The sequence below is a fragment of the Juglans microcarpa x Juglans regia genome, chromosome 5D, assembly GCF_004785595.1.
Source record: "Juglans microcarpa x Juglans regia isolate MS1-56 chromosome 5D, Jm3101_v1.0, whole genome shotgun sequence".
Classification (NCBI taxonomy): domain Eukaryota; kingdom Viridiplantae; phylum Streptophyta; class Magnoliopsida; order Fagales; family Juglandaceae; genus Juglans; species Juglans microcarpa x Juglans regia.
In genome coordinates, this window is record NC_054602.1 from 19,858,432 (window position 1) to 19,910,789 (window position 52,358).

The 52,358-nt window shown below is 35.6% G+C and overlaps 2 protein-coding genes and 1 pseudogene across 4 annotated transcripts; 2 read left to right on the plus strand and 1 right to left on the minus strand.

Annotated features, from left to right (window-relative positions):
* The first annotated feature begins 11,566 nt into the window (after positions 1 to 11,566).
* LOC121264581 (B3 domain-containing protein Os07g0563300) lies at positions 11,567 to 26,581 on the plus strand. 2 transcript variants are annotated; one of them, XM_041167844.1, is made up of 14 exons: positions 11,567 to 12,011; positions 13,997 to 14,078; positions 14,215 to 14,313; positions 18,254 to 18,596; positions 18,759 to 19,092; positions 19,307 to 19,403; positions 21,977 to 22,151; positions 22,515 to 22,594; positions 22,941 to 22,988; positions 23,083 to 23,343; positions 23,908 to 23,957; positions 24,433 to 24,543; positions 25,112 to 25,182; positions 25,448 to 26,581. In XM_041167844.1, exons 1-14 carry the CDS (start codon positions 11,884 to 11,886, stop codon positions 26,227 to 26,229), a joined length of 2,661 nt encoding a protein of 886 aa, XP_041023778.1. In that variant the 5' UTR covers positions 11,567 to 11,883; the 3' UTR covers positions 26,230 to 26,581. The 2 variants fall into 2 exon arrangements, with proteins under 2 accessions (XP_041023778.1, XP_041023779.1); XM_041167845.1 differs by lacking the exon at positions 11,567 to 12,011 and adding an exon at positions 13,893 to 13,911.
* A 260-nt stretch (positions 26,582 to 26,841) lies between these two features.
* Positions 26,842 to 27,566, plus strand: LOC121265789 (annotated as a pseudogene).
* Positions 27,567 to 30,414: 2,848 nt separating this feature from the next.
* On the minus strand, positions 30,415 to 32,200 carry LOC121265576 (vacuolar protein sorting-associated protein 28 homolog 2). Of its 2 annotated transcripts, none has more exons than XM_041169253.1 (2): positions 31,995 to 32,200; positions 30,415 to 31,429 (listed from the first exon to the last, which is right to left on the minus strand). In XM_041169253.1, exon 2 carries the CDS (start codon positions 31,293 to 31,295, stop codon positions 30,666 to 30,668), a length of 630 nt encoding a protein of 209 aa, XP_041025187.1. In that variant the 5' UTR covers positions 31,296 to 31,429; positions 31,995 to 32,200; the 3' UTR covers positions 30,415 to 30,665. The 2 variants fall into 2 exon arrangements, with proteins under 2 accessions (XP_041025187.1, XP_041025188.1); XM_041169254.1 differs by having other exon boundaries at positions 31,893 to 32,105.
* Positions 32,201 to 52,358: the final 20,158 nt, after the last annotated feature.

The following is a 52,358-nucleotide window of genomic DNA, read 5'->3' on the forward strand; positions in this document are numbered from 1 at the left end:
GGTGGCTTTAATAGGGTGGTTTGCTGCCTATTACGTGTATAAAAATACAATGTATCAACTGCATGTTGTTTGACACTTGGCTGAATGAATGAGCAGTTTAGCAATGTCATGGCACTTGTACATTTTCATGTGGATCCTAAATCTTTCTATCTTGGTAGATTTGGTTTTTCATTTGGTTTTTCATTCATTTAATTTCAATCTATTTGAGGGAATGTAATTGTTGTCATTTTTTGGGAATGGGCAAAAATTCTGGGAATGAAACATGTTAATGTGAATAGGAAGTTTTTGGAAAAATTTAGGAATTTTGAGGGAATAGATTAATTTGATGGGAAATGGGAAATGAAGTATATATTTTCGTATTTGAGTTGAAAATCGTTGGAAAAAGACACATATAAAGGAGTTGATACGTATTTGAGACGATACAATATCGCCATAGAAACCCATTTCCATTAATTTCATCGGATCCCGGCGCTTTTTTCAGTTGTTGCTACTGTTAGTCCCAATATTTGATTGGAGGATGTTAAAATCTTATTTGCAGCAGAATAAAAAATATTTGAGAAAATTTTTAGTAACAACAGTCAAGAAATTGCGATGACATCAATTCAACCCAAAAAACTAGATAAAACGGCTATTAAATACATTGTTGGTAAAAGAGAAGATTAGTTGTGGCATTATTTTTTTAAATTTGCGGCGGACAAATTTGGTTGTAGAATGTTGTAATATTATTTATATCGTAATAAAAAATTGTTGAGAAAACTTTTTGCAACAACAGAGATGCAAATTGCGACGACATCAATTCGACCCAAAAAATGGGTAAAACGGCGATTGCATATATTGTCAGTAAAAGACACAGATTTTTTGCAGAGTTTTAAATATATTTGGGGCGAAAAAATTTTGTTGGTATGTGTCTTTCTCAACGCAATGGGTCATCAGCCAAGTGGGTTTTCCCTGGCGCTTGAATTGGCTATTTGCAGCAGTTAATGAGAGTAAGAAATAATATGTTTTTGTGACAATTATTTCGTATAGTTGGTAAAAAGATTTGTAAAGCAACTTTGGCGTCCAATCAAAGCAGAAACTAATGGGAAAATGTAATTGAGGCGATTTTGGACACTTTTTGCGACTAATTAATCTTGCATTGGAAAATGGTCTTTTTCTTGTAGTGATATCTTCTTTTTTCATTTTGCATTTGTGACACAAGACAAGCTATACATGAATATATAATCTCTTCCGAAAGAAAAGAAAAAAAAAACAAATTAAGGGGTTTCGTTCGGGGTTTAGATCATGGAGGACTCTCTTCAGGATCTGTATCAACGTCTCTCACTGACTGAAAAGGAAAGTGAGGAAATCGTTGTGGCGCTTGAACTGTTGCGGGATTCTATTCTCATTGCTGATAAGTGTTTGGTTATGAAGTTATTTACTGATAAGCATTATAATAAGGATGTTTTCAAGAGTAATATGAGGAAAGCATGGCAATTAACGATGGGAGTGAAGTTTCATGATTTCTTAAGCTTTTCCCTTATCCTTGCTATATTTGAGGACAAGAGGGATAAGGAAAAGGTGATTCAGGAGGGCCCATGTTCGTTTGATAAACATTTAGTCCTGATGAAAAAGGTTGATGGCAGGAAACAGGTAAAGTAAATTCAATTAACATCGGCATCTTTCTGGGTGCGTCTACATGACTTGCCACTGATGGCAAGAACTGAATATGTGGGTTGGTTATTGGGGGAAAAGATCGGGGTTGTTGAGGAAGTGGATGTGGAAGAAGGTGAACTTGCATGGGGAGATTTTTTACGAGTACGCGTTTGTCTGCAGGTTTCTAAACCACTTATGAGGGGTACCATGTTCTCATTTGGGGATGGTGAATCCGTTTGGGTTCATTTTTCTTACGAATGTCTCCCAAACTTTTGTTAGAAATGTGGTTGTTTAGGACATGGGGAGAAGGATTGTATAGTTTTGACATCTACTTCCAAGGTATCAGATAAGGATGTGTTACCATATGGAATGTGGTTACGTGCAGGCATATATAATAGTAGAATTTCAATGGGGAAAATGAAAGCAAGATCAATGTTCAAATCCGTTCCTGATTCTGCTTCTAGGGAATTGTCAATGTCGGATTTGCAGAAGAGCAAGTCTGAACATGAGGGTGGCGATAAGGAGGTGCTTATGGCGGAGTATGGCGAAGCTACTCAAGAAACTACCTCAAACGTAACTGCTAAAATGGATTCTGTTTCAACTGCTCCATTTGTAACTGATAAAGCAGTTGAGTCATTGATGGTAGTTGCTTCTGAAGCAATCACTCGGGACGTTGAGGGGGAAGGATAGTATTGTGAAGTGTAATTCTGGGCCTATTGGGCCACACTTGAAGGGGGCTGCAGAGAATGGCCCTTGTGATTATAAGCCTATTGTTACTAAGCCCGATGGGCAAATTCGTCAAAAATGGAAAAGGGTGTCATTTCTCCATGAAATGACTCCTACCTTTTCCTTTTCTGCTAGACCACCTGTCACTCTGTTGGAAGGAAACGCTAAGAAACGTAAGGGGCTTAGCAAGGAGGGTTTTTCGAAGGGCAGGGCTGCAAAGCATTTCCAGACATTGAAGAATTCCCAAGATGGGGTTAGTCTTGAAGACTTGGAGATATTGGCGGTTGCTGTTGTACAGTACCGCCAGACACCATGAAATTGCTAAGTTGGAATGCCCGTGGGCTTGGGAACCCACGGGGCATTCGAACCCTCTGTGATCTTATTCAGAGGGAAGATCCTGATGTGGTGTTCTTGCAGGAAACCAGACTCTCAAATCGAGGGTTTGAATCTTGTAAGTACAAACTTGGTTTTATTAATTGCTTAGTAGTGAGTTCTTGTGGTAGAAAGGGGGGAATAGCATTGTTATGGGGTCGTGATGTTGATTTGTCTATTATTTCCTACTCTGCTAATCATTTTGATGCCAGTATTTTAGATGGAAATTTAGATATGGGAAAGTGGTTTTTAACTGCAGTTTATGGGTTTCCTAAGACTAATCTTTGGAATAGAACTTGGGCTTTGATTAGATCGTTATGTCGATTTAATGGGGAGGCATGGTTGCTTATGGGTGATTTTAATGAACTGTTGTACCAACATGAGAAGCGGGGTGGGAATCCAAAGCCTGCGAGGCAATTGTCTGATTTTAGATCAGTTGTTGAAGATTGTCATTTAAGGGATTTGGGCTATTCAGGTCATAAGTTCACATGGTGCAATAGAAGGGCAGGGAATCAACGAATTAGTGAGAGACTGGATGGATTCTTGGTTAACACTGCTTGGTGGAATTGTTTTCCTAATGCTCGTGTTTCTCATGGGGTAGTGGCTTATTCTGATCATTCACCAATCACTGTCATTCTAGAGGGTCAGGTGGAGCAACATAGATTTAAAAAGCCTTTTAAGTTTGAGGTCATGTGGGTGGGAGAGGCAGGATGTGAAGAGATTATACAAGGGGTATGGGGCAGGACATATGATCAGGTTTCTATAAGAGAAATTTCAGAGATAATACAAGAGAGTGGGACAAGGTTGGGAACATGGAATAGAAATTGTTTTGGAAATGTTCAACATCAACTTGCATAAGCTCTGGGAAATTTGCAGAGATTGATGGATGGGGATCCAATTAGAACTGATCACGAGGCACTCAATTTAGCTAGAGATGAAGTTTAGTTATGGTTGGAAAGAAATGAAGTCATGTGGAGACAGCCCTCAAAGGTTTTATGGCTTAAAGAGGGTGATAATAACACAAAGTACTTTCATATGAAAGTTTCACAGAGGAGAAGGAAAAACAAGATTTTTGAAATTCAAGATGAGAATGGGCAGTGGAAGGGAGGTTTTGAGAGGGATAGGGTTATCTTGTCTTACTTTCAATAGTTATTTACTTTTTCAAATCCATCTCTAACCAGAGATTCTTTGGATGTTCTAGAACCATTAACTGGAAAAGTTACAGATCATATGAATCAGGAGTTGATTAAGGCATTCACTACTGAAGAAGTAAAGGAAGCTTTGTTTCAAATGGATTCTACAAAGGCCCCAGGTTCGGATGGTATGCCTCCAATTTTTTTCCAAAAGTATTGGCACTTAGTTGGGCATTCTTTGGTCTCAGCAGTTCTCCAAGCACTAAATTCAGGTTCATTTCCATCTTCTTTGAACCTTACTCACATTTCTCTCATCCCAAAAAAGAAGTTTCCTACTAAGATGAGTGATTATAGGCCCATTAGCTTATGTAATGTGGCTTATAAACTCATTGATAAAGTTCTCTCTAATAGACTGAAAATGGTTTTTCCAAATGTTATTAGTGAGAGTCAGAGTGCTTTTGTGCCTGGACGTTTTATATCTGATAATATTCTTATTGCTTATGAGTTAGTTCACTTTCTAAAACAGAAACGATATGGGAGAAAGGGGTTGATGTCCTTGAAGCTCAATATGAGCAAGACCTATGATCGTGTAGAGTGGGGTTTTATCAAATCTGTCATGGGGGTGATGGGGTTTCATCAGAAATTTATTGAGTTAATTATGCACTGTGTGAGTTCTATTTCTTTTTCTGTTTTAATCAATGGGGAACCTAAGGGTCTCATTACACCAACTAGACGTTTGAGGCAAGGAGATCCATTGTCCCATTATCTCTTTCTGCTTTCTACTGACGGTTTAATATCTCTGTTGAATATTTCTGAGATGAGAAAAGACATTTCTGGTGTTAAGATTTGTAGGGAGGCTCCAAAATTAAATCATTTGCTATTTGCAGATGATAGTATTATTTTTTGTTTAGCGGAGGTTGATGAAAATAGAAGAGTGCAGAATTTGTTGGAAAGGTATGAAGTTGTCTCGGGGCAAAGAATTAATAAGGATAAAACTGCCATGGTTTTTAGTGGTAATGTGAATGTAGCCACTAGATTTGAAATAAAGAGTTTATGGGCCAATGGTGAAATTCAACAGTATGAGAAGTATCTTGGGCTTCCTTCTGTCATTGGGAAGAGTAAAAAGCGTGCTTTTGAGTCTATTAAACAGAGAGTATGGCAAAAGTTACAGTCTTGGAAAGAAAAATTATTATCTCAAGGAGGAAATGAGATTTTGTTAAAGGCAGTAGCACTCTCTATTCCAACATACACCATGAGTTGTTTTCTTCTTCCAAGTAGTTTGTGTAATGAATTGGAGGAGATGATGACTCGGTTTTGGTGGGGGCAAAAAGGGAATGAAAAGAGAATTCATTGGTTGAGTTGGCAAAGAATGTGTCAAAGGAAAGCTGAAGGAGGTTTGGGTTTTAAGGATTTAACTTGCTTTAATTTAGCTTTATTAGCAAAGCAAGGATGGCGTATTATGCAAGATGATAATTCTCTGATGCATAGATTATTGAAAGCTAAATATTTTCCTCATTCCAGTTTTCTGCAAGCTGGGATAGGTAGATGTCCATCTTATACGTGGAGGGGCATTTGTGAAGCAAGGAGATGGCTCATGGCAGGGTGTAGATGGAGAATAGGGGATGGCAGAAGGGTAAATATTTGGCAGGATAGGTGGATTCTAGGACAACTCTCTAGTGGCTGAAGGGAATATGGTGAGGGAGGATGCGCGGATGCTTTCTGTAGATACATTATTTTTGCCTAATGAAAAACAGTGGGATATTGCTAAGCTTAGGGTTCTCTTCAATCCAACTGTGGTGACTGATGTGCTAAAAATTCATTTGTGCTCTGCTATTGTTGAAGATAAGAGATTGTGGGCCTACGAAAGAAATGGAATTTTCAGTGTTAGAAGCTGTTACCGATTCATTTTTTACCAAATGGGTTCTCAGACTGCTGAATCATCAACTGTGCAATATCAGAATTTGTTATGGAAGCACCTGTGGAAGATGAAGGTTCCTCATAAGATAAAGAATTTTGCTTGGCGTGTATGAAAAAATGGCCTTCCTACAACTACTAATTAAGACAGAAACGTGTTCTGACTGATGATATGTGCAGATTGTGTCTTTCAGGTAGAGAGGATACTATTCATGCTGTAGTGAATTGTGTTTCTTTGCAGGGAATGATGCAGGCTTATTTCCCAGGTTTGGTTTTTGACCGAGGTAAAACTGTATGTGATCTAGCTATGGAATTATGTGAAAAGCGAAATTATGATGAGTTATCAGTCTTTTTTGCTTTGGCTTGGAGTTTCTGGTTTCGCAGAAATAAATTTATGTTTGATAAATTGCTGTTATCTCCTAAACAAGTAGCAGATAATGCTTTTTCTGTTTTGAAAAGTATGGCTCAGGTTAGATAGCAGACTCGGGTACAGATGATGCAACTCTATAAGTGGAAACCTCCTGAATCTGAATGGTTTAAATTGAATGTTGATGGTGCAGTTTTTTTCTAAGTTGGGGAAAACAGGAATTGGAGCTGTTTTAAGCGATGCTTCTGGTAGGGTGTTAATGGCTGCTAGTAAAGTTGAAATTGATATGGATGACATTGAAGCTCTGGAACTGGTGGCAATTTTAAGGGGACTGAAATTATGTGTTACTATGGGACTCCCGAAAATTGTTGTAGAAAGTGATACTCTGCTTTGTATTGAAGATTTACAGAAGGGTACTATGTATGACTCTTTGCTTGGGGGGTTGTATTATGATATTAAACAGCTTGCATCACGATTTGAAGGTTGTATTTTTTTCTCATGTATTTCAAGAAGGGAATATGGTAGCTCATATGTTGGCTAGGAATGTGTGTCGGGTTGACAATATTGTATTACAGTGGGATTGTGTCCCAGACTGTATTTCTCAAGCCTTATGGCTTGATGATTGTCTGTGACTGGTTTGTTTCCTATTGATGAGTGAAGTACTGATTTCTATAAAAAAAAAAAAAAAAGTATATGTAAAACACAATGGTTTGCTTAGATTAAGAAAAAACTCGCTTACACAAGTCATTTCATGGGCTCTGCTAACTGTTGCAATTAACAAGTAATTTGGTCCCTTTTTTTTTTATTTTTGTTGAATCTTGTTTTACTAATATGCCAATGACTTATGTCCCAACGTTACACATACCACATTTTCGATCTTCTATAAAGTTCCAACACTATTGATTTTAATGATATATTATTCTATATATCTTTTGTCTTATTCATAGCGTTGTTAGTACTTGACAATTTCTTTTAAATTCTTTTTTTTTCCCATTCTATATGTTTGAATTAAGAGCCAAAGTCGAAGTAGTGTATATATATATATGTGAAGTCTTTTGTTTTGGTGGGTAAGCTAGCATGCACGCTGCATGCACGGTCCGGCTAATAAAATAATGTCTGAATTCATGCATGTTTGCAGCATGCTTTAGGTAATTTTAAATACTTTTGAAAACCTGATCGTGGGAAAGATATATTTGTGAGGCCAAACTTTGTTTTTATTCTTTTCTCTCTTATTTTATGAACGAGTTTTGCTACATATAATCATCACTTTTGTATACTCTTTGCACACTTCACCAATGTGATTGACCAAAAGTTATTTTATATTAAAAAAAAAATAACGCAACCAATCACATTGGTGAAGTGAGCAAGACGTACGTAAAAATGACTGTACATAGAATTTTTGTTTATGAACATGCAATTTAACAAGCTTTGTATAATAAGTTAATAACAAGACTTTGCCAACCGAAGCCTCTATCAATTAATATAATTAAGCACATCGATCGTATTCTAAGCTTCCATGCAACAAACCTTTTCAATAATAATATAATCCTCGTTATGTACGTACGCGTGTTAGCTAGTTGTCTCAACCTCGTCACATGTGACTCTACCCCAATTTCTGTCGTGCATATGTATATATATATATATATACGTCTTTATTATGAGATTGAACTTTGAGAAATAAATATAAATTAATATAGCAGAAATTAAGATGGAGAAGATAGAAGAAGAAGAATGATGAAAATTAAATTAATCACTTTATTTATATAATAATAATTACAAGACTTTGTGAAGGGATTATACCTTCTACCAACTAATATTTATATGGACAATAATAAATATTGTAAAGTCTATTTCTGTGATCAGATCTCTCATTAAAATCTTAAAATTTAGACAATAATCTAAACAAATTGCCTCCCATTTACTATATGTATATTCTAGCTAATTAATTAAACTCTTGAGCTAGCTCTATTAATGATCTCCTAAGAACGAAAGATCTAGGAAACCCACATTGTCAGAAGCGGCCGAGATTCAATCAATGCTCAGCTTCACGTACCTTATACGTACGTACGTACGATTAATTAATTAATTCAATTAGAAAGTAATTATATAATGAGAAAACCTCATAGTCATATATATATATATAGAGACAAAGTTATATATGATCTTATCATGACCATGCATGCATGTTTTGTCATTTTTCGTCTTTGATCCTCTGTCCCTTGCTAGCTTTTGCACGATCCAGAGTTTTCCATGACTTGATAATTCACCTACGACTTGTATGCATATGCGGATCACGTCAAGCTACGTACCCATATTTCAAACTTAGAGCTAGGCCATGTACGCACGTCACACACACATGCACGCGCATATATATATATATATATATATATAGACACACACACCTTGCGTCAAACACACCATGCACTCCGGCCTACAGAGGGCTGAAAAACTTGTCCTCTTCTCGTTAGCATTTTATATAATAAAGATAAGATCGTCATAGGGAAGTATTTTAGGTCTCGTTTGTTTTAAATAACATGAACTTAGATTACATTTAAAAATTAAAAAAAATATTGTTAAAATATAGTTTTTAATATTATTTTTATTTTAAGATTTGAAAAAGTTGAATTATTTATTTTATTTTTTATAAAAATTTGAAAAAATTGTATAGATTAGATTAGATTAGATTAGATTAATTGAAAGAAATTGTGAAAATAAACGAGAGAGGAGATATATATATATATATATATATATATATATATGAATAAATATAGATCTATACGAGAATTACATGATCTATTAATTAATTAGGTCTTATATATTCATAATTTTATCTTTTTAATTGGTTCAATTTCTCATCAAGTACTAGCAGTACTACCGGCCCATTGATCACGTAGGAGAAACTCACATGATGCACACCATTAATCTTATATAGTAAAATATCCACCCCAAATGTCAAAAGTAGACACGCATGCATCGCGTAGTGATCAATTATACAAGTAATTAACAAGCTGTTACGTACCATGCCCGTGAACTTAGGGACTAAATATATATTAATGGACTTTATTAATATATAATTAATCATTAAACGGTGGGTTTGGATAGACAGTACAGATGAGATGAGATTAGATGAGATGTTTTGTTAAAAGTTGAATAAAATATTGTTAGAATATAATTTTTTAGTATTATTTTTATTTTAGAATTTGAAAAAGTTGAATAGTTTGTTATATTTTTATATAAGAATTTGAGAAAATTGTAATGATGATGAGATAAGATGAGATGTTTTGTGTATCCAAACCCACTAAGATGCTGTTTGGATAATGAAATGAGATGAGATGACGTTATTAGATGAAAGTTGAATAAAATATTGTTAAAATATTATTTTTTAATATTATTATTATTTTAAGATTTAAAAAATTGAATTATTTATTATATTTTATATGAAAATTTAAAAAAATTATAATGATGAGATAAGATGAGATAAAATACTTTCACTATCTAAACCATGGGTCCGAGTCCTTTCTTTATGAGCAAGCAGCCCCTTGTTTTTTTCTCCTCTAAAACCACATATGATTGTTTCAGGACTAGACTCCAACCCCAAAGCTTTCTTGTAAGCTCACGAAAAGCCAACTTAAAAAATGCGTAAATATATAGAACTAGATGTCTATAATTCCCACCACAACCATGCATAGGCATATATACCCGATTCATGACTACTGCATGTCGAGGAAGCAAATCCACTTTGCACTTATATATATTTATATATATATATATATATGAACTTTGACCAAATCCCATGCTTTCTGTTCCATATTCAAGAATTAATTAGTGGCCAACGGCCAGACCATTAAAAGAAAAAAGTGACTGATTGCTAGCTAGTCATGCCAGTTGATCTTGATCTTAGGTTGGTTAATTCTTAATTTTCTGTACGTAGCTCATGATCAGCTAGCTTTAATTGAAATTTCTTTGCAAAAAGAAAAGTCTCGAACCAGAATCAGAAACAGTGAGATGAACTGTGTTTGAACAGATCGAAGAGAAAGGAAAAAAAAATAGACAAGTCGTCTAAAAGCGACAAAAGCGTGAACGTGTTTAGCAGAAAGAAGTAAGCGTTACGTACGTACGTGGTGAGTGCATGATCCTCGTCGCATGCAGTCGCAATCGCGGGCCATGCAAAATGATGAAAATTGATACCCCACAATTAATTAATTAATATTATAAATACCCGCCCCAACATGATGACTCGCGATCCGAATTAATTAACAATTACACCACTCTACGTACTATTCGCTCGAGCTGATGCCCACGCAACATCATGATCACCCATCGTCCACGTCGTCATTATTAATAATAATAAGAATTATTGCTGTTAGTTGTTATTATAATCAATGTATTTTGAATACGTGGATAATTAATTTTGAAATAGTTGTAAGTTTAAACATCTTGGACGCCATTTTTGTATTATTGGATGACATACATGAATGTGTTCATAAAGAGTTCTCATCTTAGGAATAGATTCCTTTCTTTAATTTGACGTTACATGGCGTCAGTGCATGTGAAAATTTGATGATCTATTCCTTTCTTTTTAAATGACTAACGAAAATCTTGAAAAGAAGAAGCAACATTGATGTTTGGGTATCATTGATAAATAAGACATCCGCTCAGAGGCGAGCAGATTATTATTTTAATGTATTTTATAAAAATATATTATAAGAAGATATGTCAATTTATAAATTTATTTTTATGAAATATCTTTATAACTGTAAACTCAAGTTCATTTACCATCCTAACAAGTAGGTGGCGTGCGTCAAAAATACCACGTAAAGATGGATCCAAATGATTAAGGACTCTACTTATATGATATTTCATGCCGTATGTTATGAAAAAAATATTAATTAAGAAATTAAATAAGAGAAGAAACGACTGCATATTCATTATTTACGTACAATTCTTTTACGTACATTATTTTACATTATTTACGAGGTCTTTCGCATGTATTGGAAGTTATAATAAAATTCATAAAAGTGTAATGCTATTTGTAATCGTAGAGTATGTAAATATTATACATTTATTTTAAAAAAGAGTAAAGTTTATTATTAAAAAATTAATTTTTTTTTCATGTGGATCTTATATTTATTTTTAAAAGTGATTATACGACACTTATATACTTACGACTGTAACTATCATTTTTCTTTCATAAAAATAACGAGGTTGTAATTTGTAGGTGATTAAAATTTTATTTTTACGATGGAACGACTAAATTTCTTTCAACTCATTATTATAATTTTTTTAAATTTTAAAATAATAATAATATTAAAAAATAATATTTTAACAATATTTTATCATCTCAACTCAACTCAACTAAACTAAACTCAGTTTAACATCCGCAGCCTATATATACCAAGTTTTCGCGTCGTAAAAATATAAACGAAGGAACCAAAAAAAGAAGGGAAAAGCCGTTTTCAAAGCCTGATCTAAAGTTAAACTTACATATAGATATAGAGCAGCGGATTAAGAACTCTCTCTCTCTCTCTCTCCCTCCCTCTCTTCTCTCAATATTTTGTCTCTCTAAAACCCTCCCCAATTCTCTCTCTCTTACTGCACTTTCAGGCCACGATTATAACATTTCAATTTTTGCACTTTCTCATTGATGTATTCTATGGGGGTTTGACTTTCTAGGGTTTATGTTGCATTCTTTGTTGTGCTCTCTCCCTCTGTGTGTGTGTGTGTGTCTCCTAGTATTCGATGTCGTCTGCTTCGTCGTCGTCCCAGGTGTGCTACAATTCGGACTGCAAGGAATTGAAATCGGAGCAACCGAGAAAGGGCTGGAGGTTCCGAGCTGGAGAGTACGCGGAGCTCTGCGATCGATGCGCGTAAGTGAACTTTGTTTCTTTTCCCTGTTTACTGTTGTTGACTGATACATATGTATTCCCTCCCTCCCTCCCTCCCTCCCTCTCTCTTCATTTTTTTGGAGTTTGAAGTTTAACATGCTGTAATTTTGAGGCTTTAGACTGTGGTGGTTTGGTTTGAGCTTCGAGTTTGGTGCGCGGTGTTGAGTTCTTGTATGGCTGTTTTGGGGATTTTTTTTCTTTTGCTAAAGCTGGATGTGGTTGTGGTTTTGTCCACTAGTGTGGAGCTGTAGATTTGGCTTGCTAGAAGGCAAATTGGAAAATTGGATTTGGGTTTATGTGATGTCTGGCGTGAAGTTTTGATTGAGGAAGCTAATAATCTACTTTTGAATTTACAATGGTTCTCTACCTAAAAAGGGACTTTAAGAATAGGGAAATTTGTTTTCGGCATAACACTTCTTACGTAGACCAGGTATTTTTTAACGGGGAATAGTTCCTTGAATGAATGATTCTCTTGTAATTTAAACGGGATTTTAATTCTTTGGACTTTTTGATGTGATATCAATTTGGTAAATAATTATGTACGACTTATTTCCGAGAAGAACCTCTGTATGTGATTGCACGTGTATTACTTTTCATAAAAAAATAAAAATATAAATTGAAGCCTTTACTGCGTATTTCCATTTTTGTTAAATTGCAATTAATGGGTGCGTGCTGCTTTGATTGCAATTGCATAATTCTAAGTGGGGTTTTTAGAGATGATTAAATAGTGTTTTTCTTCTGTTGCTTGACGGTTTGGGTTAGTTCTGAAGCTCCCTCAAAAAGTAGCATCTTGTTTCTGTTTTATGAACCTGTCTGAAATATTATTAAATTATTCATTACTTGATGAGCAGAAGCTAGGGTATACTAAATCGGTGCACTTCTTATTGGTCGAGTTCTCAGATAATCATTCTTCGCCTTACCGTTGTCATTCTGCTAATGAGTTTGTCATGTGGTTTTCACTCTGTTTTTATTCTTTTGGAGGATCCTGCATTCTGAGATGTATCTGCAAGATCAATATAAATATTTTCAAAGTTGTTGAAGTTCCCAGTCTCAATCCTCAGAGGAGGTTTAAGTGAATCTGTTTCTTTTTGTATGTTGACTTTGAAGGAATGTCGAACCAATCTAATCTCCAATCATACTTCCTTCTTTTTAATCTTGAAATCCTATTATAGACTTTGCTTAACAGATTCTTTTTTGTTTTTGCCATCAAGTGTTGGGGGAGAAAAAAGGGTAAGGTTTAAAATGACACAATAACTTCAAGTTTCTTTACATTCAGTCTAATTGTGGTGCACTAGGAAGAGTACATCATGTGTTTACCACCCAGATGGTGGCTGTAGCATTCAGCGGTAATGTGTGAAGAGAGTAAGCTTTCGATGTGGATATGATGTATCAAAACCTACCATTTTGCTGCCATGGAGCATTTGACTACTTTTTATTCATTCTACTATGACAGTGCAACACAATTTCTAGGGTAGCTACTTGGTTATGTTTCTTCCACGGCATGATTGTCCCTGGATTTTGTTAAGCTTTTTTAGATAGTTGCTACATCGGATGCGTGAGTTCTGCCGGAATGAGACATGCCAATTCTTTTGTACTTTTATGTTTCTTATTAACTTATAGTTCTGCTTTTGTGTCTGCATGTGTATTTCTTAGGGGTGGATAACAGTGGTTGAATGGGTTTCCGTTTATATGCTGTCTGTTTTCGGAAAAGATTAGATATTAGGATAATTAGATCAGCAAAAGGGAAAGCCTCTGTATGTGTGAATGAGTATTAAACTAGCTTATTGACTGTGAGGGTGATTAAGTGTTTTATTATATAAGGTAGCCAGTTTGGATGATGGTTGTTAGTTTTCTGAATGGAGAATCAAGATTAATTTTATTTGTAAGAAACCCTAAACCTACCTAATATTTCATATGTTGCTTATTTAGTTATATGGAAATTTGACACTAGTTCTATGTGACACTAGTTCTGTTTATGAGGAAGGAAGATTCTGTGAGACTTTCCACTTGACTGCTACTGGTTGGAGGTGTTGTGAGACTTGTGGTAAGGTGAGCTGGCAATTTTTCCTGTTTTATTATTATTCGTTAGTGGTGTGGTAGATATCACATTATTATCTTGCATTCTTGAAACAAAAATTCTGAAGTTTCTTGTAGAAATGTTCTAATAATTAGTCTTTCTTTGCAGCAAGTTCATTGTGGATGTATTGTTTCGATTCACACATTTACATTGTTGGATCGGGGAGGGATTGAATGCATGACGTGTGCAAGGAAAAGTGTCCTTTGGGTACAGATATATTTTTCTTCCTTTATGATTCTTTTCTTATTTTCATTAGCTGTTTGTAGTGCCACATTTTTTATACTGTCCAATTTGTTGTCTTGGTGTTTTTGCTGATATATCATTATTATGACTATCAAGTCACTAAAAATTATAAGCCTGATTAGTCAGCTTAGTGGAAGGCCTAGAGAAGTAAGCATAGGACTCCCTAATATTGGTTATAGAAACTTAGCTATGTGTGTTTTCTTACATGCATGATTGAGCTTCATGCATGAAATTTCTTAGCGTGAGCAAGAAGTTTATATTTTCTATATCCATTCTATAAACTATTATTCATTTTACTGCTTGCATAATTGGGGAAAAAATTGCCTCATCTTAGGAGATAGTGATATTGATTTAAGGTTCTCGTACTACTTATAAATGTTGAGCTTGGTAAACACAGATATGATCAACTTGTGTACATGTTTTGAAGTCGTCCACATTTTATAAAAATTCTAAAAGGCACAACCAAGACTTTGATACTCATCTGTAACTGTATATGTATACGTATACGAGCAATACTGAATAACTCAGGAAACACTACCACAAGACTTTGATTCCCACACTACACATCATGCCAAAATATTACCTTTTAACTGTCACACACTTCAAATATAATAAATCTGGAAACCTCCCTCAACCCCTCCGAATATTTTTCTAGGGACCAACCCCAGACTATCTACAAACATCATTAGAGCACTATCCACCCCACAAATCATTATATTTAGTATCCACTATTAACTTTCACATACTCTCACTAATAATCATAGGCTTCTAACCACTTCTCCAAAATAGCTTGATTGAAGTTGAAAATTTTTGCAAAAAAATTTGAAAATATCTGGTAACCAAACATGACCTTTGATCATTGTTGTTAAAAGTGTGCTTAGGCACAAATCACGCTTGCAAAAGCGTGCTTTTTGTGTGAGCTTAAAGCACAAAAAAAGGTGCTTTTATAATTCTTTTTTTAAAAAGAATTAAAAAATATCATTTCAAGACCCATAAAATGAAGTGAACAAATATTCTTAAGTATTTAGATGATATTGAAGACCTTTTACATACCATAGGTCCACATAATGTCATATGTGATTGTATACGCTTTAACTCAATATAATAGTCCAAATTGGCTCTCTTGATGGAATGATATTTGATTGCTTATGTTAGCATAGAATTCACTACCTACAATTCTTGAGCTTTTTTGGTCATGACCCTTTTGTTATATTTTGATTCAAGCTTGTATATTTAAAAAATAAATAAATGAGTAGCTATTAACATCATATATCTGTGTATCAAGTAAAGCACAAGAGAATTATATAAAATGTATGTTTAAGTAAAGCTTGTCCTCCATGTGGGTGGGGCCACACCATGGTGGCCTTTCAAGTTTTCTTTTTTTTTTTTTTTTTTTGTTTCTAAGTTTGAGTGATTTAAATAAAAAATGTTTTTATTGTAAAATTTTTATTTATTATTATTTAAAAATAATTATTTTAAAAAATTGAAGTTGACGTGTGGCAATCTGTGAAGCTGCCACGTGGTTTCAATTTAACAAGGGCCCCCTTTCTAATTAACTCATAAGTCATACATGTGGTTAATTCTCAAAAACCTTTACAGGATCTTAAACCTAAGTACCCCATAGCACAAGGGTGTTGTACCAAAATTTCCTAAATCTATGTAATTAGTTGATTTCTTGATTTTCATGTTGCATTACTATAATAACTTGAGTTAATAGGCTAAATATAATACCATCTTGCTTTTCAAACCTTTTTAGTGTATTTTGTGGGTTTTTTGTTATTGTAAATTAATTTTAAAAATATGTGCTTTACAAGTACTTTGCTCCTAGGCTCTAGATGACGTTTTTGCTTAAGTGAGCCTAGCGCTTTTAACAACATTGCCTTAGATTTAGAAGAACCTCACAGTGGAAGACTTGGATATGTATGGGCAAAGTAGAAACCTTGCATCCAAGAATCCGGGTCAAGCCTTCAACTATGTCTTACTAGTAGGGATCAATTTTGAGCCAAATTAACCTTCAGACCTAAGATGGCTTCAAAACATAGAGATGAGCAACACAAGTGACAAGGCTAATCTAGATTTGCCCCAACGAAAATTAATATCTCCCATAAACAAAAGATGAGAGATGTTAAGTCTAATACCATTCTTTGATTCCATAGGAAGACTAGAGAAAATAACCCCATTGATTGTAGTAGGGATTATGTTACCTATCTCCACCATAGCATCAACAAATATCAAAGGTGACAATTATAGAGAATCTAGTGGGAGTGTCCTTTACCAATATGGAGAAATGCATTGACGAAATACAATGAGTTTCCTAATCATAATATTTCTCCCCGATGTCACACCTCCTCAATATGTACAACAAGAAGCCTTAATTAACATGATCATAACTATTTTCTATATTTAATTTGCATGACACCCAGTTCTCCAGATCTAATTCTACTATCAAGGCATTCATTAGCAATGAGAAGTAAGTGACTTTTCACAATTCGGTCTAATTGATTGAGAATCATATCATAGGGGTGCCCATGTTGCAGAACCGTTCTTTCCTGCTAAGAATCTGATGAATCCGATTATTGATCGAGTTGGGATGGATCCAATTCATTGGCAAATTAAAAATCTACCATTTAACACTAAACCCTAGAAAAGATTAAGAGTCAACAAGACAAGAGCTAGGTAAGCAAACAAGAAGGAGAGGCAAGAAAAAGCAAGGTAAGGAGCTCAACCTGTCCTATGGAATCAGAAGAAAGGCATACTGTTTGGAGTGGTTATAAGAAATAATACTATTAACAAGCGAGGCATCAATGGAGTTATTCCTTCTATTTGAGTTGGCCACATAGCGGAAAACTTTGTGCACTTAATCACCCTGTCTTGAATACGATGCCTTTGATTTTGTTGCCAACTCATGTCCTCAGTAAGAGTTGTCCTCTTTAAATCACTAATAACATTAGCCTTTCTCAACATAAAGCTCTCTCAATAATCTCAAGTCCTTGTTACTCATCAAAGTAAGTTTTTTCTTTCGCTACATACCAAACACCTTTTTCCTGACTTCTAAATCAGCTTTCAAACTTTTTAGTTTATGCACCGGAATATAACTCAAGGAACCTTGAAAGTGGTAAGTCCACAACTGTTACACCCTTTCCACAAAAACCATTGACTTTAGCAGCATAATTTCAATAAACATTTTCTACCTCCATGAAGGGCTCCAGTTCTCCACACTCAAGAGGGATAGGGAAATGATGGCAGCCTTTATGGGGGGACACTTCAGGAAGCTAAGCTTCCCAATCAGGAGATATAATAAATCTGTCAATTCTAGACTGAGGGATTCTGACTGACAAGAATTAGCAAAAAAAAAAAAAATTGATGCTGCATTGATATACAATAGGGCAATCTTTAATTGAAAATGAAACCTGTCCTATCACGATTCTGGTGATCCATGTTTTCGCTGTCCATCAATTCCCTTCTCCCTCTTGCTTGAACTATGTTTAATATATCGATCAGTTTGTCTACTGTAATACAACAGATCTCCTGATACTTGGCAAAGTTATTACCAAGATACTATTTTGCCTCTGATGTTATGCTTCAGAATTTTTCCTCCCTTTCTCCTTTACCCTTCCTTTTCGACAGTCATTTTGTACTCAAATATTTTCATCTTTGGAAACACCTGTTCGTAGATATATGATGTGAAAGCATTTTAAGTATTCTCTTTTTCTTTGATTACTGCAGCAACATAAAACCATGCTATAATGCTGTATTTCTGAGCAGTTCAAACTTATATTGAGTGGGTCGGTTTCTGGATATGTTCCCCAAAAAAATACTTACATTTGAAGTGATATGCAACAGGTGCAAGTTGCAATGATGTACTATTGATTTGGTTATAACTGTGTTCGATACCATATTGCAGACGTCAAATCCAACATGGCCAGCATCTTTGTGTTTTAATTCTCTTTTACCTGAGAGACTTAAAGACCTTTCTGTAAAAAATTGGAGTCAATTAGCTGGATCAGGTCCTGTACCATGGCGGCAAGCACCCAGTTTGTTCAATTCAATTATACCTCCTCCACCAGAGTTACAGTCAAGGATTCCCTTTGAGGTTGACATATCAAGTGGCATAAACAAACTTTATTCCAGTGAAAGATTATCTACCTCTCCCCTGGAAAAAAAGAAAATTGATTGCTTTTCTGAAAGATTGATGAACGGAAGCCTGAAGCTTGGTGCCCGAGAAATGCTTGAAAATGGGAATGCAGGTACTCACTTTATTTGCATATGATGATCTTTAAAATAACAAGGTAGAAATAAGTAAGCAAAACTGATGATTTGTGATGGTCCTGCTTCCGTGCTGGTGATTATACTGTAGAAATAAATAGTTGCTACTAAATCAATGTGATAATTTGAACATTTTATTTCAGGCATTAAGTGTGAGGAAAACCATAGTTCAGGTTTATCTCAACAGTCTTCCCCTTTAAAGGAGGAGCCATCTACCCCAAAATTTGGTGTGACTTTACCTCATTCGTCTCCAAATGAAACAAATGGTCAAACTAGGATATGTGGAACTCATTTGGGAACAACTCCTACATCTCTGCCAAAGCAGTTTCATGGTAATTTACAGAGTGGAGTTGACTTGTCTGGTGAAGCTCAAGTTCGAAATGGAAAGCCTCGAATAGATGCACGAGGAAGAAATCACTTACTTTCACGGTACTGGCCCCGGTTTACCAATCAAGAGCTTCAACAAATAACTGGAGAGTATCCTTGGACTAAATCATATATTATTGTTATTTTACAGTTTTGAAGATGAACTAAGATTCTTATATTTTCTGATTGACTAAAGTTGCAAATAATGAATTTATTCTGATTTCTGAAGATGGGCTTGGCTTTGCCTTATATGGTTTTTGATGCCCGACCTGCCTATTTTTTGTACTTATAATCAAGCATCATGTAATCCTTAACCTTGCTTAAGTTCAAATTCTGTAATCACTCCTTTGTTCGAGAAAATGTTAAGTGCCAGTGATGCTGGGCGGATTGGTCGTTTAGTGCTTCCAAAAAAATGTGCTGAGGTGAGTCTGATGGTTCCCCAGCTTTTCAATTCAATTCTTAAAGCTTTTTAGACGACATAATAGATCCTGCTTTTTTCCTCAGTTAACAATGAATTTTATTGATGTGTTTGTTATGATCAATCCATAGAAACTAAATAAATTCATTAGTCATCATGTGAAATGACCATGTTATCTGAAGTAGGCTCACATTAGTGCTCTTGCTTCAATTTCCGATAGCTTGTATGCAAAGTTGTTGGGTCCATTTATGCTAGAGTTGCATTCTTGTTTTCTTTGTACTTGTTTCCTTAGCAAAGTAAACAGAACATTAATCCATTGACAGTTATTGACTAATATGGCAAGATAAGTTCAAAATAAACTTCAGGAGTTTTTTCTTTTTTGGTGACGATAGGAAGATAAAATTACTAGTTATATGGAAGTTTAAATGATTGCCTACTTAAATGACAAAACAATGGCCATGTAACGATCCAGGAAAAGGACTAACCTTATATCCACCATAACCCTAAAAAGACTAGTCAATTTAAAACTTCCTTAAAATCCACTTATAAAACTCATTTTATCTTATATTTGACCAATCTCATAACAACCCACCTTATTGCATGGTGCCTAGAAAGAGCTACTTATCATGATAGTATGGAACCAGTACTTCGTGGTTTCCTGCAAATTTAAAGCAGCTAAATTGTTGACAATGTTATGGTCTAGAAAGCTATATAAAAAAAGCTCATTTTCACCTAGTATGTGGTACTTAGCACCCATGGCTACCTTATAACTTAGATACTATGTAGTCTAGGGCTGTAAAGAATTCGGTCCGGTCGGGGACCGGACCGAATTCTAGACCAGTCCGTCTCTATCCCAAAATATGTGGACTGATGAAATTCGATCCCGTCCCGGGGTTTACAAATTTTGGACTGGACCGAACCCCTATATATATATTTTAAATATTTTTAATAATTTAATATATTATTTTTATATATTTTATATAAGTTAATGATTTAATTTTCATCTAATTTATTATCATTGACCATATAAAATATAAAATAATATATGCTATCAATTAATAATAAATAATAAATCATTAGATAATTTATATCATTATATGTAAATAGTTAATACATCATACATTCATACATACTCTACTATATACACTTAATTAAAATAATTTGGTAATTTTTTTTTTAAATACCTAAGTTGCAATGAAGTAGAATAATCTCTATGTACAATGGAATTTTTTGATATTCATTAACCATATATAAAATGTATGATATTATTAATAACTATGCATACTAAAGAGTATAGTCTAAGTTAATAAGTAGTAACTATCAACATCATAAATATAATTATAGTAAAATATTTTTTTAATGAGTTAGTTACATAATCCACATTAATAATTCATTTAATTTTAATTTAGTAATTTAAATAATTTTTTTATTAATTTATTTGAAAAATAAAAGATGAAAAAAATAATAAAATAATTAGGCCGGACCCAATGGACCGGACTAATAGCTACCGGTCCGGTCTGGTTCCTATGGATGTTCAGTTTGGTCTGGTCCGGAAAAAATGATGGGGCCATCACCAGATCGGACTGATTTACAGCCCTAATGTAGTCCCATGTACTTGGCTTCGCCTTTTTTTAATAAAATTCTTATTTACTGAAAAAAAAAAAAAAAAAAAGCTATGTAAGTTATTCTTTTTCCCAATGTGGGATTGGGGTATTAAAAATTATAATGTCCCAAATTTAGTATGAGAGGGTGGTGAATGAAATCCCACCTTACTCGAATGGGTAAGTTATTTCTGTTTATAATGTCGTTAAGGGATCCAGTTGTAGTTTTTATTAGTCTTTTTAGAGTATAAACCCAGATGTGACTTAAGCTTGCTTTAGGTCGTTGCAAATGGTGTCAGAGCAAATTCTAACTAGAAGTGTCCACAACAAAAGGGCTCAAGGAGGACTAAACTAAGTTGCCTACTAGACTAATCTCTCTCCTAGGCTAGGCATCTAGGAGAGAGGGATTTGGCCTCGGACCTTATTAGGGATTTAATGGGGGAGATTGTAATGCCTTGGATTTAGTGTAATACGGTGAATAGGATCTCGCATATGTGGGTGGAGAAGTTTTTGCAGTTTATAACAATTTTAAGTTGCTCCAATTACAACCTTGACTAGTCCATTTGGAGCATATTCAAGATGCGGCTTAGGTTTTTCTTGGGTCGTTATAGGTCAATAGATAATCAGTTATATTTAAGTACCTGGCTAGCTGTTATATATTGTAGTGTAGTTCTAGTTCATATGGTTGATGAGCAAAGAAATTTCTATGGCTGTCATTCCTAGTACGATGTTGATTAGGTAATCTATTGTTTCAAAAGATTTACCTTATGCTTGGTGTTAGTTGTTGACCTTAATCAGATTCCATCTTTAGCATGAGATGCATGTGGCTATCATGTTATATGCACATAATGGATTAGTTTGTTGGCCATTCGCATTTCTAGGTCATAATATCGTAGTTTGGCATATTAGTTTTAGTTTGTCACAAATTTTTATGCAGATTATCCTTCTATAACAATGTTCAATTACCATGCGACAGGCCTACTTTCCACCAATTTCTCAGCCGGAGGGATTGCCCCTTAAAGTCCAGGATGCAAAAGGCAAGGAGTGGGTTTTTCAGTTCCGTTTCTGGCCCAACAACAATAGCAGAATGTATGTTTTGGAGGGGGTTACTCCTTGCATACAGTCCATGCAATTGCAAGCAGGTGATATAGGTAATTAACTAGTTATTGCTGGGAAATTTCTAGCTTTTGGATTATTTGGCTGATTAAATCTTTCGTATGGTCTGAATGGCACCTTTTTCATGGTTTAGCTCCATACGAATGTTACCTGTGGCCAATTTCTTCCTTGTAGTTCTTTTGGACCTGGTTTTCTGCTGGCTTTAATTCACTGATTACACATTTCAAGCATAGTTTGAGAATTTGGTCTAGCACTTGTGCTGAATGCTCCCCTCGTAATTGATGATTATGTTTTGGTTCATCTCTCTAATGAGTGTGGTGTCAAATCACCAGTACTGAGTGCATCACGATATCATAATTTTCTTGTTCTGTGACTGATGCTTAATTTTGTCTTCTCAGTAACATTTAGTCGATTAGAGCCAGAAGGTAAATTGATTATGGGATTCAGGAAGGCTTCGACTGCTCAATCTTCTGATCAGGTTTTGCCTTATACAATACCTAGCACCTTTTTCTTACCCTTTTTTTTTTTTTTATATGTTTAGTATAAAGACGATAATTATTTAAATAATTTTTTCAAGAACCGTCCTGCTTTCATGCTGATGATGTTTATAAAAAAGAATGATATGGCATATGGTAGTCAAAATAAAATCAAGAGCAATAATACGGCTATTAGAGCATAAAGTAGTCACTTTTAACTGAGCAGTTCTTGTAGATTTGTTTATCAGATAACCAAATTCAGTTCTTTGTTGCATAATTTTAGCATGGTAATATTTTTTAACCAATAGACATATAGTATGCAGAAGATTAACAGGTTTCTGTTGACAGGATAATGAAACAAGTAAGACTGGGAATGGAGTTTCTACTCATGGAGATGTAAGTGTTACAAAAACCGTGATTGTTGAAGTTGATTTAGATATCCGTCATTGGAGAGAATTCAGGATCACCTTTCTTTCCTTCAAACAAACAGGCTGAATTGGCTGATCCTAGTTCGTGGTATAAAGTTGATAAGTCAGGATACATAGCTAAAGAAGTACTAGGAGGTAAATCATCAATCTCTAGGAAGAGGAAGAGCAGCACCTTGCGTCCAAAGAGCAAGCGCCTAAGAATTGAAAATGAGGACCTGATAGAGCTGAAGCTAACATGGGAAGAAGCTCAAGGATTGCTCCGTCCTCCTAACTGTGTCCCCAGTGTTGTGGTGATTAAAGGCTTTGAATTTGAGGAGTACGAGGTACCTTAGTTAATTTTTGTTGCTAGTGGAAAGAAATAGCAGTGCCAATGATTGCTTGTACATTTTCTCTAGCCACATATAGTATATCTTTATGGTTTTCAATGATCTGCTTCTGCTTCTGGCTACAATTTTGATGTATTCCAGGATCAACAAGGATTTTCACCTTCAGCGGTTAGTTAGAAATGCCCTCTTACTTATGGATCACCACGGACTTCTTGAACAGTTTTTTGTTGCCACTAGCGATCCCCACCGAAGGGGTGAAGAACATTTAACCTGGCCTGGTATTTAAAAGATTTTTTTGTCAAATAACAAAGTGGGCCACAACCCCTGGCAACACTCCAAACCCTCCCCACAAAAAGAAAGCACACATTGAAAAACATTGAACCCAGACCTCCTCCCACCAGTAAAGACTGAAAGATACCACTTGATCTAATGGCTTCCATTACATCTTTGTTGTTCTTTAAAGTGCTACTTTTCTTTGATATTTCATTTTGTTTTTTATTAAGAAGCAATTTGTTAAGGTGAGGATGCTTATGTTTCGAGATCTAACATTTATTATTACAGGATGCACCAATACTTGGGAAGCCAACAATTTTTGCAACCACTGATGTGGGGTAAATCACCGATCTTTTTGTTGCTCATTTTTGTATGAACATTTTAAATTCCTCCGTCTATCGTCTGTTTTTTTTTTTTTTTTCCTAAGGTTGAAGCATATGTGGTATGCTATTTCTTTATAATTTTATTTTTCATTTTCGCGCCTTTTTTGTTTCAAATTGTTCTCTGGGGTAAAATTCTGTTAAACGTCTCCTATTGAAAACAGTGATTATTCTTTTTAGTTGTCTTGTTTCAATTTTTTTTCCTGGTCAAACTATTCTCTAACATCTGTTCTATGGCTAGAAATATATTTTGTTTTAGGTAACTTTGCTCTATTTGTTGTGCATTGCTATGGTATAGCAATCTGCTGGGCCTTTATTGGAACAAGAAATCGTTGTTTTTCCTTTTAGCCCCTCAGTATTATAATGCACATGGTCTAATTATGTTCACTCTTTGAGCCTGGAGAATTCCAATGATGTGTTTCATCTTTGTTAGTGAAAAGATTCAGTGGGTTCAATGTGAAGACTGTTTCAAGTGGCGCAAATTGCCTGCCAATGCTTTGCTTCCCTCGAAGTGGACCTGTTCTGACTCATTGGACCCAGAAAGGTATACCATAATCTGTTTCGAACTTTGCCACCACTTGTGTTGCCGTACCATCTACTTCTTTGAGCATCTTATACCATCTTGCAGCCTGAAAGCCCTGTTCAAATGAAGAATTCATTGGTGATTTGTGCTATAGATTACTTGCCCACAATGCATATTTCAGTATAAAATTAAAATGTGTGGACTCTAGACTGTGTTGTCTTAACTGCTTGAAAATATTCCAAATACATAGCAAACAAGTCGCTACAGCCATTCAGCTAGATCTTTGTTGTTAAATCATTAGGGCGGGCTGGCTGTTTTTGAAAAATATTATGACATTGCAGAATTGTCACTATCTTTTTATCTTTACAAAGAGATAACTTTTCCTTGTTTTTCCCCTTTCTTCTGTGATAGACATCTTCTTATGTCCCAAATGAGTACACTAAGAAAATTAAAACATAGGACACAAACAACATAACTACCTCCCACCCAAAAAAAGAATGAGTGAAATATATAAAATGTTGAAATTATGAGTTGATGAATTGGCACCTCTATTATTCCTTAATATCTTTGTGGTCCTCTCTGGTACCAGATCTATCTGTTCAGCAGCCCAAGAATTGACAACAGAACAGCTTGAAGATCTTCTACCCCAGTGTAATTTAGGTATGAATTGCTTGAAACAAATGCTAGATCTTACAGTCATATATGCAGAGCTAATAAAATCAGGTATCATTTTATTAGGACACAAACTAGGCTTGTTGTCCAGCAGCATGGTGCTAGAGCTAAAAAATCTGAGTTCTAGACTTGCTACTATTGCTCTGTCTCTGTCTCTTTCTCTCTGCCTGTGTGCGTATGTGTTCACATGTTCTATTAGTCCATTGCTTTTCATGCCTAATTGTCAAATTTGCAACTTGTTATGATTGGACAGCTGCTACCAAGAAAATCAAAGCTGCTAAACAGGACCTAGATAATGTTGAAGCTCTTGAGGGACTTGACACTCTTGCAAACCTAGCCATCTTGGGAGAGGGCGAGCCACTTCCAGCATCATCCCAAGCAACAACAAAACACCCCCGGCATAGACCTGGCTGCTCATGCATTGTGTGCATTCAGCCACCTAGTGGGAAGGGCCCAAAACACAAGCAGAGTTGCACCTGTAATGTCTGCCTAACCGTGAAGCGCCGTTTCCGCACATTAATGTTGCGTCGTGAGAAGAAACAATCAGAGAAAGAAGGGGAAACAACACGCAAAAAGCTGCCACAGCAGCAGCCACCATCGCCTGAGAAAGTTCAGTATGATGATTCCCTGCCATGTAGTAATAAAGGAAATTGTAGTCCGAAGCAGATTAGAGGGGCCAATGATGTTTCTGATGATGAAACTAATAGAGGGAAGTGCTCTTCTCCTTTTAAAGGTCAAATTGACTTGAATATCCAGCCGGAGCGGGAGGAAGAGCTTTCACCTGGTTCTGATTCTGGCAGCATGATAAAGTTGCTACGAGATGCAGCTGAGAGGTTTGTCATGCAGCAGAGATTACCAAGCTCTGGGGCCAGTGGAAGTGCATCCACCAATCAGTCAAAGCCGAGTGGAGATGGAGCTGGGGAAGAAAAACTCAGCAGTCTTGTTGCCCTCAGCAGCAATCATTGCGATGCTGATGAAGACTCTCCTGCAACTCTGTGTATAAAAGAATCTGGATCCACTCCGGCAACTGGGTAGATTAACCTTTGCTTTTATGGATGTTGATCAGCCACTATGTGGGAATGTTGGCGGTGGCTGGGGCAGTTTCTGTTGTACATTCATCCATATAAGCTTCATGATCTTTCCCATCTTCGAATCTGTACATAAAGAAGAGGGATAGGGAGTGCACGTATGGTTGAACCAGTAATCTCCTCTCGACAGTATTTAGTTGAGACCAAAAAGGTCAGGTAGGGAGAATTATAAAAATGCAACTGTAGTGGGTAGTGGGTTGAAGCTATACAGTTTCTTTTTAGGAGCTCACCCATCCAGCAACTTTGAGGATGTAACTAAATTAGAATTTTTCGGCTCCGTATAAGAAAAAGTACTTTTTGGTAAGTTAATTTGTATTTGTCGGTAGTCGGTTATCAAGTTCAAATAATCTATGCCAAGTAAAAGAATCCAGATGATCTTACCTAGTTAAACACTTTAATTCTTGCCATAAGGGTGGGCACAGTCGTATCAATCTGAATGGGTTGAAAATCTTTTAATTTTTATATACTTCTTGTGTACTTAGACTATGCCTATTTACTTGGTAATAAAATTCACTTATTACTTATAAAAAAAAATCCTCCGTTTCCGACTTTCGACAGCATGGGAGTCGTAAGCAGATTTTAATTTGCAGCCAACTAGAATTTATCGAGTTGAGCCAACTTTCGATCTTCGGGTTGCAGCTTGAGATTTCACATGTTGATTTGTAAGAATAAAGTTTGTCAAGAGGATGTATAGAATGTTACAATAAGTCAATTAAGAGAGCAAAATCGTCTACAATGCTAAAACAATGAAAGTGCTGCAAGCCTGGATGGACTCAAATGTTGAGCAGGTCTTCAAACATGTCAAATTTTATCAAAGGGAAACTTGAAGGCTTATAAGTTCGAAAGTTCCAATGCAATTCACCGAAACCTTACAGGTTGTGGTCCGGGTTCTTCTGCAGATCGAACCGAAACCTCGGTGGTTAGTGGGTTGGAAAGATAGTAAAAAACTACTAAATATGATCAATGACTTTCAGGGGCTAAGAACCTGAATGGAACTTGAATATATATATATATATATATATATATATAGCCTAAGGAACACAGGTAGTTCACAATCGCAGGAGAGTAGGCAACTGAAGAAACTATTTAGAATATGATATCAAGTGGGGGGAAGTGAAAGTTTTCTCCAAAATTCCGTTCAAGAACAAGGGAGAGGTCAAATATGGGAGGGATACCATAGTAGAGATTCACGAAAGACACGACGTTGCGAATGAGATAGAGTAGAATTTGATTGAGCTCCATCAAGTATTCCTGGACGATAAATGTTTGAACTTTGATCTATAAAGGGATCTTATCAAAAAAAAAAAAAAACTTAGCATATTAATGTGCATTGACATGATATGTTTTTGTAAATTTATCACTTTTATTCTTGAACATGGCTGTTAGGTGAAGACTCTCAAGGTCACCGCCTCTTTGACTATCTCGAGTCTCAATCGAATGGACATTAATTTATATTCTAGACCAACTTTATATAGCCCATAGTCCCATTTCCAAGATTAAGGGCTTTTTCCCTCCATTGTTGATTTTTTTTTTTTTAAAGTAAAAATAGAACTTTTTTAATTCAAGTAAATATGTGGAGCCCAAGTACACAACAATATGCAAATGAGAACATCCAGTTACAAGTTAGGAGTTAGAGATGGATACAAGAAAGTTATGCAAGCTAGGTCCATACAAAACGATAGTCGAAACCCATAGAAATAAAGAGAGAGACAATCTAAATTCATCCAAAGAGCATTCCTGATCTTCAAAACAACTGTTATTTCTTTAAAAAATAAGTGCACCACATGATACATAAAGGAATCATACTCGACGCCACAAAAATTTGGTACTTATCCTGAAAGCCTCTCCAAAAAGGAAAAAGATCCACCATCCTCCCATGCATTGCCCACATAATACCAGTCCGGCTAAAAATCTGGTCCCACAACATCTTTTGCCTCCTTTGTTGTAGGAAAAAAAAGAAAGTACAAACATTTTCTTCAATTCAATCTAAAAGAACACGTACTCAGAATTTCATTCAAGAAAAGATGGCGGAAAAGGGAACATATCCGATTTTCGTCCAAGATGTCGAAAAGAAGTTGGTTTCTTACCGCAAAACCATGAAAGGTTTGATTTATTTGTAGGTTATTGTTTCAATGTCTCAGATTTAAGTTGTGACAGAAAGAACAGGATTATTTGGTACCTTACAAATGCAATTCTTACTCAATGCTAATAGAGGGAGTCTACGTGAAACTCTGCTAAAAGGTATTCGGCATTTGTAAGATCTAGTGCCATAGCATGGGAAACGAGGATACACCATAATTAAATTGAGTAGATACTATAACGTCACCCGTTTTGCAATGAAATAGCATTAGAAACATCACTCAGCATTTAACAAGGTGCTGACTTAGTGGTAAGAGATTAATTTGGTCAATAGACAAGATGCAAAGAAGATTTTTTTTTTTCTCTCTAAAAGAGGACATCACTCCGTAAGATTTTATTGATGAACCCTGACTTTTGATAGAAAAATCCAGTGCTGACAAAGTAAACCTTAGAACTAGCCAGAGCACTATGGGAGCACTAAGGGTTATTTTGTAGTATATCAATGTGAAAAAGAAAAAAACGCACTATACAGCTACTCAGCTAGACAGCGTAAACAAGACTCAAGTCCTGTACATCTTATAGTATTGGTAGTCCTGATTTTTCAACTCTCAAAGCATCCTATCAGCACTTTTTGGACTGGATGAGACCTCTAGATATCCTTGAGGTCACATATGCTCCTTGTTTTGCCAACCAAGTATCAATTATATTTGTTTCGTGGTGTGTACGGTTCACAGCTAGGATTCAAGACTGGCATTGCGATAAGAAATTCCCAAGATTTCTTACCGGAACCGCGCCTCCCCCGAGCCATTCCACCAGATAGCAAGCACCATAAAGTACTCCAGCCCACCTCAACCTTCCGTAGATTCAGCCTCTTATAGATTCAATCCCCCTAGTAGAGCTCTAACCTCAACCACAGTATTTGTGCCTACTCCATAGTGCTAAGAAAAAGCAGCTAGAATACCCAACACCTCCTTCCCTGCAAACTCTTGTGCCTCTTGCCACTTCCATCCAGAAGGGGTGCACAAGTCACCCACCTGTAGGTTTCGGAGGGTAATTGAGTTAACTTGGTCTGCCAAGGGTCCCAAGACTCCCAACTCAGACCAATTGTCAAACTAGAAGGATACCTTTCCTTCCTTTAAGTTCTATCTTGAGCCTGGGAAAACAACCTGGAGGAGGGGATTAATAGATTTCCAGAAATGACAATCTTGCTGCTTGGCGAGACCTTGGAGGCATGCTCAATTTTAAGATCTCCCCCCCTAAATAATTCAGCCCATAGAGAGTTTCTCCAATAAAAACTTCCTGACAAAATCCATGTGTAGTTACTTCACCCAAGTCTCTTATTCCTAATCCTCCCTCAGGCTTACAATTTCTATCCCACGCTATCCACCTCTTATTCCTTATCCCCTCCTTAGAACCCCAGAAAATCTATCATAAGAACCCTACCAGAAAATATTTCACAATAGACAGAAGTACAAGATGAAGAAGAAAAGCAAAATTTGGTTGGCTAACACTTCAAGCAAGGATGCAATGCATAGCAACATCTTTAGATGCTCTGCCAGCATTTTGTTGCAGTTGTTCATATTTAACAAAGACTATCCCTTCTAAAGCTCGTTTATTCAAACAGAACTCCAAAACCCCCCAACCCCTCACTCTATCTCTCCCTCACTTTCCTGTAAACTACGAAACTGAAACATACATACAGTTTTCCAGAATGATAACCCTAACTGACTAGTTGCTCGACTCTAGCTTTGGTATTGGCATCAGAACCTACAACCGCCACCACCAGCAAATCCCTAATCATAATACTTCAATAACTAATGAGTTTACCACTGTCCGGAAAGACAAAAACACCCATATATCCACTCCTGAAAGTTTGGGTTAAAGGCTATGCATATTTTAATTAAATATTTCAGATCCTGGAATTTGATGCATCGGATCCCATGATGCATCAACCAAAAACCACACCAAATATAATGCACAAGCAACTAGCAACCGTGCTTTCATCAAGATAAACAGCAGTTTACCATCGCAAAAAACAGTAAGGTACTGAATATTACAAACAAACAACAATACATTTGAGTACATTCAAATTAAATATATGAAAACCATATCTTTAGAGCACAGATCAATATTCAGACCAACTAGACAGTCATCCCTAAATATATAAGAGGTCACAAATATGTAACCTCTTCCAATCATTACCAAGGATCTACCAAGATGAAGTAGCTTAAAAGCACAAAATACATTATGTAATCACCAAAACAAAGAGAACATCCCCTTATATACATGCTTTTTAAAAATCAATCAAGTACCATCATTAGGCAAAGCTGCCATGAACGAATTGTAGGAAGACTCCAGATCAAAATGGAGCTGCCGAGCCTGCTGCTCCGTCAACTCATCTGCTGCCCCCATCTTTGACAGCCTGGCAATCCAATCCTTCATCTTTGTCTTCCCTTCAAAATCCGGGGGTAAAATAGTCAACTTATTAAGTGAAGCAGAAAGGTCTGAGAGCAGCGGGTGCACCTGATCAACTGCCACCATATTCAACTTCAGCGAGTCCATCGCAGTAATGAAATTCTGAACACACTCTGCCACAATGGCAGCTGAGGTGGTTGCTGAGCCGGCCGTAGAAGATCTATGCTCCACTGTGGCAGGAACTCCAGAGATAACTAGACGGTTTATAGCTGCTGGGCAATCCATTTTATAAGTATCCGCAAACCTCTCAATGCTCGGGACAGTATCTTTGAGTGTGGAAGCTAAGGTCTTAAAATGGGCAATGAGTTTGTGGCATTCGATCTCATAATCAGATGAGGATATTATATCACGGACATATGCCTTCTCAAGCTTCTCGGTGGCCTTAATTATTGCATAAAGCTCAGCAAAGTTCTCGTACATTTCTCTCTCGCGCTTGTCGTTCCAGAGCTTAACCTCCATTTCTTGTATGACGATAATATATATGTATAGACCCGGTAAGGTTAAAAATATTAGGGTTTTGTTTTTCCTTTTTGGTGAGTGTGGAGGATTGGAGAAGAGAACGGGACACGCGCAAAGAGAACAAACTTTCTTCACTGAAAAACAAAAATGTCACATATTAAGAGAAAACCAGTAAGGAATCGAACTTCCCATTCACCCAACAGTCAAATAAACATTGCAATCTGGAAAATGGATTAGCTTGTTCAACAATCAGCTTACAAACCCTAAAAAGAAGCATAATCAGCGAAGTAATAAACCGATATGGAAGCTTTCTTCGGTTGCAGGGGAACCACATCCAAAGACGCAATATATATACATAATTAAATTTTGAAGCAGAAAGTTTCGCTAATTACTCAATAGGCATAGAGCTCAGCTAAATTACTCCAAAAGCATAATTCTTCGGAGCAACCAAATAGGGCAACAATTAACAAGCATAATCTTTGAAGATTAAAAACAGGACACAATCCATGCAAATAATAAGAATCCCAAACCTCAGATCAAAACCCAACAACATGAATCAGGTAATCACGCATAAAAACCCGAATTTCAAAAATTTACCCCAACCAAAATTAGTTTCTCGAACATGCGATTGGGCTCAGGCACTCAGCCATGACTTCTGTGGAGGGAGAGAGAGCGAGAGAGAGAGAGAGAGAGACTTACGGAGAGAGAGAGGCGCAGTATTGAATATTGTGAAAGCTCAATCTCTGAGCCTGAGCGTGTGTCGGAGGAGGAGAGGAGAAGAAGCGGGTTGCGTGTCGGCTCGCGCATGCTATTATTGCTGCTTACGGCACCTACGTGTAGCAGTTGAAAAAACAAAACCAAAAAAAAAAAAAAAGCTAAAAGCTAATGACAAATGACGCGCTTTTTCTGTTCTCTTACCCAATGCTCTGCACATTTGGGGTTTTATTATGCTCTTCGGTGGGGTCGCATCCAATGCCTCTTCCTTCTTAAATATTGAGTATTTGATAATTCGTCCAGTCCTGTCAAAATTCAGTTTATATTTTATAAATTTTTTATAACTTGATTTATTTCATCAAAATTATCAAATATTTCAGTTATAATCTATTAAATTTCATGTTAATTTCTTGCGAGTTCTAACGGTTGAATATTAGGGTGAATTTAGATGTTAAAATAAGTTGAGTTGAGTTGAATTAAGATGATAAAATATTATTAGAATATTATTTTTTAATATTATTATTATTTTGAAATTTAAAAAAGTTGAATTATTTATTATATTTTATGTTGAGATTTGAAAAAATTATAATGATGAATTGAGATGAGTTGAGAGTAGTTCATTATCCAAACGAAGCCTTAAACTCGAGTCGTGTCATATGAGACTCCAATTATATGTGATCAATCTTAACCAGAATTTTTAATTAAATAAAAATTATATGTACAATTATTTTTACATATTTTTTATACATTTTACTGATGTAATTGACTGTATTATTTTTTTAATATAAAATAATTATTTTAATCAATCACATCAATAGAGTGTACAAAGAATATACAAAAGTAACTGTATACAGCAAAACTCTTTATCAAAAAATCAATCCTATTTAACTCTAATTTGAAATAAGATTTCAATCTTGTTTAAGAGGTATGGATACTTGGAAACTTGATTTTTCTCCTCAAAGAGTAATGCTACATGCAGTTGTAAAGTGCGCAAGTATCGTGCAGTCGTTTTGAAAAAGTGTGAGATCTACTATTAAAAAATTATTATTTTTTCATGTGAATCCTGTATTTATTTATTTTTTTTAAAATGATTGTACGGCACTTATGTTGAGTATTTGGAATCTGGTTCAAGCCGCTCGAGCGAAGCGTCTAGCCGCTTGAGCGAATACAAGTCAGAGAGCTTCGCTCGAAGAGAGCTCGACAGACTGCTCGAGCAAAAGCAAGTTAGAGAGGTTCGCTCGATGACCGCTCGACTCACGGCTCGAGCGGAGGGAAGTCAGAGAGCTTCGCTTAAGGAGCCGCTCGACTCACAGCTCGAGTGATTGCGGGAAACAGGTTCGCTCGACGCGGGCTCGACACGCCACTCGAGCGAACATCATTAATTCTGCCGTTTTAGGGTTTCCGCCGTACAACATATAAATTGAATTGTTGTTTGACTTGTACTGCATGACAGTGAACAGTAGCCGTTCTACACCATTGTATTGTGATTCCTCAAGTAATACAAATCCTCTGCAGCTCCCATGGACGTAGGCAATTTGCCGAACCACTTAAATACTGTGTCGTGTGTGATTGTTTGTTTTTCTTGTGTCTATATTCACTTTATTGTCATCGTTTTTTCTCTAACAACTTACATATTCACAATTGTAATTATCATTTCTCTTTTCGAAAACATAAAAAAAAAAAAAAAAAGCAAATGAGAAAAAAAAAAAAAAACTAACAAGGCCGAGCTTAAACGACGGCGCATGCCTGGAAAACACTCTCTCTCCGGCCCTTGTTTGCCTCACACGCTTATGAATCCTCTTTTGGGAAATTTGGTCTTACATTTCTTGTGCCTACCCAATTTTCCCACTCTTTTGTGTTTGTTTTACACTATTTAAGCGTACCGGTGTACGGCACTTGCTTCATTTCCTGTTATTGTACATACTAATAATTTCAAATAAGAAAGGAAAACTTTAATCTAAATACATAAATTAATAATTTGAAATCGAAAAGGAAGCATTCATAATAAAATAAGTTTTAAGTGACATAAGTTTTAAGTGAATGCATATGTCCCTACAAGTATTCATAATAAAATAACAAGCATCCAACGTATGATAAATAAGTTTATAATGTCATCTTAAATAATATTAAAAGGCAATAGAAGCTATCAATAGGCTATTCAACTTTTATAACATTATCAAAGAGTAAGGAAACATTATATTGACAATCCTGCAAATGAGTCTCGAGTAGAGAAGACCGCATCTGCACAATGAATGATTGAGGTGGAGAGGCTCGTGATCTAACCCAAGTTTTCAATGCCATCCCTTAGTGCAAAGAAGAATTGGACGAGTATGTATAAGCATGCATTGGTTGGGAATTATCAAAATTTCTCTTTTCTATGTAACTAAACATACACATAAAGTTGGTATACTCCACAAATACCTCTTGGCTATGCAATCTAGAGCTTCTCTGCATCATCACTGAATAAAGATGCAATGAGCTTGCCAGTCTCATCACTGAGCTTGACCTTTGTTTGGCAGCTAGAGCAAATAAAAACAAACAAGCATGAAGCAAATGGAACTCGAGAGAAAGAAATGAAATCTTGAAATTTTATGTATACAACATGAACTTGAAGTACTTCTAATCCTCTGTTTATATACAAGACTATAGAGGCGGGAAATGTTACTAAACAAAGGGTAAAACTAACCACTTACGAGAGTTGAGTAGAAGTTGACTTTGTTGACTTTACTAGTAAGTAAATGTAAAATCAAGATAAAATGAAATATTAAAACTATAATAGTCCACCTCAAGATGATGTGTATATGTTATGCACATTCATCTTGTTTAGGAGAGTATGAAAAGGTGTAGAACCTAAAGGTTTAGTAAGCATATCAGTAACTTAGTGAGCTGATGAAACATGAAGAGTTGTTAAGACACCAGCTTGAATCTTTTCTCTAACCAGATGATAGTCCAGCTTAATGTGTTTCTTCCTTTCATGAAACACTGGATTGGTTGCAATGTGTAAGGCAACTTGGTTATCACAAAAAAGTAATGAGGGTTGAGGATGTGTTTGATTGAGATCAAAAAGTAAGGAAAGGGCCCAAACTATTTCACACACTGTATATGCCATTGAATGATACTCTGCCTCAGCAGATGATCTGAAAATGGTTTTCTGCTTTTTGGATTTCTAAGAGATCAGTGATTCACCAAGAAATATGCAATATCCAATGACTGACCTTTTAGCATTTAAACAACTTGCCCAATCAAAGTCAGCAAAAGTCTTGACATGCATGGGAGAAGATGCTGAGAAAAAAAAAATGCATTAACCAAGTGCAGTCTTAATGTATCTTAAAATTCTGAGAGTTGCCTGCATCTGACTTAAATGATGCACTGCAAAGGTAATAGTAGGTCTTGTATTAGTAAGATACAGTATTCTTCCAATAAGTCTTCTGTAACCAAAGGCATCTTCAGGTAAATCATCATCTGTTCTAACAAGTTTGCAATGAGGACCCATTGAAGATTTTTCAGGCTTGGATCCCAAGTAAACAACATCAGATAAAAGTTCTAAAGCATATTTCCTTTGATAAATGGCTATATCTCTTTTTGATCTAGCAATCTTTATTCCAAGAAAATACTTTGCAGGTCCTAGATCTTTCAATTTAAACTGATCATTTAGAGTTAACTTGATACAATCAACTACTGTCATATTACTTGCAAGGAGTATATCATCAACATATACCAATAAAGTTACAAATGAAATACCTTATGCTTTTGTAAAAAGGGAATAATCAAACTTGGATTGTTTAAAACCAAGCTGAAGTAATGTTGAAGTAAATTTAGAGTTCCATTGTCGAGAGGCCTATTTTAGGCCATAGAGTGATTTTTGTAGCTTACACAATTTTGTGTCCCCCTTGCTAAGATAATCAGGTGTCACTTTCATATATACATCCTCTTCTAAATCTCTATACAAGAAAGCATTGTTGACATCTAAATGGATTAAATGTCAATTATGTATTGCAGCAAATGATAAAGAACATCTCATTGTTACCATTTTAGCAACAGGAGGGAAAGTTTCAAAAAATTCAAGACCTTCCCTTTGAGTGACTCCCTTGGCAACCAATCTTGTCTTATATCTCTCAATAGAACCATCAACATTATATTTAATTTATAGACTCACTTACAACCAATTAGAGTTTTGTTGGGTGGAAGACTTGTGAGTGTCCAGGTTTGATTGAATTCTAGTGCAATAAGTTTTGCAGACATGACATCTCTCCAATGAGAGTGCTTTACAACCTGGTCATAGAATTCTAGTTCCTCATGACATGAAATTGAGACACTAAAAATACAATGGGAAGATGACAATTTAGAATATGAAAGGAAATCAGGAATGTTGTATTGATTACCTGAGTATGTAAATGGACTTGTAGGGGATGAGGCAGGTGCCGAAGTTGCCAAGTTGCAATGATAATTTTGCAAGTAGCCTGAAATTTTATATTGTCGAGTTGATTTTCTAATAGGAGGAAAATGTTTGTTATCTTAGAGATGAGGTATATTGGAGTTGTTTTCAGCAATAGGAGCCGGTTCATTTCTAGATGTAGGAATAGATTTTGTTATACTGGATGGAGGATAAGGAGCAGATAGATAGTTATTTATAGAAAAAGTATCTTGAATAGGTTTGGGTAAAACAATATGAATTGATACAGGTAATTCTTCCGATTTGGAATGGAATAAGAATATATTTTCATGAAAAACTACATCGCTTGATATAAAAAAAAAAAAAATTATGAAAATCAAGATCAAACAACTTATATCCTTTTGTGCCAAAAGGATATCCAACAAATATACACTTTCTGACTCAAGGAGAAAACTTTGGTCTATTTTAATTTAGAGTTGATGCATAGCATAAACATTCAAAGGCCTTTAGATGTTTATAAGATGGATTGGTTCCATATAATAATTGACAAGGAGACCTATTTTGGAGAATATAAGAAAGAACTCAATTGATAATATATGTAGTAGTAAGTACAGAAATGTAAAGGAACATTGGACTGAAATCTCAAGGCTCTAGCTACATTTAGAAGTTGTTGATGTTTACACTCTACTACTAAATTTTGTTGAGGTGTTTCAATACAGGAAGTTTGGTCAATAATTCATCTAGACAAAAAAAAATCTGTCATTTTGAACTCAAGACCATTATCAATTCTCACATTTTTTTAAAAAAAATTTTGAATGAAGTTGTGTGTGAAATAGATTATAGAATGATGTGAAGATGTGCCTCACATCAGATTTAGATTTCATTAGATATACCCAAGTTGACCTAGAATGATCATCAACAATTGTTAAAAAATATCTAAAGTTATCATGAGTAGGAAATGAAAAAGGCCCCATACATCACAATGCACCAAATGAGATGGATAAATGGCACTTTAAGAATGAACAGGAAATGAAAATCATTTTTGTTTTGCCAATGGACATACATTGCAATGATCAATGTTCACAAATTTATTTGGAAACTAAATATTTGAAATAGATTGAGAAAGAACAAGTAATCTAGATATAGAAGGATGTCCTAAGCGTCTATGCCAAAGGGTAAGTTTGATATTTGATACAGAATTGATATTTGAAAACTGAGAAATTTTCTCGATAGCATTGATTGATGGTTGTTGCAAAACATATAACCCGACAAATCTTCTACCCTTCCCAATCATCCTCCATGGGATAAGGTCCTGAATATAACATTCATCAGGTAAAAAATAAACTAACATTTTTTATGAGAGGTTAGTTCGCTGACTGAAAGAAGGTTATATGAAAAGGATAGTACACATAATACATCATTTAGAATCAAATGATCATATATTTGTATAGTTCCAATATGTCTGACTGAAACATTGTCACCATTTGGAAGTTTAACTGAAGTATGAAGTTGTTTTGTAATGGTAGTGAAGGATTTTCTGGAATGAATAATGTGATCTATGACACCTATATCTATGATCCAGGTGTCATGATTTGAATTAGTCATTGTAACATTCGAAGAAAAATTTGAGTAATAAGCATTTTGAACATTAGAAAGATTATCTAAAGAAGAGGAAGATAATGAGTTCAAAGTAGAAGAAATATTCGTTGCTTGATGAATATTTACATCATATGGTTACTTTTATGACAGACTTCTAGAGAGAAAGGCAAAGAATTATATGAATCAAGAGGTTTACTTTTGGGTTGAGCCATGACTTGCTTTGCTGAAATAAACTTTCCATTATGCTTAAAACTTGGTGGATATCCATGAATCTAGTAGCACTGGTCCACTGTATGATTAGTCATTGCATAATGAGTACACAAGAGTTGTCTACTACCTTGCAATTTTCTAGAAGTTGTTCTTGAACTTTCTATTTTCTTTCTTATAAAAGCTACAATATTACATTTTAAGACAATTCCAGACCCAACTTCCCTTTATTTTTCTTCTTGAATAACTAAAAAATACACTTTAGTTATAGGCGGTAAAGGGTCCATCAGCAATATATGTCCTCTTATATGAGAAAATACTTCATTCAGATATATGAGAAACTGAATAATGTGTTGTCTTTGTTGATACTCCAAGAAACCACGCACAACTTCATCCGACAAACATTTGAACTTCCTATAGTAAATACTTACCGATATTTGATCTTGTGTGAGTGAAGAGAGTTCTTTCTAGATTTGAAATATTCTTAGGCCATTTCCTTGAGAAAACTGATTCTTTAATTCTTCCCACATGTCTTTTGTTGTTCTTGCATACACAATGGTTCTACCAATGTCCTTTGAGACAGAAGATCCATGATAGGACCATATTATTGCAGCGTTCCCATGCTTCAAACAACGAGTCTACACCATCAGGTTGGTTTATTACTTCATTAATAAACCCAATTTGGTTCTTGGCTTTCAAAGCCATCTGTATTGATCGGTACCAAGTATTATAATTGTCTCCTGTGAGGACTTGAAATACAAGAACTGTACCCGATGAATCTCCATTCTGCAAGTGCTAAAGATTGGCAGAAGAATCTGGAATGAGTGAAACAGAGACAATGGTTGTCATATCTTCAAACGAAAAGAAAAACAGAAGCAGACTAAGGTATCGTCTTTGATTTCATGAAGCAAATGGAACTCAAGAGAAAGAAATGAAATCTTGAATTAATCTGTATTCAAAAAATCAAATGAGCATATTCATTGTTAAACTATGGCCCAAGCTACATGCTTTTATGTGAAAATAGACTAAAAAAGTACCCAATGTTATAGATTACCATGGTTAGGTGATTGTTTTCGATTCTTTGCAATTGGAGCATGCAAAGCAACTATTGAACTCATACATTGTTCCCATGATGCACTTGGTTCAAGCCATGTGATAATAGAATTTTGGTCGCAGTTCCACATGCAACACGATTAAGACCTTAATCTATAAGGTCTTTGGATGGCGTTCAGATTGAGGAAAACAAAAGAGGTACTACAATATTGACAAACAACATATATAACAAAATGTTATTTTAATTTAGGTCAGACAAGAGTTTGTTACTGCCCCCATGCAGCAACTCCTTGACCATTGAGATGGTTGTTAAGTTTGCACTTTTTGGTACCTTTGCCCAATAAAATGGGCTCCAATAGTTGGTCTATTTTCCAAAACTTTGACTATGATTAGTTCTTATTATCATTGGCCCTACAAAAAATAATCGTTACAATTTAGATTTGTTTTGTGACATCATGCTATAACACATTTTTTAGTTTTCTATTTAATGAATCCAATGAGAATGAATTACTAAATTGGGAGATCAACAGCCTCTGAATAACTTGGGTTAACAAGAAATAATGAGCTCGATAACTTTGTTGACAAAAATATGCTTGGAAAAGCACACACATGTTAGGGCATGAAGTCATCATTTTTGTCAACTTTTATAGATTTTGGCAAGAATTTATAATTATCTAAGAGGACAACTTTGAGTCTTGTACCTACAACAACAGGCATGGGTTGATGATACCCGCGATTGAATTTGGTTCGTTGGCCACAAACTGGTTCCACATCGAAAGCAACACTAGGCATAGATAATTGGAAAGGAATAATTTGGTTTCACTAAGCTAGTTTGCAAAATGTAATACTGAAGGAGGTGAAATGAAGCAAAAAAATAAAATTAGCTTTTATTGATCATCCATAAATTCTTGAATTGTTGTGGTGACGTTATTTGCATGAATCTCCCTAGTTGGCTAGACACCCACATGGGCCCATTTTCACCATTGACATCTCTCATTAAGTAAGGTAATGTTTGCTTATGATAAAAACATTTTGAGAGGATAAAGTTTTATCCAAGTTCTGGATGCCTACCAATAGTGGAATGAATAAGATCACATAACCCACCATATGGAGTATGGTGCCCACTACCCAAGCGAGTTTGGCCCATCGTCCAATCCCTAGTATCAGGGCTAATCTTAACTTAGGCTTTTTAATGTTCACAACATGTTTCTTTGTAACACTAGGACGTTGATCTTCCAATCCCAAGTATGAGAGCTAATCTCATTTATGGAATTGTATTCAATCCTCATATTCTTTAGTTAAGTTATTTTTCCTATAAAATTAGAGATCAGAGTAAATATAAGCAACATTACATTTACATGTTATTTTATAATTTCTAAGCCTAGAACTTGTAAACAAAGTTCACTGTGGGATCAAAAAAACTTAAGTCACAAAAAATTTAAGAGACTAAAAAGAAATTCTTATAAATGACTCACACATAGATTGACAATAAAAATAAACCAACGAGCTCAAAAACTACGGTGTAAACAATATATTTTTGTTGAACTGTAATAGCTAGGTGAGTACATAACAAAGTACATGTTTGTACATAATGTTAATATATAAATAAAATAATAAATAAAAAAATTCTAAATTTTCTAAATATAATAAGATATCGTGAGAAAATACGTTATAGGCACGTAGGTTTAATGCTAGCTAACTACTCCAAGAGCACTCATCCATAAACCAACTATTGGTATAAATAATATAAATAAATGCAACCAACGTCCAATGTCCGAATGAATAGGCGACGCCTACCAAGCAAAATTTTTCACAACTATCGCTAGAAATGGGCCGAGTGAGAATCTTAACTGAGTTTGATGTTTGTGCTCTTGACAACGCAATATAAAGTTAACCATGAGTTTGCCTTTGTGCTTTATTTATCATCATGGTGGAGCTTAATCAGATTGGAAATTAGAACCTCCTCAACTTAAAGGGATGTTTTCTCTTTCTTTTGGCAAAAATAAGATCCTTGGGATGAACACCCTCTTCCAACAATAATGTTCGATTGCAATTCTTGCGTCAATAACTTTTGCCTCAAACCCACGAAAAATCAACTATGTTCCATTATACAATCTTTAAAATGAATCAATGTTTCTGAGCAACATCACTAAACAATTCGGCATTAGTTCACGAGGAGGAAACTCACTCGGTGTAAGATTGTTTAAAAAGTTTTCCATTAAAAAATGTTCGCTTCTCTCAATAGTTTCGTCGAAGCTACAATACTGAGTGACCTCCCCTGAAAATATATTTATGATTAAATCATTTATCTTGTCAATGCAATCATTCTTTAGAATTAAGATCGATCGGTGTATTATTATATCTAAATTCTCATGATAGTTGGCAACATCTAGAAAGACAGCATCGAGTAAAGCCTTTAGCGATGTCTCATAATCTATATGAGGAATAATCAATCCACTTCAAATACTTATAGTACCATCAATTGTTAATGTTTTTGAGCCATTTCCATCTTGGAGTATGAAATCTGAAGAAAAATAACCTAATTTGGCCCACATATTTTCAACTAATTAAATTTGTTTTTTCAATATAGGTCATATCCTCACCATAATACAACTACCTTCCTACCAGAATACAATTCAATATCATTCAAATCTTGAGATAACATATCAATCACCTCGATTATTTGTTTTTATTTAACTTAGGTGCATCATCCTAGATAACTAACATTGCTGCTCGCAACAACTTGGCAAGACCACTTTGTCTGATTACACTACAAGTTGTATTATTTTTTAAATAAGGGGATTTATATATTGAGTGTTTCTCATTCCCAAAGTAACCAAATGTTTGGTAAAAACTACAGCAAGTAGAGGAATGTCTTTCTAATTCCACCAAGTCCATCAATAGAAAACGCCTTAGATGCACCTGCAAAAACCCTTTGTAGAATGGCATCATATGCCTCATGTTGTTCTCTATTTAGCAACTCTGGGGCAATAAAATCATCCAAGAACACAACTATATATAATTCATAAATGATCTCCTTTGAGATAGCATTCATATCATCAATGGAAATTTGGTAATAAACCGAATGGTATGCATTTGTGTTCCTTCCCAATGATTCAAGAGCAGAGGCAATGTTGTGCAAGACTTAGTTTTGATAATCGTGTGAAGGATGCTAAGGTGTTTGAAATCTTCGGACATGTTTAACTCAAATTATTCCTACAATATCCTTGGACTTGAAGGATTACAGTAAGCTAACATTGTGGCAAACAACCGTCTTAAGCTATAAGGCATTTAGTACAATGATGCTTTTTCAAGACATTTCCTTAATCAATTGTTAGTTTCTAATTACTCATGTAATGAAGCAGCCTTGTGGAATGAGAGAGCAAACACATTCTCGACTCTTTTCAAATCTTTAAATGATAATGGCCCTTTGATAGTTTAGTAGTAATCATAGTAGTACTTTCACCTTTAATTGAATTTGTCGAGACAATTCTTTCGATTACTATTCTGTGCTTCCTCTAAATTTATCTTTTATCCTAATTGTTTCAAACATAGTGCTAAGGGAATTCCCAATATAACGGTCTTTGTATATTTTCATTAATTTGATTCATTACAAAGAAATTCGTCAACATGGATTTTACAGTGAAATCGTTCTCCAAAACTCGAGCAAGGTTATTAGCATCTCAAAAAGACACTGATTGTTGATCTTTGAGATGTAATTGCAAACGGTTTTCACTCTAAAAAAATCCTTTTGTCATGCATCAAAAAACATTTTGGTTAAAAAAAAAATAGACATTTGAACCAAAACAATTTAGAATTAAAAAAAAATAGGCATATTCACAAAAACTTGAGTGTCTAAATATTTGCATAAAATAGCTCCACAAAATTAAAACTAAATTTCATTGAGAACCAAAAAAATTGATTCCAAATAAGTCTCTCATCATGTATTTAAGAACAAAACAAGAAATTTAAAAATAATAAAAACTTTTGCTATCCTCCCTTTGAAAATCTCTGATTTCTATGAAAGCACTAACAATTGGCTGGTCTGTTGTTGCACATTGAAATACTCTACTAACCAACCTCATCACATCACCAATATGCACATTTCATACATAGAATAAAGAATTTAAGCCAAACCACGCCTAGGTAGAAACTCTAGCATGACATAAACATGAAAAAGCTACTAATCTCATTTGAATCAAAATAGAATGACACAAACATTACATAAGCATGGCATAAAGTGGCTGCCAAAACCTTTGCAAACAGAAGCATGCCACAAATAGCAACCAATCTCATTTCAATTAAAACAAAATGGCGCAAACAACAACTAACAAGCACACCTAAGCCTAAAAGAGAAGTTGGGTTTAGGACTACCTACGAGATCAATATACAAGCTCAATGCACTACGAGCGTGACCAGAGTCGAAGAAGATCCGACCATAGTGACACCTTGGATGACAGTGTTGTGCATTCCAAATGTGGAATTACTAAAAGGGCCATCAGATTAGCCCCACTCAAGCAACACCTTTGAGGACAATTTTGTCCATTCAAGTGCCGAGAATATGACAAGAACTGTCCCTTTATCTATAGAGAATAGATTTACATAAGTTTGTACATACTTGGTTCATTTAATAGGTAAAATACTAGTAAATATTAATATTGGTTTGGATATTAAACAAGTTAAACTTGCATAACCTCTACTCAATTTTGTTTAGGGTCATGAACAAAATTTGTATAAGCTCGACTTGATTCGTTTAAGCTTGTAATATGTGTTATATATGTATGCGCTATGCTTCTTACATGTTAGCTACATTGTATATGTTTAATTATATACTAGTAGGTTATTTATAGTTTGCTTTATATAATATATTTATTTATGTTTCCAATGTATATATAAGATATTTTGTATAATTGTTTTTATAGAAGATATTTTATGTAATTAGTTATATAATTTGGTTGTGTAATTTATTATAAGATATATAATTTATCAAGTTATTTTATGTTTGCAATACAAGTTATTTGATAAATATAGTTAATTATGTCCTATATTGTATAACATTAGTGCTATAAATTATATTTTTCAATTGTTATAAACATTATAGCCTATTGATATAATAATAAATAAAGGAGCGAATGAACATTTATTTGAAATAGTTTTCAAATTAACTTTAACTAATTAACTATAATTTGATATAAAGTACACATCATAGTGTAAGTTATTGACGGTATTTCTCTTTGATTAAGGACTCATATCATTAAGCTTGTACACAATATAATTTCTATATTATATACAAATGATAACACATATTGTAATTTATAACTATTACTTATAACTTACAGTCGCATATTATTATGTCTTATATACTATAATATGTGTACAATCACTTCTAGACTATAACCATATACTTAAGTTCTATCCTTGCAATACACTTGTAAATAAAATATTTGGTAATAATAACCATATATAATAATAATATATTATAGAACTAGAATCTATAGCTTATTATCTTATCATACTTATAAATCGATATATATATATATATATTAAATAGTTTAATTTATTGCTTTTATTTTGTGTGTTACTTCTTTAATTTAAAACTATAAGCTGATTTTTATCATAAAATGTTATATCATAAGTATTTTTTAACCAAAACTATTTAGGTTGAATAGTTAAATGGTTAGAATTTATTATAAAATTAATTTTGTTACAATAATCCAAAGAAAATAATATTTAAAAAAAAAAAACTTGTTCATTTATTTCTACTGGAATTCAAGCTAAATTCGAGCAATATTAACGGTTAGCGAGCCAAATTCAAATAAGAATATTCAAGTTTTATTTGAGTTCAAGTATGAATAAATAAATATGCTAATCGAGTTTGAACACTTTTTTTCCAATTTATCTTGACTTGATTTGTTTGCTATAATGATTACATATAAAACAATTAGAATTTGTATACGAGATTCTTTTACTTTGTTTAATTTTATCAAACCTTAACTATTTAGAAAAAATAAAAATGGAAGGTGAAATGTAAGAATCCAAAGCTATAAATATATCGATTTTATTTTATTTTGATAAAAATATGTCAATTTTATTAATTTGAGATAAACAACACACAATGCATATCTATTTAAAATAAACATAATTTTTTTATCTTAAATTTTGTTGATTTTGTAAGATGGAGGGGCGCCCACGTGGGGCTAACCCCCTCCTTAAGGTAAAGTGTAACGCATGACTTTTACTTCCTTATAACGCAAGGCTTAAAGCCATGCGTTACGACAATTGAAGGCTGGCCTTTAAGGCCAGCCGTGTGGAGGAGGACATAATGTCCTCAATTGTTTTTTTGTAATGATTACAAATACACAAAATCTCTCTTTTTGTTCTCTCTTGATAAGATATTTAGGCTGTAGATTTGTTAAGTGTTACTCTAGTTTTATACTACTTAGTACACTTCGCCACTAAGAGGAAAAACTTGTGATTTGTCAATCTGGAAAAACTTATGGAGCAATTTTATAAGCTGAGCTTGAGGTATTTTTTCCGCTGTGCTTTCTAACATTGGTATCAGAGCTTTCTTAAATTGCTTCCAATTTATAGCTTTTTCTCGCATATGCTTTGAAATTTGTCTGATTTTTTTTTTATCTTTTTTTTTTAATCTGAGATTCAAAAAAAAAAAAAAAAAAAAGGAAGCCATGGCAGCGCTGCAAGGTGCTGCGCGAACCTAGCGCTACGCGCATCACCGTGGTGCAGCGCGCACAACGGAGGTGCAGCGCGCACCAGCGAGGTGCAGCGCGCACCAGCTGGGTGCAGCGCGCACTAGCAAGGTGCTGCGGCACCGCCCTGCCGCTTGGAGGAGTTTCTCCGGCGGTGAAAGCAGCTGAGGCTGCTTGTGGCAGTCCCTAGCGGCGACTGAGCGCTGTTGTGTAATGGCTACTGTTCACTTGAACAGTAGCCATCTGGAGGTTGAAGATATCATCTTTCTTCTACTGGGTCTGGTCCTCACAGCCCATTATTTTTTTTAAACCATGTACAATACGGGCTGGGCTGGGCTTGGGCCCTTTGGCTCACTGTTTTTTTTTTTGCATGATTTAATATATGCTTAGATATATTGTTATATTATATGTGATCTTTTATTTAATGTTTTAGATTAAATGTGATTACATGTGAATATATGGTTATATTCATGCTATTTTTTTTTTAATTCCATTATGTTAATATTAGATGTGATCTTTTATTTAATTGTTTAGATTAAATGTGATTACATGTATATGTGAATTAAACATGTGGATATGTGATTATTTTATCATCTATGAATGTTAGGCTTGAATGTTTATACATTAGTCTTTAATGATAAAATAGAAAAGTTCCCACTAAGTAGTCTTAGTTAGAATTGTCAGTGTAAATGATAGGCTGAAAAAATTGCAGTGACCCCAGTAAGAACTATAAATGCACTGTATAGCCAAAAGACCACAGTGACCCCAGTAAGAACTGTAAATGCACTAATGGAACAAGAAAAATAGACTGTAATGGTCTTATATGAACCATCTTTGTAGACTGGCCCAACATGTTGCTGTGGTTGGAGTAGCTGTCCTTGTAGACTGACCCAAAAGGTTACTGCGATTTTAGTAGGTTATGTCTTTACATGTGACTAGGACTAGATGACTACTTAAGATAGTGGGAGTATGGTTGAGATTTATGATGATTAATTCTCCCATATTTTTTTTAAATTTGCGCAAGAATTAGATTAGAAATTTAATAATTGGATATTGTGGTGCAAGAGATGATTCTGAAACCTAGCGATTTTTCGATCTTGCGACATGTCTAAATTATTCTTTTTCTAGCTTGGATGGATGCGGCAGATTTCTTAGGTGTGTGTGTAATATCCTTTCTTTGCGTATTGTAGTGAAATGACATCCAAGAGTATAGTTGCCGATTTAAACAAAGGGGAGAAATTGGATGGGGAGAACTACGACATTTGACATCGCAAGATCCAATATGTCTTAGATGAGCAAGAGGTCTTGGAGGCCTTATCTCACTCCCTTACTGCGCCCGGGGAAGGGATCTCGGAACAATACAGGATAGATCAACTAGCCTATACTCAATGGGCTAAGAAAAGTCAGTGCGCGCGCATAATAATGTTAAGCAGCATGCACAATGATCTAATGTGTGAGTTCGAGATCTATGACACTGCCCAAAACATGTGGGAGGCTTTGAAGTTGAAGTTTGGTGGAACTTCAGCCACTAGGTTGCGTGGGTTAACCATGAGGTTTGACTCCTATAAGATGCGCTCTGACCACACGATGAAGCAGCATCTTATGGCTATGTCGACCATGATCCGCGAACTTAAGTCGGCAGGAAACAACCTGACTGATGAACAACAAGTCCAGGCAGTGATAAGATCACTGCCAAATTCTTAGGAGAATATGAGCCAGAACCTGACGCATAACGAGAATATCAAAGACTTTAATGATGTCTCGCGTCACTTGGAATTGGAGGTTGAGCGCCTAGAGGCTGCTAAGCCCAATCATACGGCCTATGGGGTTGATTCTGGTTCGCGTAAGGCATCAAAGCCTAAGCGCAAGAAGTCCAAGAATGGGGTAGCTGCTGGACAAATTAAGAAGGTGTCAGGAACTTCTCAGCGCAGCAAGAGGGGCAAGCGCGGGAAGAACAAGTCAAAATTAAAGTGCTTCAACTGTGGAAAGAATGGCCACTTCGCTCGTGACTGCATTGAGCCGAAGAAGGTACACTCTGACTTTTCTTGTATTGTTTTTGTAACTAGCCATGTGATGGTTGCTCACTCCTATCCTGTGTGGACTGTTGATTCAGGAGCGACAGAACACATAGCGCGAGATAGAGTCAGATTTGTGGAGTATTGCCGGATTCCAGTTGGGAGCCGTGATATCAAGGTAGGGAATGGAGCTAGCGTGGAGGTACTGGGTCTTGGTACCTACAAGCTGGACTTGCGGGGTGGCTGCACTCTTTTCCTTCACAATGTGCTATACACTCCCAAGATCCGACGAAACTTACTTTCTGTAGTCACTCTATTAAGACTTGGTTTTCGAATTGTATTTGAAAACAATTATGTTTCCTTTTATTTGGGCCATGTGTTTTATGACAATACTTTTCTTCAAGCCGGTTTTATGATATTGAATTTGGATTATTCAAATATAAATGAGTCTATTGCTTTTCTTTCTACATCTGATAATTTGGATTCATATAAATGGCATGCTAGGCTTGGCCATATAGGGCAAGATAGAAAGGCTAGGTTAGCTAGAGAAGGCCTTATAGGCAATCTCGCTAAGGTCATCTTGCCCACATGTGAACATTATCTAATGGGAAAAGCTAAGAGAAAACCGTTTGGAAAAGCCACTAGGGCATCTTTTCCACTGCAATTAGTCCACTCAGACATATGTGGTCCAATGAGTGTGAGGGCAAGACACGGAGGTGTCTACTTCATCACATTTATAGATGATTTTTCACGTTACGGTCATGTCTACTTAATCTCCCACAAGTCTGAAGCATTGGAATGCTTTAGGCGATATCTAAGAATGGTTGAGAATCAGTTAGACAAGAGTTTAAAAACTCTAAGAACTGACCGAGGATGAGAATATCTCTCTGAGCAATTTAAAAAGCTCTGTGATGAAAAAGGAATCAAAAGACAGTTGACGATGCCAAGTATGCCGCAGCAAAATGGCGTGGCGGAAAGGAGAAATCGAATACTGCTTGAGATGGTTAGGTCAATGATGGCGCAAGCAAACCTACCAATTTCTTTTTGGGGGAATGCACTTTTGACTACTGCCTACATTCTTAACCGAGTGCCTTTCAAATCAGTAACTTCCACCCCATATAAACTATGGACCAACGAGAAACCCTATTTGAGTAACTTGCGACCATGGGGTTCAACGGATTTTGTTCACGATTTTTCTCATAAGTATGAGAAATTAGGCCCTAGAGGGAATAAGTGTATCTTTATAAGGTACTTAGAGCACTCTAAAGGGTATGTGTTGTGTGTTAATAGGTGAACAATTTGATGGAAGTGTGACTGAGATTGAATCACGAGATGTGGATTTCATTGAAGATGAGTTTCTAAGTAGAGGTGAGGTTGATAGGAGTTTAGAACTTCATGAGATTGTAGAACAAGAGGAAAGTGCTCCAAGGAATTTAGTTGAGAATGAGGAAGAAATTCTTCAAGCTCCTACAAATTATAAAAAGGATTTGAATCCGAGTGGGAGCACACCACTTGTCAATCGATCACAACAACCTCAGCCGTGTAGAAGCACATGTGAAAGTATTCCCCATCGTCGTTTTGAGATTGAAGGGGAAGCTTTTATGGTAGCTCCGCATGATGATGATGAGCCTAGGACGATTCATAAGGCTCTCTCATCTTCTACTAAAGATGAGTGGATGAAAGCTCTTAATGATAAGATTGAGTCTATGAAGACAAACCAGGTCTGTGATCTGGTTGATCTACCGACAGGGCGTAAGACTATTGGGAATAAATGGGTTCTTAAGGTCAAACGCAAGTCGGATGGATCAATAGATAAGTACAAAGCTTGCTTAGTGGCGAAAGGATATACCCAACAGGAGGGTATAGACTATGAGGAAACTTTTTCACCAGTGGTGAGGTTTGCCTCAATTCGTCTAATTCTAGCTATAGTAGCAAATATGGATTTGGAACTTTACCAAATGGACGTTAAGACAGCATTTCTCAATGGAGAACTAGATGAGGAGATCTATATGAATCAACTAACGGGTTTTGTGGTCAAAGGTCAAGAGCGCAAAGTGTGCAAGCTCAAACGATCTATATATGGCCTAAGTCAAAAGGTCCAAGAAGAGTTTTATTATGTTATCATTGTATGTTGACGACATACTACTAGTTAGAAATGATAAAGGGATGATAGTCGCCACAAAAGAGTGGTTATCCTTCAATTTTGAGATGAAGGATATGGGTGAGGCAGAATACATTTTGAGAGTTAAAATCTATAGAGATAGCTCAAAGAGACTTTTGTGTTTGTCCCAACAGACTTACATAAAGAAAGTCCTCGAGCGCTTCCTAATGAATGAATGTAAACCCATTGACACCCCTGTTGCAAGAAGCGAGAACTTGTCTAAAGTGTTGTGTCCTAAGACTCAAAAAGAAAAGGAAAAGATGGCCCGTGTCCCTTATGCTAATGTTGTGGGTAGTCTGATGTACGCAATGATGTGTACTCGGCCTGACATATGCTATGCAGTTGGCTTAGTGAGTAGATTCCAATCTAACCCCGGACTGGCTCACTGGAAAGCGGTCAAAAGGATTGTACAATATCTCAAGGGAACTGCAGACTATGTGTTGTGCTATCAGGGTTCAGATTTGCAGCTAAGAGGTTACAGTGATGCCGATTGGGGCAGTGACCTAGATGAGCGCAAATCAACCACTGGGTATGTCTTTCTGCTCAATAAAGGCGTCATTACATGGAACAGCAAGAAACAACCCTGTATAGCTTTATCCACTATGGAGGCAGAATATATAGCTTGTTCTGTAGCAGTTCAAGAAGCTGTTTGGTTACGGAGGTTCCTTAAGCATTTAGACATTGGCACGATACTTCAGATCCAGTGACGATATTCTGCGATAGCATGGCAGCTCTCGCATATGCTAAGGACTCAAAGTATCATGGAAGAACTAAATACATAGATATCAGATATCACTACATCAGAGACATGGTAGCGCAAAAGGAAGTAGTTCTGAAACACCTTTCTACGAGTCGCATGGTTGCTTATCCCTCAACGAAGCCTATTGCAAGAGATGTCTTTGAGGCTCATGTTAGGAATTTAGGACTACGTAGACTGTAAATGTAATTTGTGTTTCAAATAATATTGAGATGTAACCTTTCCTTTAGGATATTAATACAATATGATTCAGTTCTTGTCTTTATCGTATTGTTTTATAATACACACACAAGATATGTCAACAGGCTTAGATCGGCTCACTCACACGAGTGATCGCCTCTAGCGCTTAAGTAGCGAGTAGAGATGAGACATTGTGTCCCTAGGTACTTGTCCAAAGGGATAAGTTGGTTGACACAAAGTTATGTCTCCTTAGTGGGAGCTAAGATGAGGTCCATTGATAGGACTATGCATGGGTTACTCCACCATCCATGTAGCCTGTAGTAAGCCAGATGCGAATTCTTCTTTGACATCTTGGAGGCGTGCAAATAGAGGAATTCGGGTTAGACGCTTAAGGAGCGGCTAGACTAAGATCTGTACGGTGTTGATATAGACATATGCTCTTTAAGAAAGATAAATCTACTGTAGCATGTGTTTCATACTATATGTGCTTATTCGACCATATGAGGAAGTGAGTAAAATGTTTCCCTCTTTCTCACAGTGTGAGTCTCATTTTGTAAATGTCCTTTACTTTTGACTATGTCACGAGATGGAGGTTGTGATGTCTGCTACTTTGGCATGCTGTCTATGGCCATGATTGATACGGTCTAAAGAGGCATTGTTGGGAAAGCGGTTCGACCAAAATTGAGTGATATGAGTGCAAAGGGAAGACTCTTCGATATCGTATCTTCGATAGTGTTTACTGACGTCATACAATGACGCTACATCATGGTATCGGCTAAAGGTTGTGAACACATTGAAATGATTTGGAGCTGGTCAAGCATTATTCTGAGTTTTTTTTAAACTCAAGAGGGTTCGAAAATGCTTGATCTTTATGCGATCAAATGAGTCCAGGACATGACCAGACACTTTAGGGATGTTACTATACTGGTCTTCTCTGGGAGAGATTTGGTATATGTACTCCCACTTTTCTACAGATGTGCTTGGTGGTCGCACGGTCTATTTATTTGTATGAACAAGATTGAGAACATTAGAGAGATGCAGACCTGGGGTCATGCCCACTATGTGCGAGTGAGAGATGTAAGATGGAGGGGCGCCCACGTGGGGCTGATCCCCTCCTTAAGGCAAAGTGTAACGCATGGCTTTACACTATAGGACTATAGGAGGACTATAGTCCTATAAATAGTCCTCCTCAATTGTTTTTTTGTGATGATTACAAATACATAAAATCTCTCTCTTTTTGTTTTCTCTTGATAAGATATTTAGGTTGTGGATTGGTT

What these genes read in the sequence shown, in the direction of transcription:
- LOC121264581 (XM_041167844.1), top strand. Translation starts at nt 11,884, where the DNA reads ATGTCGTCTGCTTCGTCGTCGTCCCAGGTGTGCTACAATTCGGACTGC. An exon ending in CAAGGAAAAGTGTCCTTTGG is followed by an intron (nt 14,314 to 18,253) that starts GTACAGATATAT and finishes ACCATATTGCAG; the next exon opens with ACGTCAAATCCAACATGGCC. An exon ending in ATTGCAAGCAGGTGATATAG is followed by an intron (nt 22,152 to 22,514) that starts GTAATTAACTAG and finishes TTGTCTTCTCAG; the next exon opens with TAACATTTAGTCGATTAGAG.
- LOC121265576 (XM_041169253.1), bottom strand. Translation starts at nt 31,295, where the DNA reads ATGGAGGTTAAGCTCTGGAACGACAAGCGCGAGAGAGAAATGTACGAG.